The following is a 72,089-nucleotide window of genomic DNA, read 5'->3' on the forward strand; positions in this document are numbered from 1 at the left end:
TACTGCAGCTTTCTCACTTCCCCCACCTGCTGGCCACATGGAAAGCAGCACAGCATCGATGGGTTCGGCAACAGGAAAAGAATCCGACCCAGAAGATGCTGCCCTCACACCGAGGAAATTCCACAGGCCGGGAATTAACTTTTTCTGCATTTTTTTACCCTTAATATCGAGATCTCATCTATGATGAGACATACCAGTAAGAAACAATGCAAGAAAGGGAAAAACCACCTGATCATTAAAGCTTTTCAAAAAAACAGCAGACTCACTTAAAAGCATTTCCTATCTGCTTAGATTCCAAATACAAGAATACGACTGCTTGGCTAAACTCAATATTTATGTTCACAGCATTATCAGATCATTGCTAACAGGCAATGTGTTCACTATGGGATTTAAAGTCTCTGAAACAATCTGACAAAGCAAACATTAAATAAAATAGAAGGAAAAGTAAAAAAAAAATAAAATACCAAAATGATTATGACTATACTGTTCTGCAGTATAACAGGTAAGGATAACAAAGGCTGTACTGGATGGATTTGCTCATGATGCACCAAAGGCCAGTGAAGTCACTAAGGTGCTGCAGAGTAGAAAGCATTGCCCCTGAGAAAGCTACACATTCAGAGAAAACAAAAGCATGATGTACTGGCAAAAAGACAGGCAACTTGAAAACTGTTCTCTCACTATCCTGTACCTGAGAAAAGGGCAAACAATTTTCCCTTCCTCTCCCAGTTTCACGTTTATTCACTGGATTAAAACCTGCTAACACAAAGGTTACAGTTCAAAGCAAAAAGACATATTTCACAGCTGTTGTATCTCTGTGTGCACCCCATTCACAATACTAATTAACACTGAGGACTGAGGACAGTTTCCTTATTGCTACTACAGCGAAGCAATTACCCAAGTATTCCACAGTCAGGGCAGGCTTTCTAGGAGAAGACTGTTTTGATTTTGTGTACAGTGTCTGGCTAGCTGTCAGCAACAAGACTGACTGGCAGCTTGAAGGAGGGTGTTTTCACGGCATGGCAGGAGAGCTCAGCTTCAGCAGTCAGCGCCTGCCCCTTGAGCATCCGCAGCACCACGTACAGGGGAAGGGCTGGATACACAGCTCTGAAAACTAATGCAGATGGATCTGCTCATCTCTGAACAAAAATTTGCCATGATGCTGCTGCCATGTAGGAATCCAAAGCTACAGTCACCCATTTAGAGCTGGTGAAACCTGTTACAATGAAATTGTAGAGGGAAGAGAGGAGCTTGGTTACAACTGCTAAACAGATTTCGTCTGGTAGAATCATAGTAATGCCCAGTAAGAAATAGCTTAAAGGAGTGCCCATTAGAATATGGTAAATGGATACAAAAGCAGTTATGTATTTCTACCTGTTAAATATGGACATTAAGTTACAATACAAAAAGACCTCGCATAAACTCAGCAAGCCCAAATAATAGTGTTCACTCACCACATGCAGAGTCCAGTCATAAAACCATCGCCACATATATACAGAGTCACAGACTCATGAGTGTTGAAAGAGACCTCTGGAGATCATCTGGTTCAATCCCTCTGCCAAGGCAGGGCCACCCAGAGCAGCTTACACAGAAACATGTCCAGGTAGGTTTTGAAGGTCTCTGGAAAGGGAGACTCCACAACCTCCCTGGGCAGCCTGTGCCAGTGCTCTGCCACCCCCAATGTAAAGAAGTTTTTCCTCATGTTGAGGTGACACTTCCTGTGTTTTAGTTTATGGCCATTCCTCCTCATCCTGTCACTGGGTACCACTGAAAAGTCTTGGCACTCACCATCATCTTGGCACTCACCTTTGAGATATTGATATGCATTAATGAGATCCCATCTCAGTCTTCTCTTCTCTAGAGAAGACCCAGCTCTCACAATCTTTCCCCGGAAGAGGGATGCTCCAGACCTCTGATCATCCTTGTGGCCCTCCCCGGGACCCTTTCTGGTAGTTCCTTATCTTTCTTGCACTGAGGAGCCCAGCACTGGACACAGTACTCCAGATGTGGCCTCACTGGGTCAAGTAGAAGGGAAAGATCACCTCTCTCAACCTGCAGGCCACACTCCAGGATATTCTTGTCCCTCCTGGCCACAAGGACACACTGCCGGTTCATAGACAACTCATCATCCACCAATACTCCCAGGTCCTTCTCAGCTGAACTGCTCTCTAGTAGGTGAGCCCCCAACAGCGCTGCTGCCACAGGCTTCAGCAAGAGGAAATGTGCCAATGCCCTGGAGGAAAATCTTATGATGCTACTCACAGGTCCAGCATGATACAATAGCAGAGCAAGGTGACTGAAAGATAATCCTCTTGATAACGTGGGCATTATGCTCTGGGTGAATTCCCTATTAACTGCAAGATTTGTATGAAAATACTCTTCCAAATATATAAGCAGAAATTACCAGCAATGACAAAACACAGTGTCTGACTTCAGTTGATTCCAAATGTTTAGACACTTCAGTGGACACCTGTCTCAATATTTGTTTCAGCTGTCACTGGGTAGGACTGTTACAGATTTTACATTTCATGTGTTGATTCTGAAATAATTTGCCAGTATGATGCCTAAGCAAAACAAAGGATTGCTCACCCTTGTCTTATTTATATAGCTAAAGGTAGATTCCAGCTCATTAAAACATGCTAAGATCACTGAAGGTAAAGAGTTAGTTTGCAATACCCTACAATGGTTTGGGTTGGAAGGGACCTTAAAGATCATCTAGTTCTACCTCTCTGCCATGGGCAGGGACACCTTCCACTAGACCAGGTTGCTCAAAGCCTCATCCAGCCTGGCCCTGAACACTGCCAGGGATGGGGTAGCTAGAAATTTTCACTTAAAACTCTGAATCGGAACAAACAAGCCCCCAAACCCATAAGCAGCAGCCTGTTATTACAAAGCATACCTAGAGGCCTGTATTTGCTGTCAGGCAAGCTAGAACACTTCCTCTAGGAATTGCTCTAAATCTGAGCTAATCATTTGTAACATGAAGTGGTGACAGTAACATCGTAAACAGAACAACCCAAACTGACACATACACAGAAAAGTTTCCTGGTTTGAAATGCGCCAGAAAGAGACTGCTGTGAAGCTATAGGTGGATATTCTATGAGTAAAAACTTTTACTATATTTTTTTTTCTTTAGGTTTAAGGACCTGATAAAAAACTACAATTCAGTCCTTCACTGAGGCTTAAGGGAGAACATAAACATATACTTTTTGGATCTTATTTAATTCAGAATATTTCTGTAGACTTACTGGAATTGTAGTTCATCTGAAGATGGAAATACAAAATCTCTAGACCCCAGCAGTTCTGGTTCTAGACATCTAACTTCTCTTCATAGTCTCACTCTTGTGAGGTATCTACAATACCACGTATTTTCCCATTATAACCTACATGTCAAATAATGACAAATTAACTAATGGGAAGTGATACTAATAAAGCACAGAGTAAAATGAGAGCATCACCTGAAAAATTCAGACTTTCACAGAATCATAGAATAGTTAGGGTTGGAAAGGACCTTAAGATCATCTAGCTCCAACCCCCCTGCCGTGGGCAGGGACACCTCACACTAAACCATCGCACCCAAGGCTCTGTCCAGCCTGGCCTTGAACACCACCAGGGATGGAGCATTCACAACCTCCCTGGGCAACCCATTCCAGTGCCTCACCACCCTAACAGGAAAGAATTTCCTCCTTATATCCAATCTAAACTTCCCCTGTTTAAGTTTTAACCCGTTACCCCTTCTCCTGTCACTACAGTCCCTTAATGAAGAGTCCCTCTCCAGCATCCCTATAGGCCCCCTTCAGATACTGGAAGGCTGCTATGAGGTCTCCACGCAGCCTTCTCTTCTCCAGGCTGAACAGCGCCAACTTCCTCAGCCTGTCTTCATACAGGAGGTGCTCCAGTCCCCTGATCATCCTCGTGGCCCTTCTCTGGACTTGTTCCAACAGTTCCATGTCCTTTTTATGTTGAGGACACCAGAACTGCACACAATACTCCAGGTGAGGTCTCATGAGAGCAGAGTAAAGGGGCAGGATCACCTCCTTCGACCTGCTGGTCACACTCCTTTTGATGCAGCCCAGGATACGGTTGGCTTTCTGGGCTGCGAGCACACACTGAAGCCGGCTCATGTTCATTTTCTCATCAACCAGCACCCCCAAGCCCTTCTTCACAGGGCTGCTCTGAATCTCTTCTCTGCCCAACCTGTAGCTGTGCCTGGGATTGCTCCGACCCAGGTGTAGGACCTTGCACTTGTCATGGTTAAACTTTATGCTTGAACCCCTTGTGGAGCAAGAGCTTTGTTATCAGGAGAGAAACTGATTCTTACTCTGTATAGTACTTCATCGCTAAAGCTGAATATTGTATTAATGCCATTTTAAGCATGTGGATCACAGAGAAAGCAACAAGATACAGAATTTAGAGAAAGCAGAGCTATTTCACACCTTCAGCAGTTACCTTCACATTTAAATGCTGAATTATATAAGGCTGGCATTTAGATGCAAAAATGTTCTCTTACCACTTCTCCAAACAACAGGGAAGTTTGTGTAATTATAGGAGATTTGCTGCCTGGCTTGCCACCTGCAGGGATGCCAAACAGGAAGGGGAACAGCCTTTGTACATCTGCAACAATCTGTGCGCTGGTGAGTTCAGAGACAGTAGGAGGCAGGGTACTACAGTATCATTGTATGCTACACTAGTTCTGATAGCATTGCAAAAATAATAAAAGAGGTAAAGCTAATTCACTGGTCTTATCTTGTGTGCATTTTTGACTTCAATGAGTCAAGCAGGTATTTCATTCACCAGTTATTGGAAAGAATGACGTGAAAAAAAAGGCACAACCAAAATACAGCCAACCTTCTTCCAAATTCTTAACCCTGACTTCCTGCAAGCCCATCTGAGAGGCTCCACAGGTGAACTCTATCTAACTCAGGAAATGTTTCAAGTCAAACACATCCAACCCCAATGTGAATCATTAGAGAAGACCAATGACAGGAAAACAATTGAAAGTCTGTTTTTGCTCTTTGCACCATCTGGAAGCAATCTCCATATGCAGATCACATGAACTTAAGTTTTATAGGAGCCTTCTTCTTATCAAACATTATCAGTATGTTTACCACAGTAAGCATCATGGGGAATTCTTACCCTGCATGTAGCCAAATAAAGGCTAACACAAACGACTTCACACTTGATTGCATGCAAGTTTATGTAATTCCATGGCTGTTCTCAAATCTGTCCCCTCAATAAGCTATTTTCCTGAGATTCCTATACCAGTAAGAAGACCATCAGCTGTGTTCCCTTACTGTGCTGCCCTGCTTCACAGAAGTTGCAGTTCATCTGGCTTACACTATTCTTTCCTTTTTTTCCAATCACCCTAACTGAACTACACCCGATTTGCCCCTTACCCAAGGGTTTATCTTCTTTTTGAAATGCCTAGTGCTAAATTCAGGACATGGTGTGCTGCTTTTGTAATTTTCTTCACAGTAGCTGGTATGGGGTTATGCTTTGGATTTCTGCTGGAAACAGTGTTGATAATTTGGATGTTTAGTTATTGCTGAGCAGTGATTACACATCATCAAGGCTGACTGGGTTTCCCATACTGCCCCACCAAGTAGGCTGGGAGTCCAGAAGGGAGGGGACACAGCCAGAACAGCTGACCTTAATGGACGCAGGAGCTATCCCATACCATATGGTGTCAAGCTTGGCATATAAAGCTGGGAGAAGGAAGGGAGGGACATTCAGAGTTACACCACTTGTCTTCTCAAGTAACTGTTATGCATGCTGGAGCTCTGCTTGCCTGGAGATGGCTGAACACCTGCCTGCATGTGGGAAGTGGTGAATGAATTCCTTTTTCTACTTCACTTGTGCATGTGGCTTTTGTTTCACCTATTAAGCTGTCTTTATCTTAATCCACGAGTTTTCTCACTTTTACTCTTCTGTTTTTCTCCCCCATCCCACTGGATGTTGGGTGGGAACAACAACAGTGAGTAAGTGGTTGTGTGGGGCTCAGTTGCTGACACACGGTCCAACACTGCAGACCAGAGGCATGGGGAAAGACTCAGAGCCCACCATAGCTCCTGTGCTACCTGGCATACTGCATAACATGGTCTGTGATCCAGGAGTAAGGTACTGCTGCACTTATCAGGGTCACTGTTATCTATCAAGAGCTACTGCTTCTTCCAGGAGTGCAAAGAGAAGGGAGAACATGCAACACTTCAGACGTGCTCCTGGCACGTCAAACACATTCAGACCCTGCTTCCTCTGCATACACTGGACTGGAACATGTTGGATGAAAGTCAGGGTGTTAGAAAAGTGGCTTTGGAATGGTTTTGAAAGGTGTTCATAGTGTCATCTTTCATTTCTCCTCTGCTTTGTCCTCAATTATTTCATTCCTTTGTTCTTCAGATTCCCTGAGCTCTTACAGAGTTCTCACACAGCTTACTCATTCTTATCCCTAGACCTCTTTGTCTTGCAATCCATTTCTATGTCATTGCTCTCACCTCCACATTTCAGATACTGAATTTTAAAAGTACTTTGCACTTGACAGATATGAATTATGACACTAGTTCAGTGACTGTTACTGGGAAATAATTAGGATTTCTGCTAAGTTCATAGAATGACTTAGGTTGGAAGAGACTCTTAAGGTCATCAAGTCCTACCATTAACCCAGCACTGCCAAGTCCATCACTAAACCATGTCCCTAAGTGCCACATCTACATGTCTTTTAAATACCTCCAGGGATGGTGACTCCACCACTTTCCTGGGAAGCTTATTCCAACAGTTTAACAGTTCTTCCAGTGAAGAAGTTTTTCCTCATATCCAATCTAAACCTCCCCTGGCACAGCTTGAGGCCACTACCTCTTGTCCTTGTCAGACTTGGGCTCCAGACACTTCACAAGCTTCATTGCTCTTCTTTGGATGTACATTTAAAGTTAAGCCTTTTACATAAACTAACAGCAAACCATCACCCGCACAAGGTGCTAAGACATTCCTCTGTTATCCGATAAGCCAAGCCCTTCCACTCCAATGTTACTGTTACTCCTTACTTTAAAAATAAGAGGGAAAGCACAGGATGACCTACATAGCCGTAAAAACCTACGCTTACTGTGAAAACTTTCACAATGATTTCCCAGGAAGTTATTCTTCAATTTAGCACTGATTTTGAATCAGTATGAAATACACAGACTAGAGGACTAGTGCCTGACCAAGAAACAAAGGATAACATGTAATATTATATCATAGTAACAGGGAGAAGACGCTGTCAGGTCAGGAAAGTGAAATCTCACCAGTTTGACTGATAGAGCCTCTGAGTCATAAGAAATCACAAATACTCCTGGACAATCTAGAAAAAAAATCAGCTGATTTTCATGGTCTGAAAATGATGCATCATGTACATTTGATCTCATTGAGGATCATGAAGAGTGCCCTAGGAAACAAAGCTTTTAAACTTTTCAACTTATACAAATGCACGCTAGTCAAGCCGAAACAAAATCCAGAAGTATTACATACTTTACTACATACACTTCCCATGTTAATGACAAAATAAAAGAATGAGAAATGCAGAACTTGTAAATTAAATGGAAAATAAGATGCATAGGAATTGGGAAACCCCTCCATACTGTACAGATCTTCATGCACTAGGCAGTCCCAAAGTCAGTCACATATTTGGTTATGTACATCAGCTTAAACATAAGTGGCGGCATTTTATTACTGTATATTTTTCTTCTTTTTAATCTTCTGAGACTGCCTTAGTTCCTCAGTCCCATGAGCATACGGGCAGGATTCAGAAGGCAAAGAACAACCATCAGGATGATGAATGAAAAACCAACAGAGACGTGTTTTAAATGCTTCAGCTGAAAGGCGGCGCTTCACTTCAGGCTTAGTTTTCCTTGACGGTTTCTCTTTTCTCCAGTCACGAATATGAACTCTCCCATTTAGAACTAAGATTCAGAAACAAACAAAAAGCAGCTGTGAATAGACAGCCATGGGAATTATACTGGAAAAAATGCACAGTGACAGCCTGTGAATAAAATATATGTTCTACAAATGGATCACTCAGGCAAAACCAAACGTGCCACGTGCACAGGAATGGAAAGAACTATGTAACAAACCAAGATGATATAGACATGGTCTAAAGCAGAATTGATTGTTTTCCCTGTGAGATGCTTTATTGTGATGCTGAATAGTTTGAGGTACCTTTGTATCAACTTTGTAGACGCTTATTTCAAATACAGCAGTTAGGATCATGTAGACTAAAATCCTCTGAATTTAGACTGCAAATCCTGACAAAGGAGTTTCAGCTTCAAGAACTGTAATCCTTCCTGTGTTCAAAGTATCCCACATTTGAAATGTGATTAACAGTAAAAATCTAGTAAGAGTTCTATTACTTTTTCACTACACAGAAATGCTTTTGCAAAGACAATGGTTTACTGACCCAAAAAATACACTGCACCAAGGAGATGAAAAGTCTAATCCTTCATATGAACCATCAGGGAATTATAGTTTGCCACTTTGTGCACTCTTTTAATTCATCTGCTGCATCAGGACCATAAACTGCACACACACGTTTGGGAACCTTTGCCAGTTCCTTAAATGTGTGAACAAAACAGAATAAAATTTAAGAGAGAAAGAAAAAAAAAGATTAAAAACAACAGTGAAAATGAGGAGGGAAGAATCTGCCATTTCTAAGTTGCCATGCTCTATTTTCATATTCTGCTTCAATCATACCTTCTGTATTACACACTTGCATCAGTTAACTGACACCATTGTGCATTCTGATAACTGCTATTCCAAAGGTAACAAGTCAAATGAAAGCTTAGTATCACACATTTAGGCCTGGATGAAGTCATCCCTCAAGGTTTCCCTGTGATACACAAATTGATCTGAACTCATACAAAGGCAATCCAGGAGTGCATTCAGCTTTAACAACTCTCTCAAATGATGAAGAAAAATGAGCAGATCTAGTGCTATTTATGATCAAGTGTATTTTTAACTAGAAAACCAGACCTGTACTGGACAAGATGCCAGATCAAAAGAAACTGCCACAGATCAGCCACTCTAAGCCCCTTTTTGTGTGTGTGTGCATCCGTTTTCCTTAAGTTTAAAAGAAATACACTTTAGAAAAAAATGGCAAAAAAGCTGCAGCCATGTTGTTCTCTGTTGCCTTTGGCATGAGCAATGTCCTCATAGACCACTTGCTGATAGAAGTCACTTGTTATGGTGACATGGTGAAGGAAAGAATCAAACAGTCCCTACTGAAGCTCCATGGAGCTTCCATGTGATGTAAATTGCTAAGAAAGATAAGGCCTTAATCCTAGTCTTTCTTCAGAGGTAATGTGCAGACAGCATCCATACCTAATTAAAACGCTCACTCCATTTAACAGGTTGTAAATCTATTCTACCTATCCCTAACGACAGGGAATCCAATTCAGACACATAATAAATGCAGTGTGACTAGCTCAAAGCAAACAAAAAATAAACTCCAAACAAAACAAAGACCCCACAACAAAACCCTCAAAAAATCCAAACAAATGAAAACACACACCAAAACCCACACAAAACACACCGCCACAATGGGGAAAAATACCCCAAACATACAAGCAACAAAATTATTGACAAACCCAGGCAACCACAGAAACTTGCTACTGAATTCTTTCTGCCATGCCACCACAGTCTATGTAAGCACATCAAGCCTCACAGTTAACAGATTCGCATGAAGACTGGTTTTATTTTGTGTCAGCACTTACACTGTGGATCTTGATAAGGCCAGACAGATATTGAAAGTGGTTAAAAAAACAAAACCACCACCACAGTAATTTTCCAGTTGTGTTTAACAGCATACAGAGGAGACAAAATAAATTATTAAAGAAAACCAAACCAAAACTAAACCTCACTTCTTTACCTTCAAATACTTGATGATTGTTCTTGAGAAGTGTCTGCAGGCCTCCATATTCACTCTTTAGCCTTTTTAAAGTCTCTTTATGTAAGTGTTCTGCTACTTCTTTCAAGGAAAGGCTTTCTGCAATAAATAATGGTGTAGCTATTGAAATGTATACATATGTAGAAGTTAAATTTTCTTAGGACTTTATAAGTTAACGATTATGAGCAGAATCTATGAACTATTTACCAGTACTGCATCAACTTTGAACTCCTAATATTATGTGTGATACAATTTTATATGTGTATTGTCTGTAAAATAGCAGGTTTCATTCTACAGGACTCAAGTCAGAATTTCCACAGTAAGGAATTTTTTATTTTCATCCTTTTTTTGTAGTACCAAGTAACCTTCATTGCAATAAGCACTGTTTACATGCACATATTTAGAGAAAAGAGAATGACTCAAGGGATATCCTGTAACAGTAACATACGACAAACAACAAGTAAGTAAATAATAAAAATGGAGAAAAATGGAACGATGGTAGCGAGAATGCTTATAAAATTAACAACGTCTGCTCTTTTTCTTCCTAAGACTAAACTAAAAATTCCTAATCATGTCATAATCAAATGGCACTTCAAAGCACTTCTTACACGATTCTTACAAAATTATAGCTGTTATGATAGAAAACTTACTGTTCTCCACAGATAGGTGTATATGTTCTGTTTTAGTACAGAGGGAGGAGCTGTGGGTTTGGTTTGGCTTTTGTAATAAAAATTGATGCAGGCCTAGTATTTAAGTGTAAAGCAAAAAAACCCACACCAATTCCAAAATATTCCTATAAGAATATATAATTCTTACAATAACTTATAAACTTATGCTTTATTAACATCCTAGTGTGCAATAAAACATTGCAGAATAAAAAAAAGTGCCTTTAATTGCTACTGTACTGCTCATGGTATTGCCTAAAAACTATACCTCGCTTGGGAGTACTGTGTGACGTTCTGGTGTCCTCAACATAAAAAGGACATGGAACTGTTGGAACAAGTCCAGAGGAGGCCATGAGGATGATCAGGGGACTGGAGCACCTTCTGTATGAAGACAGGCTGAGGAAGTTGGGGCTGTTCAGCCTGGAGAAGAGAAGGCTGCGTGGAGACTTCATAGCAGCCTTCCAGTGTCTGAAGGGGGCCTATAGGGATGCTGGAGAGGGACTCTTCATTAGGGACTGTAGTGATAGGACAAGGGGTAATGGGTTAAAACTTAAACAGGGGAAGTTTAGATTGGATATAAGGAGGAAGTTCTTTACTGTGAGGGTGGTGAGGCACTGGAATGGGTTGCCCAGGGAAGTTGTGAATGCTCCACTCCTGGCGGCGCCCAAGGCCGGGCTGGACAGAGCCTTGGGTGATATGGTTTAGTGTGAGGTGTCCCTGCCCATGGCAGGGGGGATTGGAACTGGATGATCTTAAGGTCCTTTCCAACCCTAATGATTCTATGATTCTGCAATTCTATTTTAGTAAGTTTAAAAACTATGTCAATGCATTGGAAAAAGACATCCTCTACCAGCAAAAGATAAAGAAAGCAAAGACAATCTCACCTCCTTGATTCCAGGTATTTGTATTTCGATCACGCATATCAGAACATGAGTTTTGGGAGGTTGCATTTAACAGCAAGTTTGCCACACTGAGAACCACATCATCTACAAAATCCCGAGGGAGGGAAGCACAGTTTCTGATTTGTTCTACTTTTTCTCTGGGTTGAAATCCAGGCATCCAAATTGTACCAGCAGTCTTAGTCTCATTTTCAGGAAGTTCAGAGCTGGCTTCTTTGCACACATCAGAGTGGTCCTTATGATTACATGCAACTTTTCTGTTACACATGAGCAGAGCACAGGTCTGATGATTATTAATATACTGTGTTATCTGCTTGTCAATCAGAGCATGTTCTGCAGGTGGATAGGTCCTGCTTTTTCCAATAAGGCTTACCTATTTAGTAGAAACAGATAAATAACTATTTAAACAGTCTCCCATACACACGGCCTTCCAACGTGCACATGTCTTACACACAGGCTTCTAAATCCACCTACAGGAGATATCCATTCAAACTCAATGCTCATTAACATCTGAGGGTTTCTTGATTTTAGTCTCCAAATATTGGTGCCACAGAAGAAATCCAGTAATCAGGCCATAAGCCATCATGCCACAAAAGCACAGAGTAAAGATTACTTCTGGCCCTCAGATTGTTTATAAAATTAAAGCTGGATACCTCTTCCTACTCTGAGGACATTCCACTTTGAATTTCATGGACATGAAAAACAGAAAAATTAAGTCCAAATAATGCAACACAGGCAGCTGGGAAAATTAAGTAAAAAAAAAAAAAACAACAACAAAAAGCTTCACGAGTTTTCCATCCTGTAGCCTGGCAAAAGAAATAATCATAAAACCTTCCCTTTCTGAGTATTTATACTATCTCTGCAGAGCATACTGTCTCAAGTAATGCAACTGATCTTAGGACAATAATGAACAAACATCCGTATGTTTCAGACAGCTAGCAGCTTAAAGTAATAATAATTAAAAAGACAAAAGCCCTACATAGTCCAAAATTACCCTCTTTGTTGATGGAATTCTAAGGCAATCTTCCTCCACATTAAAGCCGCATACAAATCCCACTTGGGCAACGAAATCAAGATACTCTCTGTACTGGGTTTTCTTGCTTTGTCTTCGGCTGTATTTTCCATAGAAATCAAAGAAGCAACAGGGCAGCACAAAGTAGCGACAAGAATAGGAAGACCTACAAGAAGGATAACAAACTCCTGAACAGAATGTTGCTTCAGGGAATGCACATATTTAACAAATAACCCATTAGATACAATAATGGGAATTTTCATTAAGTGACAGCTGCATGAAATAGTATTTATATTTCCCTCTTGTAGTAGATCTATTATCAGAATCAAAAACACTGTTTCACAAAGTATTTGCTATAGCAAATTACTGCACCAAGTTGGGTTGCAAGACTACAGCTGCAGATATTAAGCTATTGCAGCTGGTTGCAAAGGGCACAATGGTTCAAAGTAAGGAAGAACCAACAGCAATTTTAAAAAACAAACAAATAAAGAACACACACCCCCACACCCCCCCCCCACTACAAAACCAAACAACAGATTCACATCAGTTCTGAGGTTTGAACTTGGAAAGCAAAATGCTGTACTGAATTCTATAAGAAAGTAAACACTACATCTGTGCTTTTCCACAGGAAATGAAATTATGTAGAAATAATCAACTGCCATCAAAAGCAGCAAGGAAAGCAGATGTGGCTGCAAAGTAACAGTGTGCACCAAGCCCACATATGTAATTATGCTTTGGTTTGTTTGTTTAATTCCTTCCCTCGCACTTCCCTCCCTCTGAAGATACCTAGCTGCAATTACAGGTATCCATGGTGTTAATTCATCTGAATGATTTCCTATGAGCCAGTCAGTGTCTGGAAAGAGATGAGTGTCACCTGGCATGATTGTAGATTCCTAAAAAAAAAAAAAAAAAAAACCAAACCAAAACCAACCAAACAATACATTTAATGAATTATATTACAGGTTCCTTTAAATCCATTTTATTTGTTAATAAAAGAACTAAGCAACAATATAAAATTATACAAGCTTACAAACACAAGGTGAATGAGAACCACAGACACCAATGTTTTTCCTCAATCTACAATTTTGCCAGGTTGTAATTTGTTATAGCTATAAAGCAGTAAGTTAGTGACACTGGTTGGACAAAGAGTGGAATAACAGTTTTGGTTAAGGTACCTGGCACCCTAAAGATGGAGTCTTGGGTGACATGGTTTAGTGTGAGGTGTCCCTGCCCATGGCAGCAGGATTGGAACTAGATGATCTTAGGGTCCTTTCCAACCTTGACTATTCTATGATTCTATTAAGTATCACATATTGGATTAGGATTGCTTGCCGTTCTCCTTCTGTTGCATGTATGCATGGACTTAATTTGGCAGAAAGCCACTATTTGGTATGTCTTACAGACCTAGGACTCACATAGCAACTAATCAGAACACAGCTTTACTATTACCTTCTTATTCACAGACTCTTCCCAAATCAAATCCTAATAGACAGAACATCTCCCTTCACACCTAATAATTCACATAGAAGAAACCTAACCCAGCCTAACACTTGCCATTCCACACCCTGCTGAGTTGCACCAAAACTACCTTACGATACATGCGAAATCAGGAGCAAAAATAGGAAAAAATAGGTTAAAGAAAGAAGGTTTCTTTGGTGGGCTTTGGAATAGTATTTTGCTTCATGGAATTTCAATATATATGGATTGAGGAGGCATCAGCACAGAAGTCTTCCCATCACAGTACTGACTCGCAGAATAGTTTTCATACCTTGAACCAAGTTCAGCAAAGAAAGCACTTAAAAGATTTTGATACTGTGGAAGTACACATACTCTTCTGCAAAACCCTGTATGAATCTCAAAATAATTATGTGCAGATTTGAGAAAAAGTTTTAAATTAACTCTCCAGAGATCTTTAGGAAAAGCCCTGAAAATGATGCCCATACTCCTTCTATAGACAAAATGCATGTTTTACGAGTTCAAAATTCACATGTATACACAAAGTAGCATCTATATAGGAATTAAATAAAACCACCAACCAACCAAAAAACCTAAACAAGACCAAAAAACACTTACTAGAGAATTTCAGAAATCTTAAGACTACCTCGATTACACCCCAGTTTCCCCCTTCAGAAAGCACTATGTTAGGTGTTTTAAGTATTAGTATGGTGTATTACTGCTCCCCTTAAATACAATGTCTAACCATTTTTATTTACGTATATATACGTTTAGATATTATATGTAACATTTCTTTTTGTCAGGTTAGTAGATGTTAAATCAAATGTTTGGTAAGATTTTCCTATAGTTGATTAAATAAATTACTCCTACATTACTGTTCAGTTTTGATTGTTCAATTTAGGCATAGAAGAATTATCAGTGCCACACTCCACATTTTGACAGTGACCTGTAATCAAATTTGTATTCACCATGTCTGACAGCAGTTTGGCAATGTGTAACGCCACCTGTTAAATTCATTTATATTGTTAGTATTGGCAGTGAGTGTCACAGATGGCAATATTCATCCTGCAACTCATGCTTTAAGTAAAAATCACAACTAAATTAGCTTTGAGGTTAACAAAAAGCTGTGAGTATGTGCTTTCTCTGTCTGTGGTTCCTGTACCTACTGGAGCCTTGAAAAATCATTTCACCCTTCCTGTTTGTTATATAACTCCTTCCCTCATAAATTAGTACTTTCTTTATATATATATATATATATATATATATATATATTTTGGATATATTTGTTTTGTGTCTGGATTTTTCAAGTGTTCTCTGAAGTCTTTTTTTTCTTTTAAAAAAGACAAATAACACATGCCCTTTTGTATTTTGCTGCCTCATGCTGCAGAGAGGGACAGCTGATGCTCAGAAGTTTCCTTATGATTCAAGAAATATGAGAAACTGTAAACAGCCAGACCTCAATATGAAACGAATGTCCAAAATTCAACACTCTCCATAATACTGAAACGTGAGCAGAAAAACAAACCTATAAAACAGGTTTAGTATGATCAGAACATAATATAGTGTAACAGTGAGACACTGGCACAGGTTGTCCAGAGAAGTTGCAGACGCCTCATCCCTGGAAGTGCTGAAGGCCAGGCTGGACAGGACTTGGAGCAATGTGGTCTAGCGGAAGGTGTGCTTGCCCATGGCAGAGGGTTGGAACTGGATGAGCTTTAAGGTCCCTTCCAACCCAAACCATTCTAGGATTCTATGATTCTGTAACACAAATGAAGGCTTACCACAGCTTGATGTTTCAGATTGTTTCTTGAAGCCTTGCAGTACAATCTGCTTGCAGAGTGCTGCAAAGGAATCTGTCAGTTTTGGCAATCTGCACCCAAAATGGCAGGGTGGCAAAGAGGAGGCTGCACAAGGCTGTGAAAGCTCCACCTCCCGTCTGTGAAAACTGCTGCTCTTTTACTGATTTAACACAAAATGTTAGCATTCAAAGATACCTTGAATTAACTTTTAAACAAAACTACTAGAAAACTACAGGTGGAAAATTCTAATATATTTGACGCTGCCAATTTTTGAGAGAAAAGTGAGGAATTTCAGGAGTCTAGAGAACAAGAAGCCATGAACCTCACCTCCAAAGGGCAACTGTTCATCAGTACCACACTTTGACAAGTATCTGACCAAGAACAGATGGAGTTAGTGAATACTCCAATGCTCACAAAAATGCTAATGTGGAACTTGAAATGTAATCCCTCTTTCAGACTCATTTTCCTGTTCATTTTTTTATGAAGGCTATTATTGCTATTATTTACCGTAAGCTCAGTACAGAAGAGATTGGCTCCTCTGAGGTTCAACAATTTTGTCCCCAAAACAGCACATAGCACTAGAAGGTCAGAATCACTTTCAAGAATAAACTGTGCACAACTCTGGATATTAATACTTTTTAGGAGGTAGAGTGGTAGAAACAAAGCTGCTTAATACTGATCTTCCAGTAAAACCAAAGATTGTTTCTGGTGTGCATGTCTGTATATGCAGAAGGAAATCAAGACAGTCTTAGATGAAAAATAAGGAAGTTGCAAATATACAAGTATTGCTCTCCTAATTCCCTTAACGATGCACAGTCCCACAAGATATATGGGTGTCATCATCCCAAACCCACAGATCACTTTTAGAGAACTGTCTGCAACCTCATTTGTTTGATTACATTTGCATCAACACAACCTGAAGCAATGAAGAAATGAATAAAGTTACAAATCAGTAAAATTGACATACATTTGCATAATACCTCTAAATGAGTTCCTGATCCATACATGTCCCATATTTTTCTTCTCCTCACATCAATTCCTCTACCTGAATGCTGAAATATTTGAAGAAGAAAAAGTATCATTTTTAAGTACTACATTTAGCAGAAACTGTCAAATAGCCTCACTAAATGAATTAATACTGACTTAATTCATTCATACCACAATTTAGACACATAATGAAACACAGCCTCACCATTTTGGGTAGAAGCTTTTTGTTTGCTTTTAAAATATCAAAACCTATCCCGAGGCGAGTATTGCTGTATCACTCACAGGGCTCAGGGAAGAGGGCTACTCTAAGCAGTTCTTGCTGGACAGACACCCTTCAGCTACTGAAGTCAATTAGCCTGCTGGAGTTCAAACACACCTTTCCCTGTGTGAACTCATGAAAAGAGGAAATAGGACTGGAAACTAAAGCAAGACCTAAAAATGCATAAGTTACAGTATTTGAATTTCAATAATAATGTGCAGAACTAACCAAAATCAGGTACCAAGTCTCATAAAACTCTCACACATGATTTCTTGCCAGTCAACAATGTCTGTCAGTGCTATAGCAGTGATGACCTAATGATGTACGAAAAGAAACCTCCACAGGTAAAACAGTGGTTTACAGCAGATCAAATTTTTCTGGCTACACAAAGACAGAAAACTTGTGCTAGGAGAACTTGGGACTTCTTCCTACTGCCAATGACATCTATTGATCAAATAGGAGGTAGTAATTTCCTAAATTAACACACTTTAACATGTTCTCCCAAAAGTGGAAAATACAATTTTCTGAAAGACTCAACTTCACTGGGTTTTGTTCAATCTCACTTTCTTTGCTGTTTCAGAAACTATGCCTCAAGCAACTAAATTCTGCTGTTGCCACATTTTCACTCCCTAAAGCACATTACATTGATAGGCATTTTCACAATTAACAGATCACAGGATTGTTTCTAAAGATACAGAAAAACATTTTTAGGGCATGACAAGTAGAATTCAATTCCAATAAAATTAAGTTCATGGAAAGCATCTTGCTAGAGAGAATCTCTAGATTAAGATTCCCCATTCCTTTTTACTTTGTCTAGAGCATAACTAAATTATGTAATCACTTTTTATTTTCCCTCTTAGTGTCTCACCTCTGAAAACTAGCCTGGAATTGAAGTGAATTACACTAATAAGAACAGATAAATAAGTGAAAGGTTTCTGAAGCTCTGCTAGAATTTTAACCTGGTAACTAAAGTGACAAAAGTCCTATTTTAGCAACATGAATTAACAATTTTGGCTATCTGCATGCCAGATAAAAGAAAACATAACAAGACTACTGATTATCTCTGGGTTTTAATTATTATTTAAAAAGCACTCTATTTACCCCTTCATTATTTAGAATATGAACCAGCAGACCATTTCCACATCCAAGATCTACAAATGACTGTTTCTTAGTCAACCCTTTTTCCTTTCTCTCTTCTTCCCAAAGAATCTAAGACAAGAGAAGAAAACATTTTAGACTTCTGCTCTCATCTCTCCTGTAAGAAAGCAGCAGAGGTTATCGGAAATTAAAGAAGAAAGCTTGAAGAGAATGCAGATGTGACAGAACATATTCCCTGTAGTCACAGAGGAAACAACTTGATACGTGGGAAGAAAAAAAACAAACAAACAACAAAACCACAAACTTTACAGAGAGGGGCAGTAATTATGTGATCATCAACTGACAGAATAGTTAGGGCTTAAGATCATCTAGTTCCAACCCCCCTGCCATGGACACTAGACCATGCCACCCAAGACTCCGTCCAGCCTGGCCCTGAACACGTCGAGGGATGGAGTATTTATCACTTCTTTGGGTAATTTGTTCCAGTGGCTCACCATCCTCACAGTAAAGAACTTCTTCCTTATACCTACCTTGCACTTTACATATGTAAGTTTAAACTCATTACCCCTTGTCCTATCACTAAAGTCCCTCATGAAGAGCTCCTCTCTAGCATACTTGTAGGCACCCTCCAGACACTGGAAGGCTGCTATGAGGTCTCCATGCAGCCTCCTCTTCTCTAGCTAAACAGCCCCAGCTTTCTCAGCTTGTCTTCATATGGGAGGTGCTCCAGCCCCCTGATCATCCTTGTGGCCCTCCTCTGGACTTGTTCCAACAGTTCCATGTCCTTTTTATGTTGAGGACACCAGAACTGCACACAATACTCCAAGTGGGGTCTCATGAGAGCAGAGCATAGAGGGGCAGGATTACTTCCTTTGACCTGTTACCATGCTCCTTTTGTTAGGATATCATTTTGATACCATGCTGCAGCCCAGCACACAGTTGGCTTTCTGGGCTGCGAGCACACACTGATGGCTCATGTTCAGCTTCTCATCAACCAACAAAGTATCAATCATTTTCTAAGCGCTAAGCACATCCTCCAATTTCTTCTGAGTCACCTGAATTTGAAATTAATCAAGGCTATACAGCCCTGGGCTAGACTGAGTGTAAATGTAAAGTAACTTGCTAAAACAAAGGCAGCCATAGACAAACAGAGGAAGTGGCAAGTAAACTTCAACAGTGTCTCTGTAAGTAACACCACAGAAACATTTATATCCACTGTATTAAAGAACTGGTGGCAGAGCTGAAAATAAAACCAAAAATGTTATTTGTAATCAACTGGCTATATATTGGCACATGTAACATTTTTCCAGTACCTAAAGGGCACCTACAAGAAAGATGGAGAGGGACATTTTACAAGGACATGTGATAGGACAAGGGAGAATGGCTTTAAATTAAAAGAGAGAAGATTTAGATTAGACATTAGGAAGAAATTCTTTACTATGACAGTGCTGAGGCACTGGCACAGGTTACCCAGAGAAGCTGTGGCTGCACCATCCCTGGCAGTGTTCAAGGCCAGGCTGGATGGGGCTTGGGGCAACTTGGTCTAGTGAAAGGTGTCCCTCTCTGTGGCAAGGGGGTTGGAACTGGATGATCTTTAAGGTCCCTTCCAAACCAAACCACTCTACAATTCTAGGATTCTACTGAAACCCATAAACTCCACATCCTTTCTCCCAACATCTTCCTTTTGCCTTGTATGCCTGTAATAACTTCAGGTCATTCTATTTAAAAAAGAAATGCAACAAGTATAAAATGAAAATACTGATTTTCTGTAGGATAATTCTATTACTGAGCAACAGAAACTTATAGAATAATCTTAGGGAAGGCAGTTCCCTACCAGCAAGTAAGTGGCAATGGCAACATCTTCATAAACAAATTTCTCAGGATCTGTCACTTCAGGCCACACCTTCAAAAAAACAAGAGAAAAATTATTTTCTGCACCATCTGAAATTACTTCAAAAAGTGCTCAACCTGGATACTCATCCACTTCAACAGGTTTCTGCACTTCACGAATGCTGTATGTTAATCTCATTTAAAATATACAGAAAGAATATAAATAAAGACTGTCTGACTTTGTGAGTCACACAAAAGAATTGTGGCATAAAGAATGTCTACTGTCATCCAATCAAGTAAACAGCTACAGCTGCTCTGTAATAGAGCATGCATCCTTTTGCTTGACTCAGAAGAAAAATACTTGTATTATTCCTGAAACACTGATAACATGAACATTTGCAAATGTATTTTCAAAACATAATAGACATAGAATTATCGTGGCACAACAGAACATGAAGAATCAAAATCTGAAGTAGGAAGACACAAAGTATCATCCCTATTTTGTGAATGAGAGAACCGAAACAAAGATTAAAATGCTCCAACACTACACTAATTTTATTGCAAAGCTAAAGACAACCGTTACCTTTACCCAGAAGTCCAATTTTCCTCTAATTATATCTTTCTATTAGTGTAGAAATATCAACAATAAAACCTTTCAACATTTTCACAGTATGTTTTACAAAATCATTTCCTAATTTTTCTTGCTTGCAGCTACAGTCTGGTGTATAGGCATTAATTCATACAGCAATTAAGATGATCACAGCAATCTTTCAGCATCCCCAGGGTAAACAATAATACAACATTGCCCCTCTAACTGAAACACACACTAACATAGCATCCAAATTTGAGTAAGTTTAACCTATTTGCTATCCAGAGCTGCTTCCAGACTAAGCTTTTGGAGAAGGAAGGGCTTTATGCTTTCTAGTGTGAATGACTTCATATTTAAATCCACTGCTTGTGGATTTAGTGAAAGCAGCAGCTTCACTAAAACTACAAAAAATATAAGAAAGCATAGGAAAACATATTAATACTGCATTTACTAAATTTACCTTTACCATCTCCTTGTATTTTTCTTTAAGGTCTTGATAAACCTTGCTGTATTTTGCTACAGAAATGAGTGAGAGTGTACTTTTAAACTCACTGGGCTTTTGCTCCACAGACCATTTAGCCAATTTGGACAAAAGTTCATTTTCAAGCCATGCTAGTTTGGGGTATGCAATTCCATCTGAAAACCAGTCTTCTGGAAATGGAGCTACAATAGAAACAGACCTTTAAAATAAAATAAGAACTTCGTATAAATACAGGTTATTTCATAATTTCAGCTACCTTAGAGAGAATACAATGATTAAGTGGATTAAAAAAAGTCAAATCAAAAATATAAAAGTAGACTGGAGAATAAGAAAATACATAATACACAAAACCAAACAGTGAAGTTACTGAATAACGGAACAGTCTCCCCTGAATTTTGTTAGCTTAGTATCTGCCTATTCAAACACTGCACGAGACTTCTTGCTGCATTTAACACATAGACCAAAGTCTCGCATATGATGAAAAACCCGATGTAGCAAAATGTCCAAACACTAACTAGTAGAAGTGAATTAATAAAAGTTTCATGAAAACAACAAGAAAATTTAGAAGGAAAATATATCAGTTGGTATGTTTGATTATTTCATCATCTCCAGCTTTACTCATATTTCACTAGAGCTATGCCTGCAAATGCTCAGGACCAAACTGCAATGGTCTATGTTTCAATGACTGTAGCTCAGTAAACTCACAGCAGTTCTAGTCTGACCCTCAACCTTATCAACACTTTCAGAACCTGAGCTCTCACAGGCATAGCTAGTTCCTCACGATCAGAATACGCATACTTTTTTCTACATCCCACGAGTACATTCAATGTATACATTCAAAGTTGAAACAGATTTGTGTTGTTTTGTGTATTGTAGATGTTTAACAATCACTACTGTCACTTACTTAATCAAGCAGGAAATTACCTAGATACCAATACTAAAACATGGTGTGATCCTTGCCATAACTCAGGGTTTGCTTCCTCTCTTGCCTCCAGCACTTACCATTCCTCATCTTTTATGTACACAAGTTGAATTTGATAAATATTGCACTTTTTAATCTTGTATTTTCCTTCACTGTTTTCCTCCAAGGGCAGAAAGGTCACCGTTCCATTGTAAACATCTGAAAAGATACATAAATAGTGATAGGTTATCCCATGGTTCAAACCATTCTTTTTAGCACCAAAACAAACTTTTATCTCTTTTCTATATTAAGTGCAAATTAGTGAAGGGATACCTAGGACAACACATGAAAAATCACAGTGCTAAGAATAAATCCATTTCTTGGTGTGCCTGACATTTAAAACTACTATCCTGTTTGCATTCCCAAAATTTAGCATTCTGCTGAATAACATTTTCAGAACATCCAAGGCTGACTGCCGAGACTATTTTCTTTAAACCTATTTCAATAAAGAAAAAGCTAGACAACAAAATTTTTCTGCCACAAAATTGGTGCCTTCCCCTGCCCCACAGTGAATCCAGAATCCTGGGAAGCACATCACAAATTAACTGAAACCCCAGTATTAGATTAATAAAAACTAAAAAATATCAGTTCAGCATTACTAATTAATATTATTAATATCTATCATTTTTGCCATGTTCAAGCATGGGATCTATTTATTGTGTGAACTATTCTACGATTATAATTGAGCAGAGATACCTTCCTCACTGTCATTCAGCTTCTCCAAACAGAGTTCATGGATTAAGGCACTGTAAAAACGACATTATCTATCCCTAAATTAGTATCTCATAACTCTGAAGGCAGATAATCTGATAAGATCTGGTTTTAGGTGAAGGTGCATATATTATGTTAACATGTTATGTTCAGCAACAACACTACTGATCTTAACAGTATCAACCACCTGTAGACTAAAACGTTTTTGTCCAGTGACAGATTCTAAAACTAGAGATTCTGGAAGAGTTGAAATGGGCTGACAAACAGCTGGCAATGCACTTGAGTGCCTATATTATATTTCAAGAAGATACTCTGCAACTTTGCCACATTTCATTCTTTAATATCAATCATACACGTACTGTAACTAACCCCTACACAATTAAAAAGAGAGACTGTGTCTTTTTGAAATAACTTACAAATAAAAAGGCAACTGCAGCAGAGCATGAATTGCATGATAAAGCCTAGTACTCACATGCTACTGATTTATCTTTAATCTTAATAACTTATTCCCTATATCCTTCCTATAAAGTGACTGTAAAAGCATTCACTTTTACATATTTTATGGCACATATGTATGCATTATTGCTTTATAAAACACTTGCAAAAATCTTTTTAGGTGTTTATCCAGGGTGACTTCTCCAGAATACCTTGCTCTCATTTTTGAAAACATCCTGACAAATGCAAATCTTCAAACCAAGAATGCTGCATTGGCTGAGTAATCAAACTTCAGTGGACAATTTTCTGAGACAGGAAATGATAAATTAGCAATAGAAAAAAACATTGTGTCTTGGCCCATCCTTAGTTAATTCCCTCTCTTTCTTTAAATTTTACTTCTAAATTTGATTTTTCCTAATTAAATTACTCTCCCAAGCTTTTTGTTACAGATAGGCTCTCTAGATGTAGCTCAGGAACATCTTAACATCAAAAGAAAAAAAAACATACACTTCCTTTTGATTTGAAGGCATCAGAGTCAGAATTATAGGCCCCAAGAGCATCCCATAAATGACTACAGGTCTTTCTGAATTGTAAATTTCATTGCTTCCAGAATTCTGATTCTTTTCAAAGCTTTACTATAAGAATTTACTCCCCATCCCTACTTCTCCCCAAATTTATCTTAAAAAGGTGTCAACTTCTACCTTATACGTTTCTTAATGGTAGGATTTACTGCAGCATATTACCATCATACAAGGTAAAAAAACAAAACCAACCCAACCCAAACAAAATATTTAGCTTCATCTTTTAAGCAATACTAAGTAATAACACAAACAGCTCAGCTTGCTCAGACAGGTGCCACAGCTGCCTGCTTTTTTCATTAAGTGCATTTCTAAAGGCTACCATCATTAGGTGTGCACCGCAAGCAGCATTTTTTGTATGGGCAGATTACTCAGGGCAGAAGCACGCAGGATGACAGCCCTTCTTGCTTCTTCAAAGAAGACAAAAAGATGAGCAGTCATCTACACCTCTTCAGGAGCAGAGGACTTAGCTTCCCTAAATGCTTTCCTCATCTCAGCAGCACCTTACACATAACACATTAGCTCCCCCTTTACTCTGCCTCCCTAAGGCTGTAGACGGGGTTGTTTAAACAGGAGTCCTACAGGTGTTTGGTCTCTGTAATTTGCATTTCAACTGTTCACACTTCCCAGCACTACAGGAAAAAAAAAAAAAAAGAGGTAAAAATAATATCTAAGCACACGACAACAAGTCTGCACTCTCACAAGTAGGAACAGAGCGGTTTTCATCTGACTTGCGAGACAACCTCGGCCGGGCCCGCAGCAGACACCGCGCTCCAGCATGGCGGTGGCCCCGCTGCCCTCCGCCCTCCCTCGCCGCCGAGCTCCCGCTCACCTTGGACCGCCAGCTCCTTCATCGGTGGTGCGGGCGGACCGGCGGGGCGCGCCCGGGGCAGCAGCGTCCTCAGCACGGCGCGGAGCTCAGCGCGGGGGTCCGGCCAGGCCCAAGGCGTGAGAGGCGGCGGCAGATGCCCGTGCTCCGGTGACAGCTGGGCGCAGACCTCCCTCCAGAGCCGGCCCAGCTCCGCAGCCCCGGCAGACGCCACTCGCTCCCCCTGTTCCTCGCTTCCCCATACGGCAGCGAAGGAGGACGACTCTTCCCCGCCCTTCCCAAGCGCCACCGTCCCCTCCACCTCAATGGCGGCGCCGCACAGCCGCCTGTTGGCCACCTGCGGCTTCTCCAACCAGACACGCACCGCGGCCCAGAAGCCATGAGGCAGCGCAGCCCCGCCATCCCGCACACCCACTGCCCGCACCAACCCCATCGCCCGCCCCGCCGCCTCTTCGGGGTAGGAGGCGGAGCGCGTCGCAGGGTGCTTCCGTCAGTTCCTGAGGCGGGGACAGGGACGGGGACAGCAGTAGCACAGGTAAGAACGGCGTCCTTGTCGCCCGGGTCGCGGCGTTGAAGCTCAAGCGGCGCGGCCGCGGGGTGTCCGCCTCCCGTTTACCCTCCCCGGGAGCCGCAGCGGCTGCCGTGTGGGACGCGTTAGGTAACTGCTGTGGGTGCTGCAGGTGGGAGACACGGGGCTCCGTCCTTGTCCAGAACGAACGTGGGCTAGGGCACTTACTGTGCTTACAGCGTGTGTTTGAGGGAGAGCGGTATCGTTGTGCTAATGGCTATGGTACATCAGCCTAAAAACACCTTCTTGAAAGCGGACTCAAGCTGGTGAGGCACCCATCTGCCCGGTGCTAATGGAAACAAATCTCGGTGCGTTTTTCGTAGTAAAACCGGTGCATTAGGTGTTAGTTTTCTTTCTGAGGAGGAGTGAGGCCCCGTTCCGAAGTGGGGCAGTTACGATAGCGGTTGTGCAACGAAACCTCAAGGACTCTTAAAGTGATTTCTTTCCCTGCCTTTAACTTAATCCGATGTTGTCTTTCTCAGGGCAACTGCTGTCGGTAGCTTTTAAATTTCATTTTTCTAGCGGCTCTGCATTTGCGAGTGTTTCTGGCAGCAAGATGGCACAATATCGGTATTGAGGATAATTAACGGTAATACACTGCAAACGAAAGTACTCGCTCGTGATTTGCACGTTGGTGTTGTCCTGTCGTGAATCTGAGTTCCTGGCAGGAGCACCTTCCACGTATAGAGGTTTTCGACTCGGCATTTCTAGTGAAGCTGCAGCAGGTCTCAGCAGGTTGCAAATAACATGAGTTAGTACTGCCACATCCCCAGGCAGAGTTTGGAGTGTCAGTGCAAGGCTGCAGTTAACACTGATGTCATTCCTCAGGGCAGTCTTTCGCTACTTTCCTGTTGTAACTGCCTGCTTTGGTTTCCTAATTAGTTTTGAAACTGTTTGCTTGGAGCCAAATTATGTTTGTGTGGGGACAGACAAATTTAATTCTTTTTTGGAAGTACAGGATCCTTTTTCACAAGCACTTCTGTTTTCTCATTTGAGCAATCTCAGTGAGTTACAGTGTAAATAAAGTTAGATGCAAAACCTGCAATGTAAATTTTTGTATGTTCTGAGCCAGAAGCATTGAACTCCTGCCTGGTTTACCTGGTTTCACATTAGAAGTGCAATGTCTGTTTATTTAGCTTCAGGTTGAAATGCTCTTTCTCAGTCCCTCCCTCCTCCACCACCTGCTCTTTTTCCAGACCTGTTGCTCAGTACTGGAACTGCACCTTCCTAGTAACGATGTGGAAGTCATGCAGAAATGCTTCCTTGCAGTCGTCTTCTATTATGTCTGTACTGTCCAGAAGCAGACAATGACCTTCATAAGGGTATTAGGTTGAAAGAAAAGAGATATAGCAAGGAGTTGTATCAAGATAATGAGGGGGGAAAAAAAAAAAAAAAGTAGTATGTCAACCTAGTAGTTTCTGTGCTTTAAAGTCCATCCTGAGCCTTTGGCCAGCCCTGGGCCTGGGTACCCTTCCAGTACCCTTGAGAACTGCTTTTTCCAGCCCGTTCCCTTTTTATAACGTGGCCAGCTTCTGTTTCCCTGCTCAATCATTTTTGCATTTTACAAATACAACGCACGTCTCTGCCGCCTGCGTGAAGTGACAGAAATTGCTGGGTGTGATACAAGCAGGTAGCAGCAGAGGGCACTCCGACATCTGTTTCGGGAAGAGGTATAGCAGAGGAGTAAGCTTTTACTCTTTGGGCCAGGTTCTAAAACAAAGCGAGATTCCCGTTCTCTCCAAAACCAGTGCGGTTGTACCTACTGATAATGAAATCCTGCTGGTTCTGTGAAGCTTTGCAATGCACTTGCATGACCCATACACACAACAAAATGCCAGCAGACTTAATAGGGCCTCACTGCTTTTGATCATGTACATAATGAGGTCAGCTCAGCACAGAAAAAAGTGTATTTGGAAAAAATATATAGTGGGAAGACAGACTAAAAATGTGACAAGCCATCACATAACAGTGTTGCGGTTTAACCCCAGCTGGCAGGTACTGGGGTTACCATGTGACTGCTCATTCCATCCCCCAGTGGGATGGGGAGAGGAATCAAAGGTAAAACCCACTGGTTGAAACATGAGCAATCTGATAATTGAAATAAGGTAAAATATAATAATAACAATAATAATAGTGGGAAAAAGAGAGAGAAACCAGGAGAGACAAGTGATGCAAAACACAGTTGCTCACTCCCTGCTGACCGATGCCCAGCCTGACCCTGGGCAGTGATTGTCCCAGAATGGGTGACTCCCCCCAGTTTCTATACTGGGCATGATGTGCTGTGGTATAGAATACCCCTTTGGCTAGTTTGGGTCAGGTGTCTTGTCTCTTCTCCCTCCTGCCTTCTTGTGCCTCTCCTCACTGGCAGAGCATGAGACTGAAAAGTCCTTAATCAGGATAAGCGCTGCTTAGCAACAACTAAAAGATCCGTGTGTTACCAACATTACTCTCACACTAAATCCAAAATACAGCACTGTGCCAGCTACCAAAAAAGAAGTTATCCCAACAAAAAACTAGGACAAATAGGAATGAAAATTTGAACTTTAGGGAAGAAAGAAAGAAAGGTCAAGTTTAAGTGTTGTTGCAAAAATTATACCTTATTTTAAATTTGGTCTTGAGTATGACAGGATGACACATAAGAGAAGTGCATACCTGTGTGCTTACAATTTTCCAGAACTCCATTAACCATGTAGAAGAAAAGCCTTATAGCTTTATATGTTCTGTAGAAGTCACTACTGTGGTACTACTGCATGGATTTTTATCTCATCCTCCCTTTCTTATTATGCAGTATTAACCAGTGGTGTCCCTGTTTCATATTTTTCTTATTTGACAAGGTTTAGCTTTTATTTTAGTAAGGAAGACTATATAGTTCATTTGTATTTGGTCAAAGGCTTTTTTTTCCTAGGTTGTACCAAGCCAAGTGAATTAGAAAACTAAAAAAGGGCAATCTTTTAGTTGGCTCTGCACTATTGTACACATTCATTTGAAAAAGTCTGTGGATTTAATTAGCAACCCTTTTGATTTTTTATTATTAAAAAATTAGTCATCTGTGGTGCTTCAGTTTGTGATGTATCTTTTCTTGTTTGGTGCAGTTTAGCTAAAAATGGCACCCACACTGAAAGAAGCCACTGGCAACCAAAGCTCATGGGATACTTTGCTACCAGATTTACCTAAAGGACCACTTTGTAGATATCGTAGGAAAGCCTCCTTCAACTGGAAGGAGATGGCAGTGTTCCTAGATGGCGAAGATATCATCCAGCTGAAGGTAAACTTTGCAAGAATTGTAAGCATGTTTTAATTCGGGGAATATGTGATTTTCAAAGGGGGAGTATTTATACTCTGTAGATATGGAGCATTTATACTCTATAGGTACGGAGCATGAAGAAATTGGTTTTGCACATCCAGTTTCCAGAGCAGAACTTTTAAGCAACCTACTTAAACTGTCTTATTACCAAACACCAGTACAGGCGAGACCAGGAGGTGCTATATTGCAGAAATTAATTTCAAACTGAGAAAGAACTATATTCTCCCATATTTCTTTACTGTCCTGTTTGCATTAAATCATATATCTTATTCTTTTACAATGCACATGATGAGCTAATTGCCAAGCATAGTATTTCTGTCTTTCTTTGACCTGACTTAATTTCTTGCAATCTTCTGTGCTTGCCTTAATGCTTATGTGGCATTGCAGTTGGACAGATTAGCATGCCTACCTCGCTGAATGCTAGCCCTGTCATAAAAAAAGATTAATTGCAGCACAAGTGACGAACCATTTAAATACATTTTTTATCTCCCTGGAATTTTGGCTTTATAAATTTAAGTTTTCTATCAGACAATTGTAGTTTGAGGCCTAGTATTATCCTAGAAGAACATTAACTTGTTTTGCTAATAATTTTAGGTTAACAGTATCATGTCATTTTTTCCACCTCAAGAACAGAATCTTCTCTGCTTTGGAAAGCGATCCTCTGTTTGCACATCATCCTGGAGAAGATTTATGTCGTGAAAAATATCAGGAGCTGACATTCCTGCGCTGTAAAAGGCTCTTTGAGTATAATTTTCTTACTCTGCAAGAGATCAGAGAGAACCCATTAAAGATACTTTGTCTGTTGAGCTGTATGGGAATGTATGATTGGTCTCCATCTCTCCAGTACTTACTACATTGCGGTGTAAGTACAGTTCAAAGGGTATAGCGGTGTCAATTTGAATTTAAGTGTCTGAATAACATAATTCCATAGTTTTCTGCCAGTTTTATTAAAACTATACCTTTTTCCCAGTCCTTTGTTTTCAAAAATGGAATTCAGTTCAACTGTTTAGAAGAATCAGAGAGCTGTGGGATGAAGTTAGCACATCTTTGTCATTAAGCCCTGTCTCCACTGGAATCTCACCGGGAAAGTAAAGTGGAGTGGTATACACAGGGCTACAAAAGGATATATTTGATGCCTACAGCTCCACTTTTTTTTGTCCACTCCTCTGCCTCCTCTCTAGCGTAGTAGGAGCCAAAGGTATGTCTTTGCCTTTGAAACTTCTTTGCCTAATCCCCAGTGGCTTGATTCAGGGCAGAATCCCAAAGGAATGTAAAGTTTCTTACTGACATCAGTGGCTGGGATTCTGTTCATCAGTTGCTGCTGAGTCTCTCAAGAAGAATACTTGACATAGCTGGTCAAATAATATTAGTTGAATTAATTATTACTCTTCAGGTGACAGAGAAGTTGTAGTTCTGTTATGTGAAAACCTATCTAGAAAAAACAAAGGAAGCTTTAAAAACAGTGTCTGATCTTGAAGTAGCTACCTTCAGTTGCAATAAAATGAACTAGAATAGTCTTCAAGTTTTACTTTACTCAAGAAGACATCAGGACCAGTGGAAAGTGAGCTCATAAAGCATTTTTAAGAGCTTGTAATGAAGTCTTGATCAGGTTAGAGCTGTGGAAAGTTCAGTCCTCCGCAAAGGGGCCTTGACACAACCAAATCCTGACTTACCTCCTCCATCTGTAGTCTAAATAGTAGTTTACTGTGCAGCCTGCTTTCCCTGGTCTCTTTAATGGACATCACTATTACAAATTATTATGCATGAGCAATTTGTGCTTTCTGTCCCAAGGTCACAGAATTCATTCATAATTCTCTGTTTTTACAGGTGTTTGCAGGTCCAATTTTGAGTGCTTCTGAGAGGTTTGCAGACTTTATGAAGCAAATTTATGAAATGAAGGTAATTTTTTTTTAATAACTTGTGAGAAATGGGCAGAACCAGAACCATGGCACCTCCTGCACCTTTGTTTTATTTCTGATCTCTTTACATATCTAGGCGCTTCTAAACAGCAAAAGAAAAGACTAAGGGGCAGATTCAAGCACTGAGCCCTGACTACCTTCACTGCTAGCTATTATGCCACTCCCTGGATCTGTTTTAGACTGTCCAGGTTAACATGCAGACAAAGTTTAGGGACTTCACCCAAAAGGCAGTATAGATGACACCAATTTGTTCTCCATCCACATTCATTTAAGAGTACGCTAGCAAGTTTTGCATGCTCAGACACTCCCTCCTCCCACTTCTACGTCATACACTGTGCAAAACATACCCTTGCCGTGATGCTATAAAAATTACATTCTGAATAATGTCTTAATGCCACAGAAACACCACATGGAGTCCAGTAGAGACTCAGGACCAAGTACCTTGCAGACTACGTGCAGCTTATCTGATATAGAAGGAGCCAATCCTAAACAGTTTCTCCTGTCTATGCCATTTGGCCATGTGGGCAGCATTCACTGTCCAGCCTGACCCTTTTCGATCTATATGCTAAGTACACTCCAACTTAGCTCCATGCTTCCTTTGTTATTCTTTATTCCTTCTTATTTTTTAATTTTGCCAGCCATGCACCTTTATAGCTTTTTTAAGTTTCTGGAATCATGTGTTTGTCTGTCTGCTAGTAGACAACAACATACTGCTACATAGTTTTCATTGGATACCCCATACTGAAGATCAGGATGAATTCTAATGACTCTCAGCGAAAGCAAAAGCCTTAGGATATGTATTTGTTAGAATAATTTTGCCTGAAGCTTCAGGTTTTTTGTTTTGTTGTTTTATTCTCACTTGTTTTTCAAATGTTTGTTACAGAAGAGTATACTACAGGCCAAACCAGTCCAGGATAAGGAGTTGCAGAACACAAATCTCAGTTTGGCTTCTGTCAGACTGTGTTCCCAAATGCTGCTGAGAACCGAGCATAGCCATACATTGGTCTGATATAAATTTATCCCCTTCAATAATTAAAGATATTTGCAGTTTTAAAAATAAACAGCCCCATTCTGGTTTTCCTCTAACTTGTTCCCAGAACTGCTTGTAATGCAAGGAGACTTGCAGATTTTCAACATGGGGCAGTTGTTTCAACACAGACAGCTGAGAATTGGTCAGTGAATGTAATAATCTGTACTTACCTGAATGAGTCAGCCATCAGCAAATGAAAAAAAAACACCTTTAACTCTACCATAGGCATGATGTCGTGGGCTTAGGGTTACATTTGACTGGTTTCTTGCAATTGCAAGTTACTTTCAACAGCTTAATTTGCAATCATTTAATAGTGTTACCATTTTAGTTGCTATGACAAAGTGGTTTTGAACTGTGCCTTTTACCTCCTTATTTAGGTTTTTGGATGTTTTGCTCTGACTGAACTCAGCCATGGAACTAATACCAAAGGCATACGGACTACTGCCACATTCGATCCTAGTACTCAGGTTAGTCCTTTATGCACAGGAATAATGTTTGACATTTAAGCTCTGATATTTACTAACAAAGCAAAATGATTCTGAGATTTATTTGTTTAACAAGAAAGAATCTGTTCAACTCCAAATGTAAAAAAAAAACCAACAAAACTCATATAATTATGTTATTATAAATAATTAAAATAAACCCAGCAGTTTCTGGTTTTTTGCTTTGTAATGAACTTTTTCAGCTCCAAATTCTTCCTGACTTCTCTCCAAAGTTGAATACATTAAGAGAGATCTTGGCTGTGGGAGTGGAGCACAGAATGAAATCCTGGCAGCTAATGGATGTTTCCAAAACATTACCATGGTCATGAAAAAAAAGAAAAAAAAAAAGGAAAATATCTGTGTGTTGATTTTTAGGATTCATATCATTTGCTGCTTTCTTTCTTGGATACAGGAATTTATCATTCATACTCCCGACTTTGAAGCTGCAAAGTTCTGGGTTGGTAATATGGGGAAACATGCCACTCATGCAGTTGTGTATGCTCAGCTTTATACTCCTGATGGACAGTGCCATGGACTACATTCCTTTATTGTACAGGTAAAGTACAAATACTGCCAATCTTTTTTTTTGTTTTCCTTTTGGGAGGAGTGGGTTCAACTTGATAACTTTCTGCTATGCTCTTATTTATGTCTGACCGAACAATTCTTTAATTAATGCCTTTAGCATTTATTGCAGTTGTAATGAGGATTCTGGTTTTCAATATTCATTGATTTTCTGGTGGTGGTGCAGCCAGCTTTATGCTCACAGTTTTCTGCAAAAAACTCTGAAAAATACAAATGAGCTCCAGAAAAGCCTTGAGATTATCACACTATTCATGAAGTTGATAAAATCCTGAAAGCCTGGGTGAGGCTTAAGATGATTTATGTCTGCCTGTGCTGCAGCCTGATCTGCATGAAATCTGCAAGTTTCTGCCCCAGATATCAGTTTCTAAGATTAAAGGCATCAAAAAATACAGCAGTGCAACAGGAAAGTTGTACAGAGTAAAATGAAGTATTGCAGACTGAGTAGAATTTATTGCAAAATTAGGGAATATCTCAAAGCTGGTTATTACATAAAAGTTCCATTGATTCCTGCTATGTTTGTGTACACCTGAAGAAGTTTTCAATGGTAGTCTGATGAAAGCAGTCATCAGTGTTAAGGCATATTTAACATAGAGATGTAATTAGTGTCATATTGCCAAAGTAATTTACATCAAGGGGTCTTTATCCTGAACAAGTATGTTATATCCAGGGTTATGTGCTTGAGAAAAAAACAGAGCATTTCTTCAGCATAATAGCAGAATACAAATTGGGAATATGGTCACTGTTTGAAAAGTTCAGCCAGTAACTTTCCATCATTTCACAACTGAAATAATGTTTTGTTCCACTTCTATGCAGATTCGAGATACAAAATCTCTCCTACCAGTGCCAGGTGTGATGGTAGGTGACATAGGAATGAAACTTGGGCAGAATGGGCTGGATAATGGGTAAGTCAATCCATTTGAAGGAGGAAACATTCTAGATTATATCACACTCTGGTGGTGCAAATATCCCCCTGTGTCAGTTCTATCTTTACTTCTGAAATATTCACCAGTGGTTTTAAATTGTTGGTATTTCTAAAAACACTTGAATACCAGATTGAATTTCAGTACTTTCTATCTGAATAACCATCAGCTTCTCTGACATGTTAGAACTTGAACTGCCTCTGATGCTCTGTAAATATCCCCAAATGTTCTTTCAGTCATAGACTCTGCAACAGTAATAATGAAAACAAAAAAACTGAAAACCCCAACAGAAATCCACTAAGTTCTGAGTAAAGAACTGAGTCGGCCTTTCCACCCATCTGGGTGTAAGCTTTAATTATTTTGTCTGTCGATTTCCAGCCCACTGTCATCTAACAGAGGTCCACAGACAAAGATTATTCTTAGTAAAGATGTAAGATTAATGAGACCCAGTAGAGAAACTGGGTGTCTTGTTTAAACCATGGGATTTCTTGACTAATCCTGCTCGCTGCAGAAGAGAAGGAGAAGGTTAGTTATTTTTTTCTGTATTATCTGTGTAAAGTTGAAATAAAACAGTACCTCGGCTCATTTCCGAGTCATGGACTTCAATGGCTTTACCGTGGCTCTGCTTTGCTTACTAAAGGTGTCCAATGGGGAGGAGAGACAGTGAGGAAATGATGGTAGATTTCTGTATTAAAACAGCCGTTATGTAAAAATTGTGATTTAAACTCCTGTATGAGTTATGTAGCTCTGTGTAAAGTCAGAGACTTAAAATTGTAAGGCGAGGGTGGGCTGGCACTTCTTTATGCCTCAGATTTACCTTTTTGTCTTGATTTGGTTCATTACAGATACATGTATTGTCCTTCATAACATGCTGTTTCAGTAAACAAAGTATAGACATCCTGAAGTTTATCCTGCTTTCAAATGCTTTGGCTTTCCAGAAGGTTGTAGCTCTGTAGCTGTCTATACCAACGTCCTCCTGATGTCCCAAATAGCCTGTAGTGGCAAAAATAACATTGACTTTTATGTCTAGGTAGCTCATTTTCATTGATGTTTTTTTGCCTGAAGACACATGAAATAAAAAAAAAAACTACAGAAAATTAAGTTTTATAAAGGAAAAACATGAAAAGGTCTGGAAAAGAAGGGGAGGGAGGATGGACTTTGTTGATATTTTTGCCTGCATCTGCGTTACAAACTAGTACCCACCAGATGGCACAGCAAGATGGGACTGAGCAATCAAAATGTAGTTCAGCTTCCTATTTCTGTAGAAATGTCCAAATTCTGCTGTTCATTCTTAATTTGCAGCAGTTTTATGGGCAACACAAGGAAGAGCGTGCTTGTCACATAACATCAAATTGCATGTTATTTTAAAATCCACTTATCCCTTGATCTACTGGTATAAAATAGGGCATATCTGAAAATAGCAGTAACAACTGAATAATCTGAAACTGTAATACACTTAATATATAATGTAAATAAGAGATACCAGTGACTTCCAATCTTAATATCAGATGGGGTCCCTTACCCTAGTTATGGCATCACATGTCATTTAAAGCAGTCATAGGGCATTCTAACCATTCTGTTTACTTTCCTTTGCTTTAAAAATAATTATCATTTTTCTGCTAACAGCAATGCCTCAGTTTAAGGCAGCACCTGAGGATTAAGATAGAGGGGCAAGGGAGCCCAAGTTTATCAACAAATACCCTTCATTCAGCTGAAAACTCTAGAAGCCTGCGTTCCCCATCAACCTCAGCTATTTTCTCTGGAGGTCTGAGGCTAGATGCCAACATTGTTCATAAGAACCAGAGGACTAGTTTTTGTTCTGCAACATTTCTGCTCACACTGAGCTGTCAGAAATGTCAGGACTTGTCCACCTTGTTCTTCAGAAGTACGTGAAGGCCTAGATGAGGACTGTAGAGATCGTACTTAGCATCAGCACTTAGTAAATCAGATCTACGTCCATGTCATTACACTGAGGATAAATGGTCAGAGTGAAAATCAGATCCCGACATCTCTGGCAGAGATGTCAAATTTTGTTCCTGTACTTTACAGCTACTGATTTTCAGTATGAGCACAGAGAGTTAAGCTTTTGAGCACTTATGAAGGACATGGGGAAGAAATTCCAGGACTTCCTTGGAAAATGCCATTGTTTTATGCTATGTAAGAGAACTCAGAAGGAGATTGTAGTTGTTCCTTGTGTCTTTGGAAAACAATTAATCTCTTGGGTCATTTGGCTGAAGGCTGGTTTCCTGCTAATGCAGAATGTAATGTTTTCAGTAACAAAAGAATTTCAGAAGTAATGTGGGAATTTTTGCAATGTAAATCCAGTTGACCAGCCTGCTGCTTCCAAGTTTGTCTTTCCAAATACTTCTCATAGTTTCATAATTGGAACGTCCAAAAATCCCATGGGTTTTGCAAGTCTTTATAACTTCAGCTACCCTGACAAAAATGACAAAATCACTTTAAAATATTTTTCTTTGTTGCTTGCAAAAAAAAGTTTGTGTAATCAATGCATAAATGATTAAAAACAGGACTTCCAATTTTTCTCATGGAGATTTTAGATTGTTCTTTTTGTTACCAGAAAATAAATCAAACTGCCACCAGGGGATGCGCCTGCTTTGCTCTTTACTTTTATGATACAGAAATGTCCACCTGTTGCTACTGCTCTGGCAGTCTTTGAAATATGCTGTTGTCTGAGGTCCCAAAATGAAGTAGCAAAAACAATCACTGGAAAACCTGGTATCCAGGGGCTTTTTAGTAAAATGCATGGCAGGTGCAAGAAGAGGGACATAAAGGAAAAGCTTGCGTAAGTGTTGATGTGCACTTCTGTTTCTTCTCATTGGTGTTTCTTTTGTTTTGTTGCCTACCCTGGCTGGTGTAACCTCACCAAAATTACCAGCGGCTGCTGTGCACGTCAGTAAATGATTGCCACAGAGTGGGTGGTGAACCGGTTTCATGTCCAGTTTTAGCAAATCACTGCTTTCCTCACTCCAGAAATTGAAATGATGCCCAACTGAATCCACATGGCAAAGAGTCTGAGAATCAGTTATAGTTGTGTTTCTGGAGTGGTGTTTAACATGCCTGCCTGTGTAAAAAAACTGTTCTGAGCTCGTTCAGCAGTATCCATCAATAACGTGTACAGTTTATTGAGCAGCTGAACCTGTCTATGATTAGGGAAGAACTAGTGACATGAAACTATCAAAGGTAAAACAAATCAGTGACAGATAGAATACTATTTATTTTAACTGAATTCTTTTTAGGAGAGAAATGGGTCTTTCTGGAAGAAAAAGTAATTGTTAACTGTATCTAATTATAATGATGGTCTTTGGAAAACTAAAGTTTTTAATTAGCTGTTTAACAGCCTTTTGTGTACAATTAAAAGGTCATCAGTCTCTCCACACATACCACATGCTAAGACATTCAGCATGTTCTCTAGCAATCAGCGAGGCCAGATTCGGTTTTATGGATACTGAAAGCAAAACATAGCACCCAAGAGAAAATGGACAGAGGGGATTTATTGGGCAGAATAGCAACAAAGATTGTAAAAGAATCCATCCTGGAAAGAGACAGCAGGTTCTGAAAGTCTTCACGACACTTCCATGGGTACTGGTGAAGATGGCATACATCACACAACCTCCAGGCCTTTACAGATGACTTTTAAATGGTTAATTACAACTTTTACGTGGTTAATTACAACTTTTAAATGGTTCATTCCTATTTATTTTCTTTGTTACTATTTCAGTATCAGTGCCAATGATACATTAAGATTCTACTACTGTTAGTTTAAGGGCAGAACAAATGAAAGCCTTGTCCTTCAAGGGTTTTTTGTCTCCTGGTATTTATCCTCCTGACTTTTAGATTTTGCAATGGTTGCAGTTGTTTCACTGGGAAGATAGGAGCTGTAAGGCATGGTTGAAGCCTAAATAGTCTTTGGAACTTCATCTTACAGTCTGAAGCAGTAGTTCGGTGAAGATAATCTCCATACTCAGCTTCTTTGGTTGTTTGCTTCTACTCCCACACTGCCTTTTTCTTTGTGCTGGGACAAACATTTATGTAGCAGTATAGGGGACTCAACTAGGGACCTGGAAATGCCTGGAAACTAATCTGACAAAAAAAAAACCAACATAGCTTGGCTCTCTTCGACTGGATCATTTGTCAGGTCTGGCTCACTGCAAGGCCACAGAAGAGGCTGTCCCTGTACAGGGAAAGAAACAGTACAGACATGTGAATAAGAAAGCAAATGTAGAAATCAGTCCTCCTTCTCAAATAAACAAGCTTATGCTTGTCTGTTGTCTTGGTTTTATTGTCTTGCAGCCACTGATCAGAGGCACAAACAATTACAACAGTAATGAAGCAGCTATAAAATAAAACTAAATCTTAAAAATGCTTATTCCTGTACTTACATTATTTGAATACAGTATCGTCAATATTTCACTCCTTGTGAACGCTAATGCCACTTTCACAGTTAAATATTTTGCAAGATAAATCTTGCAGATTTGCAATTTAGGTCAAAACAATTATTTTTACAGTAGAAGCATTGATACTTCCCTGTTTTGACCTATCCACTTAGTTTTGACAGTCAAGGCTAAACACTCTATGGGTATGCACAGTATTATGCACACCGCTGAGATGTAGTCATGTTGCTGAAGAGTGCTGCTTTATCTCCTCAGTTTTGTCACTCACAGGTACCTTAAAACTGTGTAGCCAAAGGCAGTTCACACTGACAGGTACTTGGTGGTGCTAATGGGGAAAGGTAGATTCAGATCTGGTCACACATTTGCTTTATCAACCACAGAAATACAGCCTCACATCTGCAGTGAACTTCAAACAACCTTTTATTCTTCCTTATCAGAGCACTGTCAGCTCTTGACAACTGCAGGAGTCTACACATCCAAAACTCCTTGCACAACTTGCACTTAGACTACAAGAATTTCGGCATGAGCAGGTCTTTGCGTGTCTGTGAAGCACATTAAGATAGGATTAGCTGGCATATAAAATGCAGTGCTACTGAGCATTACTATTACAGAGTTACATTCTTAGATTAGAGCCTTGGTTGTAGAAACTAGAGCTAAAATTTTGCTTCACTGTTTTCTCCAGCTTCTCTGTAACTTCTCAGCTCTAACCTTTCTGTGAGTTTCAGTCTGGAATATGCGGCTGTTCTCTTTCCTTCTGCAAGTTTTCCACCAAACCTCTCAAGTGTTACTCTTCCCAAGGTTTACTGTATCCCATAAACAGCCATGAGATCATTTCACGCTCAGCCTTCCAATACCGTTCACCTGCTTTCTGTTTCTGGCTGGAAGGACTGAAGGAACTGTCACTGCACCATCTCTAACGTAGTCAATAACAAAAGCTGGCAGGAAAGGCATTTTAGTGACTCTGAAATTCACCAAAGCATGTTTGAGCTATTTGTAGTATAGGTAACAGCTTATTAATTTAGTACTGGCAGAAGGAGCTCATAGCTGTTCCAGGTGCCTCTTTTTTATCAGTGTTACTGCACACCAGATGAACTAATCTTGCATGATTTAAAATCATTAAGGTTAATTTTGCTTGAAATATTCCCTAAACCACTGGCCGAAGCACCCAGACAAGAATGCTCCTATTGGAATAGTGCTTCACTCTGCTCAGCTAGTCTAGGTAGAAATCTATGTGGTACAGGTTTTTTTGCCTGTGGACTGCATGATGCAAAATTACGCGTTGCTATAGAGCCCTGTGATACATACTTAAAGTGGCAGCTATCTATCTTTCTTGCTGAGAGGTCTTAATCTCAGTCGCACTACTTGCTATGCAGAAGAGGCCCTAAGTAGGGTAGCTTTCAAACCTGTGGTCTTGTCATCACCATGTGAAATGTAGCCATTTCCCAAACTTGCTGGTACATGATATCCCCAGAACTGTGTATACAGTTCCATTATTGTAAGATAACTGCTTCAATGCTTTAAGGAGATTTTTCCCCTGAATGCGTTGACAGATGTGGACCATGTCTATTCACTGTGCATTCTAGGCTAATAACCGTTAGAAATGTGAACGTTGACTTCATTAAATCTTGCTATTTTTTTTTAATATGTTCCAATATAAAGTTCAAATTGGCCAGTGTGTCTAGCAATTTCACATAGCAAAGTTCCTGGAGAAGGAGCGTAACAGCAGTTGGCAGTGATCTCATGAGGTCACCTAACTCCCAGGTCCTGTAAGATTCTGCTATTATTTTCAACACTGGTGCTTACAGGCAATATATCTTATTCCTTTACACATAGGAATTTTCTGTGTGATTTTTAATGGCTAGTTCTGTCTTTCTCTTTTGCTTCTTAAAGTTTTTGCCATCTTGTATGCATTTATTTTGATAGCTTACAGGAAAAAAGGAATGTCTCTAATGCACAAGATTAAGGGAAAAATCTCAACTTTCAAAAGCTCTTATTTGAACTATTTTGATTTTAACAAACTAGATTGTTATATAATGATTGGAAATTTGTTCTGGTTCACTAGCTGTGAAAAATGTTATAAAAGGGTATACATGTGGGTTTTAATGAAAATAATTCTAAGTAATCTTTTATGTGGTACAGAATTAGCTACATTATATTTATGTTAGACAGATTATAATAAAACTTTCCACAAGAATTTTTGCTCTTTCCAACAAAGGATTTCCTCTAGATTTAACTCTTTGGGGTTGTATCACAACAGAAAGTGAAAGTGAGTAAAACAGCTTAGGTCATTTTGGGAGCTGTTCCGTTTAGCACACATCTGCCACATGTTCAATATTAATAGGCTTGAATTTCCTAAAAGTAGGCTATTAATATATAGATTTATATATTAGTAGATTGGAATTTGCTTTTTAAGATCTCTAGTGTTTCAAGCACATATCAATATAAGTTATTTTCTGCAACTGCAGAGGTTTGCTGAATGAATTGAACAAATCACTGCAGTGTAAACCACAAAAGGACATTTTGCCACCTTGTTAATTGTTATTACTACCACGGATCTTACTGTTCATTGCACATAGGACTAAACATGCTCCAAATATGTATTTCCAAAGAGAAGGCCCAAGAGCTGGAGGCCTTTGAAATTTCCTAATCTGTCCAAAGGTTGTATCATCTCTCTGTTAGGTCAACTCTTCCTTTCATATGGATTATGATTCCAGTTTTATCACCTATTCAGTAGCTTTAAAAGTAATATTTCATTGCTTTCTTCCATGTATCTTTTCCTATTTGGGATCATATATAAACATCCATGAAGCTCTCTTACTTTCACCACTTAGATTTCTCCTTAAAATTCTCATTTGCTCTAATGGCTTATAAAACAATGCCAGTGCTTAGCTGCCAATGTGCTGTGACTGGCAGGTATCATATGAAGAAAATATCCTTCAGTAGTCAGCGTCTGCTCACCAGAACTTTGAAGACACTTGTAGCTTCTTGCCTTATGCTTGGATTGTAAGCTTGTAGGAGGAAGCACCTTCTTGTAATTCTATGGATGTCACTAGGAAAAGAGAGTGCTAAACGAGGGACCTGAATCTTGCCATACACTCTCTTCCGTAAGTAAAGTAATGAGTAATAATAATTAAAAAGCTAAAGTTCTAACATACATGCTATTACTTATAAATATTGGGGTTGCAACGCAGTTTTAGTTGTGATGGATTTTACTTGTGATACAGGGAACAGAGAAATTGAATTTAAGCAAAAGGTCTTTTTTGAATGACATTTTTTATTTTCCGTGATATAAAAAAATATTAACAAAGATGAAAATCAGATTTTTTTAGAATTCTGAATTTGCTTCTGTTTTACAAAGCAGAGTCTCACTGAAACTGGCACTTCATAAATCTCTTTTTAGCATCATCAAGGCAGCTGGTGCTTGGTTAGGGTAGCACACTTTTCTCTATGGCTAAGTCCGAAAATACAGTGTATCTCTAAGGCTGAATAAATTTGGTATGCAGATATGTTTCCTTGGAAACAACTTGTAATTTTAAAGCGCATGCAGCCATACACAGGCTTTATGTAATTTATTAATGTGAAATACCTGGCTCTCGTGAGCCTTGTTAAATAGATCAGCCTGTATTGGCAGGAAAAAGGAATTTGCTTTGATTACAAATACAGCTTTTCAAATGCTGTTAGATACTGAGGTATTCGTGCATGGAGCTGATATTACTGCTACTGTGCCAAGTTGTATAGCCCGTTTGGGTGAAGCAGTTCATACACTTTCTTCCTGAGTAATACAAATATTCAGGACATTCTGCCTATTCTGAAAGACTTTGATCTCCCAGGCATACTCCCCTTAAACTACCACCTGGCTTGATGAGCACTGTTTTCAGTTCAGTGATATATGCCTGAGATCATTGTGCAAGCATGTCTTCATTGTGACCTTTTTTTTCTGTAATGTAGACACCTCAGACCATGTCAGGGTAGATTTTACATTACTTGTGTGTTTGTTTCAACAGGTTTGCCATGTTCCACAGTGTCAGGATACCCAAAGAAAACATACTGAATATGGCTGGAGATGTCACACCTGAGGGGAGGTACTCAAGTTCAGTCAAGGTATGAATCAAGGTTATCAAGGTTTTGTTTCATTAATACAGTTCATTAAATATACAAAGGTATAAGCAGGTTAAGAGAGGAGCATAGGCCTCTCATGTTGGGAAGTCCTAGATACCTGAACTTTGATAGATAGGGCTGTTGTCAATTTCACAAGATAGTCAGAATGCTGGGGTTTTAACTGCCTTTCAGGGATGTCTCATCTCACTGATTTTACTGACTTCTTGCTCTTTTCGTTGAGTAGTTTAGAGAAACTACTTTGAATCTTACCTGAACATCATATCTGAATGTGTCAAAGACCAAAATTGGCCAATCCAATGGGCTTCTGATCCTGCTACCAGAGTTGTATCTTCATGGGGGATGTAAACAAAACATTAGCCTCACCATTCAGTCTGTGCCTTTTATTCATTCAGGATGCTAAAGAGCGTTTTAGTGCAGCTCTGGGATCCTTGTCCACTGGCAGAATTTTCGTCATGGCAATTTCCGTTACGAATTTAAAGCTTGCCCTATCAATAGCCATTCGCTTCTCAGCAGCTCGCCGTCAGTTTGGACCAACTGATGATGAAGAAATACCTGTTCTTGAATATCAAATGCAGGTAAGTACTTTGGTATTCACATCTGCAGACTTTCATATAATTAGACTCAGATTCAGAGCTACTGCAGATCAAAATAACAGCACTGAAGTTGGTGAAATCGAAGTTGTCTGTGTCATCTGAAGTGTCATTCCTAGTGCAGCTAGGGGGGTTCTAGACATTCTTCAATGTCTAGAACCAGTGTCCAACCCAAGACATTCTCCTGGCACAGTCAGGCTTTTGACATAAGTTCTTGGAATAGCAAGCCCCAGAAACATTCTATAATAGTAACCTTTTCAGAGGAAGGCTCTTCTACACACACATTAAAGTACTGCAGATGTAAAAACTACTAATCGTGTAAAAATGTTAGTGCCTCTTTTGCTGCTGTACTAATTTTCTCTTTTCTTAGCCTTTATGCTTTAAAGTATAGAACTCAATGACATTCAGTGTCGTAAAATCTAAGATAGCACTTATTTTGAGAGTAATAGAACCGACGTTTGCAGATTTTGCAGATGAAAAACACATTTTGCTCTGAAAAAATAGAACAAGAGTATGTAGGGTAATTGGGAAATAGAGAAAACTCAGCTCTGCTGAATGAGAAAGGTTAATGTATAAGAAGTGCTGAGAACAAACTTGACCAGCTTGTCTTTGCAAAGTGGGTGTTTTTTCCCAGGTTTGCACTTAGTCTTGCAACTTTGAAAGATTTCATGGATTTCTACAAACTGGTGAAAGCTGCCTTCTTTTCACCTCTTCTGTATAAGTCAGGGTCTGCTTCCTACTATTCTCTGAGTTTCTGTTTTTCTGTTTTGGCTCGTTCCATGAGCTCTACTTGCTGAATACCTCATTCCCTTATTGCTCTACCACAAAAGCTTCCTCAAGTAGTTTGTCTTTTCCCATGAAGGGTTTTGAGTTGCATGGAGCAGCAAAGATGCTTTTTTCTCTGCTTCCCAGACTTTTTTTTTTTTCCTCAGAATGCAACCAGCACTAATACATATTCAGCCCTGAACAGGCAAGTGAAGCAGTTACAACCTCTGTCGTGATGGTACTGAAGAAACACATAAATCATGACTGGCCCCAGCATGCCAGCCGTTGTATAAACACAGGGCAAAAATACATTGTAGGTCCCCAAACCTTCAGTGAACTTTTTCACTGGTTTAATGGGATGGTTATCACGAATTCATAAAATGCATGAATTAGATAATGTAACTGTGACTTGTGTATGGTTACACTTCATTATGTTTATAGATGGTTATATTTATGTTATCTCCATAAAACAGATTTCCAATTTGAATGAAGTAAAAACAAATAGGTCAGTTCAATATTATAAGATACTTACATATATATAACTAAAAAATATATATTGATTTGCAATCAAATCTGTTTAATTTCTGTTCTAGCAATGGCGTCTTCTTCCTTATCTGGCTGCTACATATGCCTTAGATTATTTCTGCAAGTCCCTGGTTGAGAACTTTGTAGAATTTTATGCAGGCTTATTGACAAAACAGAGGAGTCAGAGACAGGTGAGATATTTGCATTCTTCTTCTTCGCTGAGTTCTTCCTAAAATAAACTTGAAATTGTTAAATGAAGGGCCTACTTAGACATCCTAGGCCATCTTAAAATCAAGATTTCACGGTATCTCAGAGATGTGGGAAATACAAAGTAGTGATTAAAGTTGCATTCAGAAAAGCATACAGATTAATTTGGATATACTGGTTAAAGTTTTATTGATTTCTGTGGGATTTAAGGTGTTTATCATAAATGTGTGATGGTAATGCAAATTCAACTATATAACTTATAAATGATACCTCAGAGGGCATATATCAACGACTCTCTGAAATGATACTGTTCTTAATTTCTGCACAGACTAGGAGTCTGACTTGAGTTCACAATTCATATTCCTATATTAGGATAAATATTTTTGGAGAAGAAGGTTAGGACTGTTGAGTCTCGATGCTGAATTTTTCATCCACAATCATACCATTTCAAGTAAATGCCACCCTTTTACAGAGGAAATATTTTGATCTATCTGTCTCTGAAAGGACTGATTCTCAACCAAAATAACCACAGTGTGCTTTTTTATGGTATATAAATTTGATTTGTTTTTTAAATGTACAACAGTATTAATCCTTAGGGCCTTTGTACTGCCTCTGTATTGCTCAGATCTCACTTAAACACTCAGGCTTTTTTTTGAGCTAAGGTAAAACTAATTAAAGAATTGTGTGCTAATGCCTGGGTATTCTGATTTCTTGATTTCTTCTTTTTGCACAAACCTCAGAAGAATCTGTTTGATGCTTTTAATTGGGTATTTTACCTCTGGAGGTCTCCATTGCAGTCACTAATCTTAGGCAAAACTGTGGCTATCACAAAAGAAATCATGATAGAAGAAAATCCGATTGTTCACAGTGTTAAGAATGTAATCCTTATGAATTCCTTTGTTTTACAGGAGATCTCAAACAAATAAATTACAAACAGGTTTTGGCAGTATCAACCCAATATCTCCAGAAACTGTAGTTCCAAACACATTTTCATAGGAGGGCTAACAGAGTTAGTGTAAATGCAGGCTATTGTGATTCTCTGGAACTTGGGGGGGTCCATTTAAGTTTTCCTACTCTGCAAAAATTGCTGCTTGAAAGGTTAATGAAAACCATGTAAAGCAGTAAATATTATAAATATCCCCTTGCTGACTGGGGAGAGAGGGATTGCTTATGTCAAAGAGGGGGTAGGAGCTTTCTCTGGACATGCCACCTTCAACCACTTTCCATCTTTGGAAGGAAAAGGTTGGCAAGCAGTGAACTATCCCATGCAGTGCATGTCAGCTGGCACATCTGAGCTAAGATACACCAATGTGTCCATTGCGTGGCACAAATTATTGCTGTCCTATATAAGAAAGTTATTGCTGAAGGTTTTTCAATTGTGGCAGATTTTTTGGGGGCAGCAATATATATATACTCTGCTCTCACATAGATCTCAAAAAACTTCATGTATGTATTGCCGGTAACTCTTCATTATAAAGCAGTACATGTAGCTATGGCCTTAATTGGGCATAAACTTAATTTGTGTAAAAGTTATTACTCATTTGTAACTTACTTTTCACACAGGTTGATTTGGGACGTGAGATTCATGCCTTATGTGCCGCCAGCAAACCACTGGCTTCTTGGACTGCTCAGCAGGCAGTCCAGGAATGCCGAGAAGCTTGTGGAGGACATGGTTACCTTGCCAGTACGTTGCACACTCCTGCATACACTGATCAGAAGGAGAATGGTTATGTTCATGTGTTCTTTGAATGTTGTTGTGTCATGGTGTCTGAGTGTTAGGAATATGTTTAGAAATGTTTTTTTCCTCATGTCCGTGTTTTTAAAGCTCCTTTCATACCTGATACCACAAAAAATCCCACTAAACCCATGCGGCATCTGCACCAGCATTTGGACAGACTGTACATGTGATTCAGTCTTCCAAAAGAAATGATACAGACTTCAGAAATGAAAACTCTTCTTGTAAGATGAATGCCACACTTTACTAAAATCTTTCCAATACATCCATTTTTGCAAGCTAGACAGCTTTCAAGATCATCTGTTGGTATCAGTAACTATACATATAGGAATAGAGAACTGTCTTGCATTTTGTCACAGAATAATTATTTAACAGCTCTTTAGCTTCCATTAATACACTGCAATATATAGAATTGTGCACTTGTTCTTATTAAGTGAACCGTCTGGGTGATATCCGAAATGACAGTGATCCAAACTGCACATATGAGGGAGAAAACAACGTCCTACTTCAGCAAACCAGCAACTACTTAATGAGCTGGATGAATTGCATAAGAGGTAAGTTTTCATTGTTGAATCCTGTGCTGGACCCAACAGTGTGTAGCTAATGGAATTAGGAGGCAGTTTCATACTGAACGCAATTGACAGTCATTTAATCATTTTTTAGAGCATAAATAATGTGCTACAGACTCCATCATATGATGCATTCACCATACAAAGATATTTGCTGCAAGAGATATTCTTTCTCCTAAGTCTTGCAGAAGCTAGCTATCCCTAGTTTTGCTATCCCTAGTTAGGCTAAGTAGTATCTTACTCCTTGAAAACTGTGATTTAGTTCAATGAACCTACTCCTACACTTATGTTAAGTCTGGGTACCCTCTCCTCATTGTACTTAAAACTGTTTGTATTGCCCAACTTGGTAGTAATATTCATTTTGTAGTTCTCTAGATTTTGTTTTCACTTTCTAGTAGTGCATTTTACCAGCATCTTACAGAACTGGAAAACTCAACAATAGGAGTTGAATCTTATGGGGCTACCCATCACTACCTATAGGTAGTGATGTCAGGTCTTTCAGCACTTGTCCACCAGTCCTCGTTTGGCTGGACTAGGCCAGAATAAAATAAATATTAGGGTCAAATTGCATCTGGCCTATCAAATGTATGCGTGACTCTGTAATAGGCTTTTAGTTCCAAAGGCTCTGTTTTCTCATAAATATTTTTTTTTCTTTGGTATTGCAGATAAAGCTCCTTTTGAATCCCCTTTGGGAACAATAAAAGTTTTACAAGACTACCATCATATCCTTGGCTGGAAATTCACAGCCAATAGTGTTGAAGATTGCATGGACTCCTCAGGTAGCCTTCTGCTGTTCTTAAACTGATTCTAGAATCTTAAATTCCTTTCCAGAGTAAAGGATCCATAGATTTGAGATTCAGCCTCTGCTATATATTAGATATTTGTCCTGTTACTGTTTGCTGAATTTCTTTATGTTGTATACATTTCAGTTTACTAAGAAGATAATTTGCATTTCAAAGTATGTCCTGTTGCCCCCAGCCTCAATTCTAAAATGGGGGATACTGTCAGATATTTTTCTTTCATTTTTGTGCCTCTAAAATAGCATTTGTGATCTAGGGTTTTTTTGCCACTCAGTTGTTGTTGTCAAGTGAAACTATTGTAAGGAGCATTGATTGCCACTACCTTGTATCACTGAAATATCTTATTTTAGAAAACCATACAAACAATTTAGAAATATGTTGAAAAGACTTTAAGCATGTCTGCTTTTGACAATTGCTTTTGGTTGCATAGAGTGAAATGAGTAATGGTGAAAGAAAATTCTCTGCAGTTTTCCTGGCTTACTCTCCTATAATCAAATCAAGTATGACATTAGATACTGTTCCCACTTTTATATCACTGTGAGCCCAGATTGGCCCTTGGAGGCAAAAATTAACAAAGTAATGAAGAGATAATGAGATAGTGACAGGGCATTGAGCAAAAGTGAGTCTGTGAAGCTGAGAACATACTGGGGGAAGAAACTCCAGTCGTAATATATAAGGGGCAATCTAGTTGAGTTCTAGAATTAGTAACCACTTCAGTGCTCAAGTAATTGCAAAAAAAAGCTGAACTTTGGATAATGATGCATAATACCAAGTGAGCTAGTATCATAATAGCTAGGGGGTAAAATCTGAATAACTTCAAAATACAAAAGCTGATAAGACAAAGACTAGCTCAAAACAAATGCTTGTTTTCTTCATTGTTATATGTCTCCAACTTGTGAAACCCAGGAGAGCACAAGCTGATACCTAAGCACATGCTCTCTCTTGTCTTGTAATACTTACTGTACAAGACTGTAGTTTTAAAAATATCTAAATCTGTTTATTTTTCCATTCTATTAGAAACTGGACTGTTAATTTCAGTGCCTAAATTTAGGCAACATGTGAACATTTGCCTAAATAATATACTACATTAAATCTTAAGGTAAGACACGAGCAAGCAGAATTTATAAAAGGACTTTATGCTGTAGTATTTTTTCTTAGTTTAAGAGTTGCAGGCTAATCTAAAAATGTAACACATTTATGTGTTACAAAGCAGGTCATTTAAATGTGATTACATTTAGCCGCTCTTGCAAGGCTAGAAGTCATGTGCTTCCACTAAATGTGGACTGCCTTCTGTTCTTGTATTCTCCAAAGCAACTTAGTGCCTTGCAGACCTAACTCTTAATACAGGAAGAAAATAATAACCTGAAAATATTTGATCAAGTCTGAAATCTAAATTGGGCTGTGAATTTACCTTGTCTTTTAGCTTGGAGTCGGTTTGAGCTAGTGTACGGTCAGGCATGGTATGTCTTCACTGTACAGTTACAATCTGATTATTTTACCCAGGTGTTATTTATTGCATATACAGTAATGTGCAGTGTGTCATGTTAATAGATTGGTTAATGAACACTTTCATCTTGGATAACAAAAACTGAGACTGCAGTGGAATCCTCATGTGAGTTCTTGCATTATAAACGTGAAGGTTAAGGATTTTGGTTATCTCTTTTTCACAGTTCCTTTAGCAGCATATAAATGGCTGGTTTGCTACCTGCTCAAAGAAAGTGACGTAAAGCTCAGGAAGGAGAAGCAGTCTGGGCGAAGTGATTTTGAGGCAAAAAACAACTGTCAGGTAATACTTGTTCAGCTTTTTTATTTTATTTACTTGTTTTCATCCAAGTTTGTCAGATCCTCTTAATGTTACATTCTTGTGTCAAGTATCACTTCTTCAAGCATGAAGTCAAATAACTAACTAATAAAATTTAATACCTGTCCATTGTATAGAACGTGATAGCAGGAGGACAGTAACCATTAGCAGAAGTCTTCCAGGACATATTTCCATTCAGAAAAGTTGCAGGCATGTGCTGTGTTCTGTCTGTAATTTTGATAGCAACTTCTGAAGACTAAATCTACTATTAAATCTACTGCAGCATGTGATTATTACATCCCCATATGCTCTTGTGGCCAAATACGTACTGTAGGAAAGAATCTTGCTCTGGCAGGTAGGTAAACTAGATGACCTAATAGGTCTTTTCCATCTCTAATTTCTATAGTGCAAAGTACTTATGAAAGATACCAAACTGACAGTATTGGAACCTGAAAAGGAAACATTGACAGTCTACATATAGCAGATCCATTCTCTCACCAGGGAGTTTTAACAGCTAGGGATGGCGTAACTCCAAATTTCAGTGTATATCACCATGCTCCCCAAATTCTTCCATTAATTCCGTGAGAAAATCTGTCTTACATCCAGTGAAAGAACACTTGTCATTTGTCACCGAGGAGAGAGATCTGTTCCCTGAAGATGGCCAGTGTCATTCACCTTATTTGCAAAGCTCATTAAAAAACAGGAAGGAATATTCAACTCTGCACCTCGAAAGAGCCAGACTAGCTTCAGCTAGGGGTGGTCTGTGTGAAACCACTGTTTGAGTGGAAGAAACCTCTCCTCGTTTTTATCCTAGAAGCAGATTATTAGAGAAATTCCTCAGGGTCAAATTCAGAATGTGAATTGCCAGGAATTCAAGTCTGATGGCCTGACAGTTGGCCAGATCTTGGGAGGCTGGTGCCAGGGCCGGTGTGTTAGAGAATGCTTTGCTCAGAAGCAAGAAGGTTCTCTTTTATGTTCAGATGTGCTAAAATTTACTTAGGCACACAATTGCTTTTGAGATCGGCATTGATCTACCTTAGGTCATTAGCTTTTCTTCCTACAATTCATCTTCAGGACAGTGGGAATTTTTATTTTAAATGGCATGCCTCAAAAACATCTGAAAATGATTTGCAAGCTTTGCTTTAAATATGTATGCATATTTGATTTAAAACTTTCTGGGCATGAAGGAGCACTTTTCTGTCAGCCCAGTGGTTGACTAATATATGATATTTGTTCCTGCTATGGGAGATCTGGAAGAGATTCATAGCTTATCCCAAGGTTATTTTGGTTTGGGGATGGCTTGATAGAAACAATACAGAAGTGCAAGCAAAGGTAAAGAAGGAAATAGAATTATAGCGCAGAAGAATAGGCATTTAATGCTTCATTTGGGATGTTAATATTTATTTCATTCTGACTAAGCAATTGACATTCATATCTAAAAAAGTCCATCTAGCAAGGGGGAAGTCCTTGGTAAACCTGCAGAGGATAGCTGTGCATTTTGAAGTTCATGCTTGTATCTGAGCTTGAACATAAGTACGTCACTGAACATCTGTCGAGAAAGATGGTGATCTTTGGAATATGCCTTTTTTAAATGCCGCAGTGAATTTAAGTGCAAGGATGATACAAATATTTAAAATAAAGAAAGAAAAACTAATCAACTAATTCTAAATGAAACAAAACAAAGCAAGCAAAAAACCCAAAACAAGCAACCCACACCTAAACATATGGGCTAAAACCAAACACCAGGTTACAGCACTGCAACAAATTGATCACAACAGTAGCAGTTTCTTATACCCTTCTGTTCACTGACTAGAGTGTTTTCAGTCAGTAGTCTTTTGTGATAGGACATATGCCATGATCCTGCAAAGGTGGAATATATAAAAGTAGACACATATTCCCATGTGAGTACAGTTCCTTAAGGTTTTCTACTCCATATTGACAGTAACTAGTGATTTGCCTTTCTGATCAGAGAGTTGGCAAGGATTAGTTGGATAGTTCTTTCAAAACATATTGCAATCTATTGCAAACCATAAACAGAATGCACTCATGCTAACGTGATCAGATTGTTTATTATTTGAAGGGACCGTAATATGTTTTCAATAGGTTACTAAACCACTTTGCAGATTTTATCTTCTTCATAAAGCTGTGTATAATATTAAATGAATGTAAACCTCCAATGGTTTACACTGGTCTTCTTCAACAAAACTGATTTGGCATGGTCTTCTCTCTGATGAAGAGATCCCTGTCTGGGTGTAGCTGCCAAATTACGCTAGTAATGCGTGTACAATTTGTGCTCCCTTTGGTATAAGACAGTACACAAATTGGAACACAGTAGAAAATTTGGATCTTATTTCTGGAAGGCATTTCATGATGCATTTCATGACTAGCCTTTGCAAAGACGTTGTAGATGGTTTTCTCCTAGGGTTTCTTCTTAGACTTTCTTTAGTCTCAAGATAGATCACCAGATCTAAATCACCAAATCTCCACTAACTTCAAAAGAGCAATGCAGTTTTGTACCAGCTGAGGATTGGTTTCTTGTATTTTGTCACTCAGTGATCTTTTCTGTTTCCTAAGGTGTACTACTGTCGATCATTAGCCATTGCTTTTATTGAGCAAACAGTCTTACAAAGATATCATGACTACACTCATGATCCCAGCATACCATCTACTCTACAGCCAGTGCTTAAGAAACTCAGTGCTCTCTATGGACTCTGGTCTTTAAGTAAACATCTGGCTGTGCTCTACCAAGGTGAGATCAGCTCCCTGAATGTACTGTGCGTGTCAATTTATAAAAGTCTTTTGGCAGGGGGAAAGAATCCTAATTGGGATTTAGATTAGAGCATTTTCTTTTTGCCTGTGTAATAAAAAACAATTATTCAGGGTAAAATTTTGAGGAGCAGGAATCCGGAGTGACAAAATAACCGAAAAGACTCTTACCTCAGAGATGAGGAGGGCTCACAAGTTTTGTGCTTGGGGGAGAGGATAAGGGGTGGGCACCAAGATGCTGTGGTGTAGCTTGTTAGTGGAAAAGGCTCCAAATGTCTTAGATCAATGATCTTGCAGCCAACTCCAGTTACACAGGAGCATCTATTTAGTTGCATGGAAACGGGACTAATAAACTTCTTTGTAAAAGGACTGAGTCAGAGTAACTGTAACTGGCATAAGCTTCTTTGTGAATGTATTTGCAGGTGGCTATGCTTCAGGTGAACAAGCTGGTAAATTTATTCAGAATGCCATTCTGGAGCTCTGCCACAGGGTAAGCCCTGATTATTGTTTCTTGTGATTAAATAATGATATAGTATATGAATCATGAAAAAGGGATGTATCAGTTATTCTGTACTTCAAGAGGTAAATTAGCAATATATTACATCAGTAGTTTCTGAATAACTTCCTGTAAAGTTTAGTAACTCATCGACCCTGAATCTAGTCCTAGTTTATTTATCCAAAACTGAAAAGAATATATAGCTTACTAAATAACACTCATTTGTAAGTGTTATTTTATATATAACATAATCATTTGTGGCCTTATTATCTTAATTGGAAAGCCAGTGAAATACTGCAGTCCAGTTCTGTTATTTTTTTCTATTTATTTTAATTCACGAATTCTTTTTCTTTGTATTCTTCACAGGTAACTAAATTTCAAAGAGGAATCTGGACATTGTTTTTAGAGTTCAAAAACATGGGGTTTTATGTATGTAAACAGTACCATCTTGGTTAAAATGTGGCTTAAAACCACATTTTAGGAGGGAGGAAAGCATTTAAAAATTGGTCTCTTGGCAGTTACCCTGTCAAAAGGAGATAAAAAAGCAAAATAAATCCAGACTTCTTGCATGGATTTCTTTTAAGTTAACAATAGCTGGTTCTTTATGAAAATAATCTTTGTGCCACTCTCTAGTTCACGGGTAACCACAGACAACTACAGAAGTTGCCAAATGCATGTTTTCTTTTTTTAAACAGCTGAAGGATGATGCAGTTGCCCTGGTTGATGTCTTTGCGCCTCCAGACTTCATCCTCAACTCTCCCATTGCTAAAGCTAATGGAGAGGTAAGAAAATCCATTTTGTAATTTGTAAGTATAGTCATTAAGAAGAGTATTGCCTTTAAATAGCCATAATGCTTCACAGCTACAAAAGAAAAGAAAGACACTTTTTCAGTGGAAAGTAATAGAGTTAAATTGATGTCATCAGAAAATAACATTTTGTATTTGCTGGAGGTAGTCTTCGATAGGAAATTCATACAGCATTGCTTTAATTTGCTCTTGTGGGCATCTGTGCTGCTGAACAACAACAACAACAACAAAATTACACCACCTCCTAAGATTCCTTAAGTAGTAGCATGTCTTCAGTATACAGCTTAATACCTTGGAGATGTAGTAAGGTGTATTTCTTCTCTGCCTAGGGCTTTTGCTGCCCTTATTGATATTCACATTACACCTAGTTTGTGTGATGTGCATGTAAATGGTGTAGAAATTCTTTTTCTCTTTTAATTCCTCATAAATTGTGTATTTTAATAAGAGAAAGAAAAATGTAAAACTTGTTCCAGCTAAAAATTATGTCAGAAATTGCACAATTCTTTGAGAATTCTGTTTATCCAGTAGGAATTGTAAGATATAAGGAGTATCTTGTACTAACCAGGGACAAGATTATCCAAGGGAGCTCAGTAATCTTGATACAAACGGGAAGGATGCAGTTTTGTTAGCACCTGTCATTCCTTTAATGAAGATACAATCCGTCCTTATTAAGCCTGAGAGATATTTTTTTAATAGTCTAAATTACACAAAAAAAGAGTTGAATTAGGAGCGTAATAATGGCCATACTGGATCCAGTTCACAGAATACTCTCTAACTGACAGGGAAGGATGGCCAAGGAGAAAACTGTATGAAACAGATGAAATATTGAGGTGTTCTTTCCCTGGTGTCTCAGCTGTTGGCAGTTGGTGGTCTAAGAGATACCTCATGCTTTTACCTCATGGTTGAATCACTCTGTTTAATAGCCACAGATGTATCTATCTTCCATTCATTTTTCCCATCCATTTCCAAATTCGGCTGTCTTTTGGCTTCCAAGACACCATAATTTCCGTAATTTAACTATGAATGCTGTGAAAAAATATATCCTAGTCCCAGTCTGTATACATTTATTATCTGTGGAGGCCTTTTAATTCCTCTGACAGGCCTTACTTTCCTTCTGTCTTCCCTGGTTCTGCCGTATCCTTTCTGAGGTGTCATAACCAGACCTACAAGCAGGATTCAGGATGTGGTTGCACCATGGATTTGGCTATACTCAGTCATGGTCCCTCTCTGCTTTTTTTTTTCCTTGACATATTCAAAGATCTGTATTTCTTTCCGAAGTCTCAGCAAACCAAAATTCTTGCTTACCTGCCAATCCTACTCAGCAGGGCCAAGCCGTGGGATTACTGTTATGCAGAGACTAGTGTCACAGTACGGTAGTTTGGTTTAGTGTGGATAGACCCTGTAGAGAATCACTAGAGCCTGGGGACACTGCCAGGCTGTTTGACAGGGCTGCTGAGTCAAGTGTACTCAGTGCTCTTCAATATTCTCTGTGTCTTTGCATCTAAAGTTGTCCATCGTTCCCATGGTGATCAAGCAATACAAAAGGCAGCCCAGATGTTTCTAATGTGACGCTGACCTAACAGAGTGATTACTTTGGTAACACAGTCTCTACAAATAAAAGAGGAAAGGCTAGCTCTAGGTACCCAGCCATCTCAACAAGAGGACAGTGATCATCACTGGAAACTTTGTTTCCGTTTCTGTAGATTTTTGAGGATTAAATTAGTGAAAGAGGTCAAGAGGCAAAGCTCTAAGAGAAGGAACATCATCCGTAAGAATGTTAAGGCTATCTGCATTGGCCAAAAGCCCATTTTTACCATTACTCTGTCTCTAACAGAAGCTGTGAGCAGATGCTATAAGCAGGAATAGAAATTATGGTGCAAGTACACAGAGATCTGTTCCTAGAATACTACCCTCTTTCTAACAGTCAGCTGGAGATTTCTTATCAGCAGCTGATAAATCTGTCATGTAATGGATTTGGCTATCTACTCTTTGGCTCGCTCTTAACTCATGCAAACAAGGAAGGCACAGAGGCTTACTAATATTAGAGATTAATTTTAGAGATTAATATTAGGAATATAATATGAGACACATGCAGATAGGACTCTAAAAATTACTGACTTCCTTGTATACAAATATTTGGTAAAGATTCTTTAAATTCATTGAGTCATATCGAGAAAATAATTTAAGCAGTGGTATCCAAACCGTGTTCTGCAGAGTTCAGGAAGGTTTTCTGAACTGCCTTTAAGCCTGTGGTTTTCAACTTGTGTAAATATTGCCAACTGAAATTTGAAAAAGGTTGCCAATCCCTCACTCAAAGAAAATAACGAAGCTCCTTTTCTCCTGGCTGTCTATATTTAATTCATTGCTACCTTTGCAACTTCTAAACCCCAATTGAAATGTTTTAGTTAAAATTACAGTATGATAAAGAATAGATTATCCAAGCATAACAGGGAAATTAGTTTAATTCAGGGTAACCTACGTTGTACTGCAGTGCAGTGCCTTGCACCGAGAGCCACACATCAAGACTGGGACAGAAGAAAAGCTTGCAGATTTGTTATGAGAAGATTTAAGCACTAAATAAGAATCTAGAGACTCTTTAAAAGAAACTTTGATGGTGTGGACAGCGTTTCCCCATAGAAGCTTTGACAATTTCAGCTTAAGTATGAGAAGTTCTCGCTATATTTATTTCAAGATTAATTCTAAATTGTTAGATAATATTAAATCAAACTTGGAATGGAATAAATAGTTAACACTAGTCCATGTAATCAAGGTAAAAATGTATTTTATATTAATTACATGGGCTGCATCAAAGGGAGTGTGACCAGCAGGTCGAAGGAGGTGATCCTACCCCTTTACTCTGCTCTTGTGAGACCTCACTTGGAATATTGTGTGCAGTTCTGGTGTCCTTAACATAAAAAGGACATGGAACTGTTGGAACAAGTCCAGAGGAGGGCCACGAGGATGATCAGGGCACTGGAGCACCTCCCGTATGAAGACAGGCTGAGGAAGTTGGGGCTGTTCAGCCTGGAGAAGAGAAGGCTGCATGGAGACCTCATAGCAGCCTTCCAGTATCTGAAGGGGGCCTATAGGGATGCTGGGGAGGGACTCTTCATCAGGGACTGTAGTGATAGGACCAGGGGTAATGGGTTAAAACAGGGGAAATTTAGATTGGCTATAAGGAAGAAGTTCTTTACTCTGAGGGTGGTGAGGCACTGGAATGGGTTGCCCAAGGAAGCTGTGAATGCTCCATCCCTGATGGTGTTCGGGGCTGGGTTAGACAGAGCCTTGGGTGACGTGGTCTAGAGTAGGGTTTCCCTGCCCCTGGCAAGGGGAGGTTGGAGCTAGGTGACCTTAAGGTCCTTTCCAACCCTAACTATTCTATGATTCTGTGATACAGGGCCAAGCCATCTTTTGCTGTTGAAGAAAGGCTTTTCACTTCATTTCACTAACTGCTTTTGTACTGTCTTAATATGATATACTGTAGTGCAGCTTACTGCTGAATATAAGGCCTTTCTTTCCTCATATTTCTAAGATGTTATTTAATTTTTTAAGGTTCAGTTAATTAGGAGCTGCCAAATAATGCTAAAATTATACTTTTGCAGAATTTACTTCCCATATGTTTTTTTTAAACTGTTCCACATAAAATTGCAAATTGATGAAGATGATGAATTAACAATCTGCTTATGAGAGAAGAATTTCTTAGGCTCAGATTGAACAGTTCACATCTGGGAGAGAAGTCATTTCCAGAAATGTGTTGAAATAAAGGTAAAACCAGACATGTACGACTACTTTCAGACACAGTCTTCGGGTTTGGACAGAACAAAGATTAGCTTAATAGAACCTGGTTTCCAAATTGCTACCTTTGATAATACAACTCATGTCAAGTTGAAAACAAGAAATCGTAAAGGTTACTGTTTTCCTGCTCTCATGCCAAAGATGGTCTAAATGATTTTCACAGATACCTGATTACTGTACTCAGAAATTTTGTGTTTATTCTTGCCTGTACATAATTGCTCACATTTATTGTCTAGAAATTCAATCAAAATCCCATTTTTAACCAATAAGTTAGATAATATTTCTCTTACAGAATTTTTCTTTGGTTTATTTTCCATATGAATTAATCCTTTTTTATTATTATTTTGCAGCTATATAAAAATATGTGGGCAGAGATCCTTCAAGGCAGCAAAACTCTGAACAGACCTTCATGGTGGGCAGAATTATGTATTAATAAACCTGTTATAGGCAGGCTGAGGTCAAAATTGTAAACCAAACAGCTTGCAAGAGGCTGGATGGGCCCGAGATGGATACTTATTTCAAACATCAGGAGGAAATGAGACCATATGTTGAACACTGAAAATGAAGGAGATTTTCATAGAGAAGTGCCAAATTTTAAAGTAACTTTGAAATCAATTCCAACTTGGTCTCAGGCACTGTTAACATAATAATGACAGGAGCAAGAGCAGAACATATAGACTGAATCATAGAATGATTTGGGTTGGAAGGGGCCTTAAAGAGCATCTGGTTCCAAGCCCCTGCCGTGGGCAGGGATACCTTCCACTAGACCAGGTTGCTCAAAGCATCTGCACACTTAATCAAATACAAAATCAAATACAAAAAATATGAAGATTTATTATGATCACTGCTTTGCAAGGTTTCTATAAAAGAAATGTTCTAACCAGTCTCTTGACTTTACTGTCATATTACAGAAGTTGAGTGATTAAAAACATTTCCCACCAGGGATTATGAATAAGCTGAACAAAAGCAAAAAGGTATTTAGGACAGGCTGTACAGAAGCTTTATTATGATCATACTGGGAGAACACTGAAAGATATCTCCCCCTCCGCTCCCCTGTTGTCAGCCAACTGATTGCAGAGACCCAACCTATATACTATTTCAGAAAAAAAAGGAAGAAAAAGTTGAGGAAGAGCAATCATTTCAATGTTAACAAAGCCAGATATCCATCCCTAGAGGGTACTCCTTAGGTAGCTTGCTAGCTGCCACAGTTCCAGGGAATCAAACAGTAAATAACATGACAATATGATGAGATGGCTCTTCGTGGAGCCTGTATTAGTGACACAGCCCGTTTTAGCTCAGAAGTGGGAAGTTGGAAACTATCACAGACTGCTAGATTTTAATAAAGATAATTTCATAGCCAGACATCTTGATCTTAAATGTTGATAATTTTACCACCAGAAGATCAAGGTCAATTAAAGATGATCACCCTCAAAACACTGCAGTAAAAATAACAGGCAAAGAAAAACCTCAAACTGATGAAACTGTTGATTATGTTGGAAAAATTAATAAAAATGATCTTGTTAAACCTTACCTCTCTTTTTTTAACGAACTTTTTTCTTTGCTGGAGATAGTCAGTGTTGCCTGTGTTTTTTCTGCCTTTTCTAATGAGGTACCATAATTTGGGATGTCTAGTTGTTGAACTGCGGAAAACAGTCAAAAGTTTAGCCTTTGCTTTGAACTGTTTTGCTTCTTTTAATGATGACCAATAGGTGGCATCATCCCATGGGAAAAAAGAAAAAATAGATCCATACAGCTAAATACCTATCATTAGGTATCATGGAATCATGGGGTCTCGTGATTATTTATTTTCTGTGTCAGTAGACAATCCAGAAAGTGTCTCCTGCTTGCATTTGTACAGACTTAAGTAGTCAGAGCACATTTATGCCCAATATCCAGTGTGAGCACCAGTGAGAAGGGCAAATGGGGAGGAGATGCCCCGCTACATAAAACACAGAGACCGCTAGCATTGATCTGTCACTCCACATTTTGTACTACCAATCAATCAGCAGCATTATTCCACTGTCTTACATGTGTATGATTTTGCCATCACCTCTGACCTCTTCATAAGTGATATGGTCTTATCCTGCCTCTTTCTTTGTCGCTGGGAAACAGATTACTGTATGTAAATCTCACATATAAACTGTAAGTCTTATTTATGAGGCATTTGTGGCCTAGAGGAAAAAACAAAGGTGTTTGACATGTAGCTGAAGCCATCTTTATCAAAAATAAACCCTGAGCAATCAACTATGTCACAGTAGAACAGAACTGAAGACCCAGGAAGCCCCAAAGATAGCCACCAAACACATGGCAGGATAAACAGACACCCTGTGGAAATATATCCCTGAGCTGTTCCTGCTAATCTTATTTATTATGACTAGTCAATATCCAAATTCCCTGATAAAAGCTGAGGCTGTATATGCTGATAAGGACTGTGCAAATGGTCAGGGAAGTGTGCTGTTTGTCCTGAAAAGCTTCTGACTTCAACTAGGACAAGCAGTGCAGGGCAGTGTAGGGCAAGGAGTGCATCAGCAAGAACATGATTATGGGTAGGCAAAATGGGCTACTCAGTAACACGTCACAATTATAGACACTAATATGAACTGTCACACAGCTTGCACTAAGCTTGAGCTTTATGGCATCCTTGGATATCCACACAGTTAATGGCAAAAGTTAGAAGGCTGCACACCAAAGCTGAAATAAATAAAAGCAAAGCAGGCCTGTGAGGCCTTGGGGATTTGTTCTGTATAACACTACACATCTCTCTACCCCAGCTGTGGGTGCTGGTGGCTCCGCACCAAGACGGTTTGCAAGCTAATGCAGGTGTTCAGCAGCTGTTGGGCTTTATATGCTGCCAGCAAAGGCTATATCCATTTACTCTCACACCCAGTACAAAGCCACAGCACAGCAAAGCCTGGCTCGTTCTATGGGCCAGAGCATGCTGTACTCAGTATTGTCAAAACTCTACTATTTTCTGTATAAATATCTGGGTAACCATTCTTTAATCAGTTATGACTATGAATTTCTGACCTGTATGTTAAGCCAGACCTGTGTAATTAAAGGAGCAAAATATCCTCTGCCTCTGAAGTCAACAATAAGCCAAAGGTTCTAGAGGTTTTCTCCATCCAGCTTCTCAGAGCAGCTGGAACTGTGTGAACTTGCAGAGCTGCAGCATGGAGGAAGAAAGATGTCATGAAATTTGGCATCCAATTATCTACTAAATCATAGGGCAGTAATTCAACCACTGCCACAAGATGTCATGATCATATGCAGTTTGTTCCTCTTCATAGGACATTAAAGAACAGGAAAGTCATTTCCCTCCCGGATCACATGCCAAAGTTGGATGTGTCATTTTAGCTTGGTTGGGGAGCTGGGTCAAAGGCTGTCAAATAGCTTCAGTCCAAAACAATTTGGCCATGGGAATCTGTCCTTTCAAGCTGCCACATGAAGGCACCACAAGGTTGAATCCAAGCAGGCTGAAAGATCCCTAACCTGCTGCTTCTGCTGTGCCCATGATGGTCTCTCTCCTGGATAGCGGCATTTTTTGTCTTCATGACTTTATCAAGCCATCTACCTGCCAAGGGTATTTTGAGCTGGTTTCTTCCATGATGATGTCTTTCTGTTGACGTGAGTCAGTTAAAGCAAAAAACCTCTTTTCTAACAGAAAAAAAACAAACCACATTGGTCTTGTTCTTCAGGACACTGAATGCATACGCTTCCCTCGCTGATGTGAGATAAATACATGAGTATTTCACATCACCTTTTATAGGAGCGGTGATGTCAGGAGAAAGGTCTGGTGAGCCAGATGGAAGCTCTGCATCTTTACAGCTACAGTTCTATGGATACAGGTTTCCCAGTGGTGCTTGTTTTCTGCAGAGATAAGTAGACTCATACACTGCTGTTTCTGTCTGAAAGCCTGTTTCCTACTGTAATAAATGATTTATCATGTGTTCTGCAGGGTAGCAAGTTCCTCTTCTGTTTGTCTTTAGTCATGTATTTTCTTTACTGACTTAATGTGTTTTCAGACATGAGTGGTGATTTAATACTAACACATGCTACCAGCATGACCGGTCTCTCTAAGATGCAACCATACAGACATCAGGGAGACCTGTGTGTCCTCTCATAGCACTGCACCTTCATGGGCCTCAGCAGTGTTTTATTTCCAATTCTCATTATCCTGTGATCAGAGTAAGCCTGCAGAACATCTTAGCTCGGTTCACTGGCCTGAGGAGCACCTTAAGCAAAGGGGAGCTCACTGCATGAGACATCCATGTGATAGTATAATGTGAGGCAGGCGGATCCAGCCAAGCGATGGTCAGCTGTGAGCACAGCGGGCTGCCCACAACACTGTCAAATACAAGGAGAGCATTTCACATCATTTCCTTTCAGAGGCAGAAGGAGATAATGCAACTTTTGCTGAGAGCAACAGTTCTGCTGACTACCTTGCCTTTTTCTTTCCCAAATTTCTGCAGACTGGTTGCATTTGTTCAGCATTCCCACAGAATGAATCTCTCTTGAATTAATGGAGATTTCCATCAGGATTTTCTTCCCTGTGTTTGTCAAATAGACCAGCAAGTGTGTGGCTAAAAAAATTCCCAGTGGATTTCCTGAAGAAAATTTGCATGTGTTTTATGTTTTAGTTTGAGAACTATGGTCAACTTCAGCATCCAGCATCTGCTGAGGTTTGCAGAAGACTCCAGAGATCCAGTGTCAGTGGACAATAGCTGCCTTTACCTGCCCATGTTCTTCCATCCTCCTGCAGAGTGCCCTCCCCAGCTCATTTCACTTGTTTGTCATCTTCTCTGTCCTCAAAACTTTGCTAAAAATTAATTTTTTCCAAGTCATGAAATATCCTTTGTTATCCCTCCTTTTCTGCAAAGAATATTTTAAAATTTAAGTTCTTTGATAAGAGAAAATCCCTCAATTCACAATGACAATTTTGTTTAGATGGGCGACTGCTTGCAGTGTGTTTGCTATGGAGAGATTACCAGGAGTTGGACAACAGCCCGTGAAAGGATCAACATGGCACTCTAGTATGGTCAGACCTATGACTGATAGAGACATGCCTCATGCTTTCAGTAGGTGATTCATTGGCCAGGACACCTTCTAAGTCATCCAGAGAAAAGCAACCCTACTGCCAGAGTGCTGTGCAGCATATACTGCACCCTACCAGCTCCACAAGGGCTCTTGGGGCAGCTTGCACATAAGCAATGGATGAGCATTGCCTGAGAACAGATCCTCTTTAACAGTGTAATGCATTCTTTACATATAGTGTAAGAATCAATAGGCAGACATCATTCCCTGTAGCAAAAATACAAGCTGTGATGATAGAATTGTTTATAATGAGGAAAAAAAAGTACTCAACAAATAGCTCTGCACTGTATTTCCTCGCTTTTATCACCAGGATGTGATGAAATACTTTCCCTTACTAACACAGGAGGATGTTAAGCAACACATACTATGATGAACACTTTAAAATCAGCAGACCCATATAAATGGAAAGAAAAGATTATGAAGGCTTGACTAGTAAATGTTGACTGTTGTAATACTGTTGTATTTATGAGTATCAAAGAAATTCCACCAGATCAGTTTGCTGGATATTGTACCATTATTTTAACAGGGGAAAAAGGTGGTGAGCACGATTCTATTGTAAGATAATGGAAAACGTTTAGGAGGATTCAGCTAATAAGACAGTTAGCATCCAGCAATACTGTACTTTGTCAGACAAACCAGATTTCATTCTTGGAAGAATTCCAGGTATTCTTGAACCCTGTGTTTTGAACGTACGTGGCACACAATGTACACGTTTAAGACACCATAGTTAATGTCACATGACACTGAGTGAAAAAATCAGCATTCCATCTATCAGTAAAACACACTTCAATTGAATAGGAACTTCCTGACCGACAAGATCCCAGGAAGCCATCCACGGAGAAATCATTATGTGTACCTCAGGGATGTTATTAAGGATAATCCTAGACCTGCCACTGCTTATTATTTTCCTCGGCAAGCTGGAAGTAATTGTAAAATCTCTCATTAAAATGTGCAGAATTGGTGGACTGGTAAGAAAAGATGAAAACAGACTGGACACACAGCACAGTCTGAAATGCTTCCTAAGTTTAAACAAGCCTGGGTTTAATGACCTAAGCATGTAACAGCTCCTTCAAAAATACAGGGGTGAAGAGAGATTCTGTCGTTCTAGGTCAGACAGAGCTGAGACAAAGTGAGTGCTTTCCTCTCCGCAGTGGCTGATTGCTCTCATCGAGAGCTGACCTACGTTGATGTATTAGGGAGAGAATTACAATTGTTTTAAAGGTCACAGGAAGAGTAAGAAAACATGAGAGCCTTACAGCCATGATCAGAGAATTGCTTCTTGTCCAGCCCTGTTTTTAAAAAAGCCACATCCAAATGCTGCCCTGCCTATGGCAACTGTGTTGTGGAAAAAGAGCTTCTACAAGTAACTCTGCTTTAGTCTGTGCTTGCTGAAACCAGGTACCAGACTACCACTTCCTCAGGGTGCAAACCAGTAAAGGATGCAAAAAGGAGCAGCAGTATTGACTTCAAAGCTGGAGGAAAGTGTGTACAATGGAAAACTGGACAAACTCAATGTTTAACATGTCAGATGCGCTTAAAGTAGGATGCAATAACAGTATTATCAGCTTGTCCAGAAGTGGAATAAAATATTGAATGTCAAAACAAATACAATTTGTGTCCCAGCACTAGGGAGAGATTTCAGGAAATGGTTGACTTTGGACGAGAGCGTGTGCATATACACATATTATTTGTGATGACCGAAAAATGGTGTATGGTTTTATTATATGCTGCACCAAGATCCTTTAAATCTCCTTTTCAGAACAGCTGGTGCCATTTGAACTGCCCTCCAAAGAAGTCCTTCTCTGAGTGTCATTAAATAATGATTATTTTTAAGCCCATAGAAACACTTGGCTTTTCCATCTAGTTTATCGATGATGAGTGTCTGCAAAGTCCGGAACTGAGCACTGGCTGTATTTCACTAGCGTGATGAAGGAGCCAGGAAAAACATATGTCCTGGGGAGTATTATCCATTGTAAATTTACTTTTGACACATATAGGGTGGAATTGGGTTTCTGTGCTTGTTTTGATCTTTTTACAGATTCTTATTAATAAATGTCTTCAAGCTCCACAGAAATAACATATCCTATTCCAATCCTAAAGCTGTGGAAAAGTCCCACAGCCCAACATGCAGGGCAATGGGAGAAAAACTCAAGTGCCTGAGACACTGAACAAGGAGTAGCCCAGTTCTTTGCTCAGCACATGAATATTCACAGGGTTGAGCTATAGTCTATAGCAGATGAAAACCATGCACAGCAGTTGGTTGCACTGAACATTGTTTACCCAAGGCACAACCCATCAACATGGATGCAATCAGAGCCACTCTCAGTGGTGGGCTCTGTTCTGCGGTGGCCCCATGAAAGTCACCAGATACTTTGGATGTGTTGTAGTGCTGTCCTACTGGTTTCAACAAGGAGAAATCCACTCTCAGCCTGCAGAGTCCATCAAGGTTATAACAGGAGCAGGTCTTCAGGGAATTTCTCTCTGGTTTTGGTTCACTTTTTCTTTTGGATTTTATTTGTGTTTTTTCTTGTCAGGGAGCAAGAATTCTATCTACCAGTTTGTCTGTTTTGGTAGGCACAGCATTACTTAGCCATGTCATGGTTTCTTCCCAGTGTCTGTCTAGTGTCTCCTCATTATACTTCATCTGCAAGGCCAGTTCCACAACAAAAGTTGGAGCATTTGCAGTTTTACTTCTGTTGCCAGGCTCCCTGTCCATTGTGGGAGGATTCCATATGCAATCAGAGGATGATTTTCCTCTGTGTTAAGAAATAGTCCTGGCAATGAACTGTTTGAGTCATCTTTCTGTTTGCTTGACTTCTCCCATAATAATATTATCCAAAACTTGATTCACCAGCTAATCTCACAAGACAGGATTCTAGATGTTTAGAGAAAAAAAATCTTCCCTTGTTTTTTTTCATTTTGACCCAAGAAAGGTCATACTTGAAGAAGTTGTGCTGTATTTTGTTTCATTTGAAGTTAGAGAGCAAAAACTTTTACAGAAAGGTACATTTCCAACATGTTTAATTTGCAACATAGAATTATAGACTCATAGAATAGTTAGGGTTGGAAAGGACCTTAAGATCATCTAGTTCCAACCCCCTGCCATGGGGGGGGGGTATGTATGTTTTTTCTTGATTTGGGAGGAACATGGTAACATCATCCTTAGTAGTGAGGTGTGTCTTACCACTTCTCAGAACCATCGTGTTACCTCTGAATAACAAGAATGACTATCTCATATGGGAATGGGAACTTCCCATTGCAACTTCCCATTCAAGGGTGCAACAGTTCAAGAAAAACAATTAAAAGGTCCCATACAGACTCACTCACAGATGCTCCTGCACCGTTAGAGTTGACATCGTCTCATCAAATGCTGTTCTTCAAGACAAGATTCACTGTATCCATGTTAGTCCTTAAATCTGGCATTTTCTGGGGTACAGATTCAATGTTAAATTCCAGTTAACATAGTGGAACAGGCAGGCATGGCTGTTACTCTAGAAATCTAGTATCATCGCATGGTTTTGTAGATTCTGGTGGAGAGAGTGGGAGGGCATAAGAGATGACATTGACGATGAGAGCCCCACCACCCTGAGTGCTGTACAAAGCTCTTACAAACACATCTCCAAAACCTTGCACTTTAAATAGAAGACGAGAAATAACACACTATGAACAAATCGGTATGTCAGTACTGCATAGCACTATGTGCTGCCTCTCACTGTTCCAGTTGTCATTCTTAGCCATATTTTTTTATAAACATGGTGACAGAGCAGTTTAAGGGTGCTTAGTTTAAGCTAATGGGGAATTTACCTGGAAATTTTCTGAGAGCTTCCTAATTTAGAAAGGAAGCTTATGAGCAAACAGGTAGCCAGCTAGCCAACACATGCCATGAAGGATGGCATCATGGAGGCTGAAGTAAGTGTCCTACCAGTAAATGAAAGGTTTCAAAATTAGGATTAGGCTATAATGTGTCTTGTGAATAAAGACGAAGAATTTATACTTAAGCTAATGTAGAAGACATTGCTCCGGCAGGGGGATTGGACTAGATGATCTTTCGAGGTCCCTTCCAATCTCTAGCATACTGTGATACTGTGTGATACTGTGAAAGACACAGAAAGCAAAGGACAGTGCTAAAGTCCTGTGCTAAGAGAAAGTGCAAATTACCTCTTGTATTTGGCACGGAAATTATAAAGACAGAGGTCCCTTTGCCAAGGACAGAGAAAAGGAAATAATGGGTACATACTTTTATGCATAAGTTTTGCTGTAGGAGAGAGAGGGAAGTCAATAGTTTTTGCAGAAAACTTAGAAGAGTTTCAAAATTTAGATATACTCTGGACATAAGGACCAAGCTGACTGACACTAAGTGCTCATCCACGGTGGAAGTCCCTCCGTGAACCACTACTTTAAGTAATTACATCTGTTGCAAGCTTTCTTCCATTATTTTTGCTTCCATATGTCTCTAGGCAACACCTGGAATGATAATATTCTCTAAAATCCAGGGGTTTATTGCAACATGTTGCAACATTGTCGTTTCAGAAATACAGATTTCATACACGCACAGGGACACAGACACACATTTACAAAACTCAATCCCTGCACATGTGTTCAGATGCAAAATAAACAACTCTTAAGCAGGCTCAAACAGTTTTCCCTCAGGGTGCTACTTCTTTTTGTCAGAATTTAGCCAGAAATAAATGTGTAAAGCTAGGTGTGTGTATATAGTTTTAAACATGAAGTCATAACTCTACCACGGTCATCAGCTCCTTATGAAAGCATTATGAACAGCAAAGAGATAATAAGGAACTATTTCTGATGTGGTATATTAATTATAATGAAAGTAAGATCTTTATCTTGAGTTATACTGTAAAATATGGGAGAGGGAATTCTCTCATTGCATTCAAGAATTGGAGCCGAACTGCTAGCATATTTTACATTTTAAGTTTATGGGGAAAAAAACTAGGGATAATCTCATTTGTCTAATGAAGCTGCAGCTATATCTTTGAGTAATAAATTCGTGTAGGAGAATTACTGTAACTTTAACAATTGAATCCTACAGAAGATATTATTTTAATTACCTCAAGATGTTTAGAGTTAGCTCCTTTTAATTAAAAATCAGAGGATCTAATAGCAGTGGTATGCCTAAATAGCCCAGGGAAATCATTTGTTGGTCTGTGGTTGCCATGAGAATATTCAGAACTATAGATTGTCTGTGGATTAACATATAGCTATGTAAACTACAGCTGCTTTGAAACGTTTAATGCAGGTTGCATTTTGATGCATACGCCCTCTCTACTTACTTAAGCAATGTTTTTTAGATGAGTACATTGTACTATTTCCACACTTCACAGGCAAGCTCTGAATTTCCCTACACAGTGCACCTATACAAACTCTGCTGTCCCATGCAGGTTACAGTGCGTGTGTGTGGCAAAGCAAGCAAGTCAACATTTAAACCACACAAAAACCCCACCACTGAATAGTCTATGGTAAGCAGTGGCCTCTGAGCCAAAGGTTTTCAGCTTATGCAGGGTCCAGCGACTGTCAGTAGATTCCCGGTGCATTGGAAGCTGCCTCCATAGCCCCAGGGGTGTGCACTGGGCAACCCTGCAGAAGACCCAGGACAACAGCTCCATAAAAGCAGGACTTCCTTGTCATCTATCTGAGCCATGGTATACAGGCAGGCCACATTCACTTGTCATCTGCTCGTCTGCCAGTTTGGGAAATGTCTTTTTACTTTGTCCTGAAACTTCATGAAATATGTGAGTGATGGGGGGTAAAACTGGTTAAATCTGGCCAAGGTCACAGATATGGGTTAAATCTGAGCAGCAACAGCGTGTGTTTTGGAAGAGTCGCAAGGGGAGTGCTAAGACAAGCTGTGGTTTCCTCCTAGCGTAAAGCATATGGCATGGCGAGAGCCCAGCACCTCTGGCTATGTGGTTTGACAGCACCTGCCCATCCCCAGTGGTCCAGACAAGAAGAACATCTGCAGAGGCCAGGGCTGAAACATCTGCACCGCACTCCATAAACACAGCTTACCATATGTGACCAGATTTCCAGAGCAGCCTGTGATTCAAGCGGAGGACTTCCGATGAAAGCAGAGGACAAGCGTATGAAAAAAAAACTTTTTATCTGTGCTGCAGCATGACCAGAAGCAGATTTATAATTGCATTAAATTGTTTACACAGCAAAGACACAACTGATGCAGCTGTTTTCTCCTCCCACTTGTCATAAACCATTTTATTTTTGGTTATTTTACCAGACAGTGTCTTCCCTGGTTTGCCTCATGGTTTAAAGATACTGTGAAATTATTAAAGTCCCAAAGATGGATGAATTGCCATCTATACCATTACATCTTCCTCAGTGGTGAAAGAAACATAGATTTATAGACAGAATTCATCCCTTTAAGGGGGCTCAGCTAAACACAGGAAGAAATCTCTGTTTTGAACTACCACTTTACAAAACTAAGTAGAGCCCTCCAATGACATTACACCAGCAGCACAGTATGATGAAGCAAAGTTCAGCCTTGCCTATCACCTGTCCTACAAATATTCCTATCTGCAGGAAACAACATCTCAGAAACTACTGTTCCTCTGTTGCCAGCTGGCATTTTTGTCTCAGTAGAAAAGCCAGAAGACAGCCAGGAAGGCTGAAAAGCAAGATTTCTGATTTGTGTGCAATTTTGGTCCAATTTGAGCAATTACCATGGGTTTGTTTCTATTCTAATTTCCTACAAACAACAACTCAGAAAATCAGTTGCAGAATCGCTGCTACATGGTCTTACAGAAACTACGTTCCAGAATCCTCCTACTCCCTTGAAACTGGCCTGCTGTTGTGTCACAAGATCTCAAAAGCTCCTCTGGGTACAATGGGAACAGGAGAGAACGTTGTTCAGCCTTTCTTTTGTCTCTTCTCTTCATCATCTCTATTTCTCCACCTTTTTATAAGCTTACTTTCCTACAGCAATGTAAAGCGCAGAGTCATATCCATCAGTGTTGTCAGAGAGCCATACCCGTGGGCCACTGGCTCATGTAGCTTGGCCGTAATCTTTTAGCCTGGTTTCTTTTGCTAATAGAAAGTCACGCCCCTCTCCAACCCTTTAATTTCACAACACAAGGCTGTGAATACAATATTTGTATACAAAGTCACATGATTATGTGGCTCTGTGGGAACCTTATGCCTCAGATCTGGTAACAGATACAAGACACGTAGATATAAGGCTGCCTGGTCACAAAGAGGCCAGGACATCCTGGCTCACGTGATGGTGAAAGGAGTGCATGGGGGCTTCAGAAGGTTTGCAGTGCTGCACTGAGCGTATCTGAGATGCACTTACCAGGGCGTATGGTTGTCCGAGGTCGTGTGTCCCCCTGATTTCCTGTACTTGAACTGGTAGTCTGTTCCGAGAGTTTCCACATCTGACCCATATGGAAAAGGAAAAGCTAGAAATTCAGTCACCATAGGGTTTTTGATGGGAACTGTGTTTGATACAGTTTCTTCAAAGAGACAGAACAGTAGCATCATCGCATCACTGTGTACACATAATAATAAAAGACAACCCATGAAGAAGCTATTGCCATATTTCTTTCTACTTCCAAATACTATGAGTAGCTTACTAAGGAAGGACATCCTGAATGTTCCTCTGTGAGTACTGAGCAACTCTTATCACTTTACAGATCTTTCTCATAGTAGGAGCTCTACAGGCACACTGAGCTGAAATTACCTACTCTTTACCTCTGAAAAATCTAAGCACTCACAAGCTAGATATCTGTACTGAATGGCAGTGGAAGCATAACTATCACAGGAGGGTTTTTTCAGCATCTTAAAGGAGCCGATGACTTGGGCTAAGAGTATATGAATTGATAGTCTCAGTCTCTATGGCAAGATGCTTTTATATCCAAGATAAAGGTCAAGCACATCTGGAAGACATAATAGCTGCGTCCTATAGAGACTGCATCAACTATCTTGCTGCCAAAATCTACTATAAACAGGCACAGAGAGCCAATCTTCTGATTTTCCCAGCTGTCACTGGTTTATTTAAGGGGCTAAGTCAGTTTTCAATTATTTTGTTCTGTTAAGAGAAAAAACACATCTATTGTGTAAGCTCTGTGCCGAATTGCCATTGCTGCATGCTAAATTTCCTTGAAGTTTGGAAAGCTCATTTTCTCTTGCCCTATTTATCTCCTTACAATGTAGATAATTATTAAATGGTCCCTCAGATCTTTTAGCTATTTCACACAGCAAGACAAACATATTTCCTTGAAACACTTATAGCAAGAAAGCTGCATTAAGTCAGACCACCATTTGCTGTCCCAATCTAAATGGCCCAATGCACCTTTTAAGCATTATTTATTCTGACATTATTAACAGTTATTAATTCTGAAATTAGTTTTGAAGTGCTGAACTAACTCGTTCTTATCACATTACTCAAACCTGTGTGACACAACTATGGGTGAAAAGGGTATCACATCTAAGAACACAAATATAAGAAGTTGCATATATTATGAACAGGACTTGCTAATAGGGAGGCACTCTGCAGAAATCCATCCAAAGCCCTGCTCCTCCTTGAAGATACAGAGCCTAATTTAATACAGTGGTTGACACCCAGGATCCTGCGGAGCCCATAACTCTCTTCTTTGAATAAAGCTGAGTCCTTAAAACAAGTGCCAGCAAGAAGGTGGCACTTTGAAGTACTGACTCAGGGAAGGGGAGGACAACATTCAGCTCCCTCAGCCTGAAATGTCTGAAAGGCACTTCCCAGGGAAGTGTCTTTATTACTTGTTCTGACTGGCACTGTCGTCTCTTCCAGTGCAAGTAGCCTACATTCCTCCCGAGGTGTCAGAAGCAGAGCTGCAGCTCAGCAGTTGGAGTTTAGACTTGGTCCATGGTCTCCACCTCCTTCTGTGCTCAGCAAAGCCCCCAGCACAGAGCATGCGCTTGGCTGAATGCTGAACCAGAGGAGTGTGCTCAACTGCATTTTTGCATCACATCTCCAGCGAGGCTACACTTCTGACCAGGGTCTCCACCCATTACGGCAATTCCAGGCTCTATCAGTTCATATTCAACAGGCTGAATAGCTTCTGTTTTTAAAAGAGAAATGTCCTGGGTTCAGCAGTAGCAGTCATGTTTCTCCTCCTTGGTAGCTGGTGCAGTGCAGTGTTTTGACTTTCGGCTCGGGAACAGAGCTGATAGAGATGTTTTGGTTTGGCCAAGGACTTTGTGAGCCTCATGCTCTGCCAGGGAGGAGGGGAAGCTGGGAGGAAGCAGAGACAGGACACCTGACCCAAACTGACCAAAGAGGTATTCCATACCACAGCACGTCATGCCCAGGATGTAACTGGGAGTTAGCCGGAAGGGCTGGGAGACTGCAGGGTTGGAGGAGGTATCGTTCGGAGCTTGGTCGGGCTTGGGGGGCGAGTTATCGGTCAGCGGGTGGTGAGGTGTTGTATTCTGTTCCCTTGTTATTTCCTTTATCATTATTATCATTGGTGGTAGCAGTAGTGATTTGTGTTATACCTTAGTTACTAAACTGTTCTTATCTCAACCCGTGGGAGTTGCATTCTTTTGATTCTCCTCTCCGTCCCTCCGAGAGCAGGGGGAGGGCAAGAAAGGGGGGGAAGTGAGCGAACGAATTACCTGACTGGGTTTAAACCACGACAAGAAATTAGAACAGTCTCATACTGGTTTGTGCATTTCATCAATCACCTGTAAATGAATACATTGCTGGAGAGCTTAATCATTAGCAAAGGGGTATTAAATGCAGCGAAACATTAACATGGATGTGTGTGCAGCAGCTGGTTTGAATGGACAGGCAGGAGGTGAAGACATCGTCACGCACTTGTTTATCTTTATTCCTAGAATCAGAGCAAGTGAGAAACTGCCATTGCAGTTGCTTCTTTTGCACCAGCAATTTTAACCTTTGGAGAAGCAAGGAAATAGAGAGAAAGAAGATGAGAAAACAAGAGTCAAATTAACCTTTACTTGTAATTTATTCTACTTATTAAATGAAGAGACAACATTTGATGAAAAACCCACATCACAAGAGTTTGCCGGGGATTTACAGCACTCTCCTGTGCAGCAGCTTCCTTCATACTTACTCGCTTATGGCCTCAACTAAATTTTAGACTGCTGTATCCTTTATTTAGCCCTTACTGAACTTTTGTTTGCCCCCAAGCTTAACTGCTTGACCAGCAATGTAGATATTATACAGAATGTATGAACACACTGATATACATATATATATATATATATATATATATAAGGAACAAACTTTCTCCCACCTACTGATCAGCACCTCTCTAGTCTTTGGCTACACTTTGCTAAAGCA

The 72,089-nt window shown here is 39.6% G+C and overlaps 2 protein-coding genes across 8 annotated transcripts; one reads left to right on the forward strand and one right to left on the reverse strand.

Moving 5' to 3' along the window:
* Window positions 1-7,361: 7,361 nt before the first annotated feature.
* On the reverse strand, window positions 7,362-24,938 carry TRMT44 (tRNA methyltransferase 44 homolog). 4 transcript variants are annotated; one of them, XM_057426717.1, is made up of 11 exons: window positions 24,499-24,938; window positions 21,984-22,101; window positions 20,961-21,180; window positions 19,916-19,984; window positions 18,085-18,192; window positions 16,718-16,789; window positions 13,270-13,376; window positions 12,466-12,649; window positions 11,457-11,844; window positions 9,890-10,006; window positions 7,362-7,928 (listed from the first exon to the last, which is right to left on the reverse strand). In XM_057426717.1, exons 1-11 carry the CDS (start codon window positions 24,926-24,928, stop codon window positions 7,696-7,698), a joined length of 2,046 nt encoding a protein of 681 aa, XP_057282700.1. In that variant the 5' UTR covers window positions 24,929-24,938; the 3' UTR covers window positions 7,362-7,695. The 4 variants fall into 4 exon arrangements, with proteins under 4 accessions (XP_057282700.1, XP_057282702.1, XP_057282701.1 ...); XM_057426719.1 differs by lacking the exon at window positions 18,085-18,192; XM_057426718.1 differs by lacking the exon at window positions 16,718-16,789.
* Window positions 24,939-27,744: 2,806 nt separating this feature from the next.
* Window positions 27,745-58,216, forward strand: ACOX3 (acyl-CoA oxidase 3, pristanoyl). Of its 4 annotated transcripts, none has more exons than XM_057426714.1 (18): window positions 27,745-27,803; window positions 28,156-28,328; window positions 28,996-29,229; window positions 30,195-30,266; window positions 31,694-31,783; window positions 32,211-32,354; window positions 33,194-33,282; window positions 41,717-41,813; window positions 42,224-42,406; window positions 43,783-43,902; window positions 45,482-45,602; window positions 46,088-46,207; window positions 46,888-47,001; window positions 48,693-48,808; window positions 51,398-51,572; window positions 52,012-52,079; window positions 52,781-52,867; window positions 57,037-58,216. In XM_057426714.1, exons 2-18 carry the CDS (start codon window positions 28,167-28,169, stop codon window positions 57,154-57,156), a joined length of 2,112 nt encoding a protein of 703 aa, XP_057282697.1. In that variant the 5' UTR covers window positions 27,745-27,803; window positions 28,156-28,166; the 3' UTR covers window positions 57,157-58,216. The 4 variants fall into 4 exon arrangements, with proteins under 4 accessions (XP_057282697.1, XP_057282698.1, XP_057282696.1 ...); XM_057426713.1 differs by having other exon boundaries at window positions 27,748-27,803; window positions 43,780-43,902; XM_057426715.1 differs by lacking the exon at window positions 43,783-43,902 and having other exon boundaries at window positions 27,746-27,803.
* Window positions 58,217-72,089: the final 13,873 nt, after the last annotated feature.

The sequence above is a fragment of the Pezoporus wallicus genome, unplaced genomic scaffold (assembly GCF_028554395.1).
Source record: "Pezoporus wallicus isolate ANWC-B61680 ecotype Strahan unplaced genomic scaffold, APGP_CSIRO_Pwel_v1 scaffold_13239, whole genome shotgun sequence".
NCBI classification, from domain to species: domain Eukaryota; kingdom Metazoa; phylum Chordata; class Aves; order Psittaciformes; family Psittacidae; genus Pezoporus; species Pezoporus wallicus.

Bases quoted from the DNA above. Each gene is read 5' to 3' on its own strand.
- TRMT44 (XM_057426717.1), bottom strand. From the start codon at position 24,928: ATGGGGTTGGTGCGGGCAGTGGGTGTGCGGGATGGCGGGGCTGCGCTG. The intron at 16,790-18,084 runs GTAAATAGAGTG...CAAATATTTCAG, and splicing joins ATATTCTAAATAATGAAGGG to CATTCAGGTAGAGGAATTGA. The intron at 11,845-12,465 runs GTAATTTTGGAC...TCTACTAAATAG, and splicing joins GAATTCCATCAACAAAGAGG to GTAAGCCTTATTGGAAAAAG.
- ACOX3 (XM_057426713.1), top strand. From the start codon at position 28,167: ATGGCACCCACACTGAAAGAAGCCACTGGCAACCAAAGCTCATGGGAT. The intron at 30,267-31,693 runs GTAATTTTTTTT...CTCCTTATTTAG, and splicing joins AGCAAATTTATGAAATGAAG to GTTTTTGGATGTTTTGCTCT. The intron at 45,603-46,087 runs GTACGTTGCACA...GTTCTTATTAAG, and splicing joins AGGACATGGTTACCTTGCCA to TGAACCGTCTGGGTGATATC.